The sequence below is a fragment of the Lissotriton vulgaris genome, chromosome 7 (genome assembly GCF_964263255.1).
Source record: "Lissotriton vulgaris chromosome 7, aLisVul1.2, whole genome shotgun sequence".
NCBI classification, from domain to species: Eukaryota; Metazoa; Chordata; class Amphibia; order Caudata; family Salamandridae; genus Lissotriton; species Lissotriton vulgaris.
In genome coordinates this window covers 973,583,333-973,655,421 of record NC_141695.1, presented here as the reverse complement: position 1 = coordinate 973,655,421, position 72,089 = coordinate 973,583,333, and positions in this window count along the sequence as shown.

Sequence of the window (72,089 nt, the reverse complement as noted above, 5' to 3'; positions counted from 1 at the left end):
TGCTGAGTGTCAGAAACACATGGACTTGTCCTTTCCATGTTGCACTCACTGTACATGCATGTCAGGAGCAGGCGCTGTGCCTGCTCGCTTCCTGTTGCCTGTACCGCACTGTATAGTCCGTGCTGGTGCATCTCAGGCACATACGAAAGTGCACTGTCTGAACTTCTCGGTTATTTCTTCTTCGCATGGCTGCTTCTGGGTTCATTAGCGCCCTAGAACCGCTGCAGTGCGAGGTCCGCGGCACGGAAACTGCAGGTCCCAGGGGTTGTCAAGGTGCTTCGGCTGCATGGGAGACAGCGTTCTAACTTTTTCACTGCAGAGCCTTTACAGCTGAGCTCTCATGCGCCGAGATTTCTCTCAGAAATTGGCTATCTGGTGCCGACAGATTATGGATTTGACCTATCTTCGTCCTGGTGTGGAGTGACAGACAGCATCTTGGCTGCAGCTGTCAAATAGAGTGCTCTGTCTGCCTGAACCCGGCGTGGGAGGTCATGATACACCCAAACGCTGTGCATGGCTTCCTTTAAACGTGAGCCCCCCGCCAGCACTCTGGATAAAGATAGCTCCCATCGTCACAGCAGCACAACAATCACACTGTCATTACTGTGCAAGCCTGCTAGCCTCCCTCTGTCTGCGAACTGCTGGAGCTCACGCACTGTGCACGCACTTGCACCCGCGTGGGCTCGGCTGTTTTTTCCAGTGCAGTTTGTTCCCAGTCTAGCGCTGACACCCGCGTTGTACCACGAGCCACGCAATTTCACCACAGAGCAGTGCTGACTCGAAGGACACCTCCAGACTCGTGAATGAGGCCGGGGGCACCGTTCCTTTCTCCTGCAAGGGCCAGCAGCTTGTATGCTCTGAGCAGGAAGGGGGTGGGGGTGGGGGCGAGGAGCGGCTTCCTGAGCTGACGTGTGCTCTGAGGGGGGTGAGAGGCTCAAACGAGGAGAGACTGCCTGTGCAAAACAAAGCATCTGTCGGGATCCCCCTGTCTCCGTGACCCCGTGCGCTTCTGTGCTCGGTGCCTCCTTTGCAGCTGACGTGAAGAATGTTCTTATCAGGCTACCTTGTCAGGAGGGGCAGTACAAAAAGCGGACAGGGTGGCACCCAAAACCCCTCTTTTCCAATGGGAAGCCAGCATGTACCATCAACACTGACGCTACCCAATGGAAAAGAGGAGCGGGGCTTACAGTACCCTTTTTAGAACAATATCTCTCGCAGGGCGTGGCAGCAGCTTCGCTGATCCGCCCACGCCTCTGCGAGACCTAAAAATGAATAGACACAAGAGTTTTTTCAGGGACAGCTCACGAAACAACAAACTGACCTTTTAGTGTAGGAGGCTCTCTCTTAGATTGACAGGCACGAATTGGAGGAGCTACAGGCTGCGCGCCATTTTGGCAGGTGCTGATATTAGACTTTTATTTACTGGAGCAGAAGAAGCTTGTGAATCCTCACTGGTGTGCATTGGTGTACGCAGTTGCATGCAAAACTACACCCAGGCAAGGCCCCGTCTTAGACCTAAGGAGGATATATTACAGGTGAAGCCACATTCCCACCCACCACACAAATTGGCAGATCCTCTTTTTTCAAAGGGAACCATCATTGAGGCCAGTGCCTACTTTTGCATGCATAAGTCAAGTGTGGATCATGACATTTTCAGTTACTTTACAGATTTAATTCTTCGTGCTATGAAGTAACTAGTTAGCATTTGATTATTATTTGTTGTTTTACAATTAGGCTCTTGTTAGGTGCTGTACAAAACCCTAATGTACAAAAAAGTAAAAGAGCTTCTGTCGGACTCATAGTTTGTGCTGCAGATCAGTGTCTTATGTTTGATGGTAACTGCACAGGAGTGGTGCTTTGCTGTGTTAGAGTTGCCTGGTCACGTGCTGTTATACCTGGATGGCAATGTATCTTCAGACTCTTGCTGGTTGTGGCCACAAGCTGGGGAAACAAGCATTGGCAAACGCATTAGGTTCACCAATGTGATTAATAATAAGCTGTTTTTTGTTGTAAGTTGTAGCTTGCTGGGTAGTTGTATATTATAAGTTACAGAAAATCTGTTAAAGTGTTATGACTTGTTTATGTACACAAATGCAACATATTGTGCTGTTACTAGTGGATAGTGTGAGGAAGTAATAGCAACATTTAAAAAAATTAAATTAAAGAGGGAAATAATAGAATTAATTGATGTAATAGCAATATTATGTGTCAAGAGGAGATCAGCCAACTTTTGGGCCCGGTGCCACTGCACCTGCTGCACCATTCAAACCATGCCCCTGGTGCCTCCAAGATAACTGCATTTGTGACTGCCTGTTTAGTAGTAAAAATCTAGCAATATTTGATGTTTAGAGGAGGTATGACAACGTTTGTCCCTGGTGCTACTGCACCTGCTGCACCATTCAAATCATGACCCTGTTGTCTGCAAGGTAATTGCACTTGTGGATGCCTCTATAGTAATATATAGCAATATTTGGTGTTTAGTGGGGTGCCTGGAGCTTTTGGTCCCTGTGCCCCTGCACTAGTGAAATCATGACCCTCGTGCTCGCTAGATAACTGCACTTATGGCTGCCTGATTAGTTGTAAAATATAGCAATATTAGGTGTTTAGAGGAGTTCCGACCACGTTTGGGTCTGGTGCCACTGCACCTGCTGCACCATGCAAATCATGACCCTGTTGTCTGCAAGGTAACTGCACTTGTTACTGCCTGTTTGATAGTAAAACATTTGGCAATTCTAGGTGTTTTAGTGAGGTGCCTAGAGCTTTTATTCCTGGTCTCACTGCACCTCCTGCACCATTGAAATCATGATCCTGTTGTCTGCAAGGTAACTGCACTTGTGACTGCCTATTTAGTTGTCAAATATAGTAATATTAAGTGTTTAGAGGAGCTCTGAAAAAATGTTGGGACCGGTGCTACTGCACCTGCTGCACCATTTAAATCATGACCTTGTTGTCGGGCCGGACTGACTACGGGGCAGTTTGGAATGCTGCTCAGATGGGGGTCGATTCCACCGCGGTGGGGGCTGATTTTGTTCATGGAGACCTGCGTGTGCCTAAAGCAAAAGGAATTTCGTATAAAACACGCAGGTCTCCATGAACGAAATCAGCCCCCAGCTTAGCAGCATTCCAAACTGCCCGGTAGCCAGTCCGGCCCTGCTGTTGTCTGCAAGGTAACTGCACTTGTTGCTGCCTGTTTTGTAGTAAAATGCGGCATAGCTCAATTTTAGCAATAATCTGGGTTTAGTGGGTTCCCTCGAGCTTTTGGCCCTGGTGCCACTGCACCAGCCGCACCATTCTAATCAAGTTCTTTATAACTGCAAGGTAACTACCCTTGCGACTCCATATTTAGTAGTCAAATATAGAAATATTATGGGTTTAGAGGAGTTCTGAAAAATGTTGGGCCTCGTGCTACTGCACCTGCTGCACCATTCAAATCACAATCCTGTTGGCTGCAAGGTACCTGCACTTGTGGCTACCTGTTTCGTAGTAAAATACAGCAAAGCTCTTGTATATATGAACTTTATTTTTAATGTACAATGTTGATTACAATATTTAGAATTTTATTACAATGACCAAATACATTAAATTGAAAAAATTCATCCAATAATGCCTACCAAGTGCAAAGAAAGGTACTGAGGCATGAATAGGAAATGCCACCATCAGCAGCCAGGGGAAGTTAACAAAACGAAGTTCCACACAAAACCGAATCAACACAGTATTTCAGCTTTGGGAACTGATCCCCTTTAAAGATATATTTAATAGAAGAGGTTTCGCAAGCACAGCGCAAGCGCTGTGCAGGCAAAACCTAAAACAGAGCAGCTTCCTGTACCCGGCGTTGTTTTTTCCAGTTGCACTTAGTGCTTTACCTGGTGGGGAGTTGGTGGTAGCCATAACACCATAAGTGACACACACTGAGTTACTCACACGCTACCTTGTGATTATGGACAGCGATGAAGCAAACTTGATTATACCTATTCCTGGTCAGAATTTTTACCTTCTGCTACTGTTTCTTGGTGGGGACATACTACCGGGGCTGTCGTCTCAAAATGTGCATATATGGTAGTATTTCTACATAGATGTTTTTTATTATTAATTTTACTTGCAGCTGTTGTAGCGCACTCTGTGCTGCCCAAAGCTCCTGGGATTCAGAGGGTGTTATACCTGTAACTGCCATGTGGATGAAGAATTCGCCGCATGATGGTTCTACCTTGGGGTGTGACACCATTCCTGCACCTCATCATTACCAATCCTTATATAACACTCCGGGGCATATTATCAACAAAGGGCGTTACATTATCGCCGCTTTTATCGACAGGAAACTGCAGATAAAGCCGCGATGATGGGCTTGATAATATGCTCTATGAATTCCAATCGAAGCCCATGTTAGATGTCAAGACATTTAACATGGGCTTCGATTGGAATTCAATAGAGCATATTATCTCAAGACATATATTGTCAATATATATATTGTCAAGACATATATTGTCTTGACATCTAACATGGGCTTCGATTGGAATTTATAGAGCATATTATCAAGCCCATTATCGCTGCTTTATCAGCAGTTTCCTGCCGATTCAATCGGCGATAATATAACGCCCTTTCTTGATAATATGCCCCTCCATTTATTACAGCATCCACGCATTCATTCAGTCACATATACCCCCAAAAACCCATATAAGCACTAACACAAAACATACTAACCATACACTAATCTACAAATAATATAGCACAACCACTTAAAGGGCAGGGCTCTTGACTTGGTCCCTTGATACCGGGTGCTTCTTGGTATCTTGATACCGGGTGCTTCTTGGTACCTTGATACCGGGTGCTTCTGAGTCCTACACGAAAGCATTAACTGAGTCATGTCTATAGCTATTTTAACCCGTGACTTGTGATTTGTTCGTCTTAGTATTTTTCAGTTGGTGCATTAAATTCCTTTTGACTGGCTTGTTCGATACATTTCAGAGCCTTCATGCATCATCAGAAATGATGATCTTTGACAGGGAAATCAATTCTTAATAGACCTCTGTTCGTTACTTAATAAATATCATTTGAGGCCCTACCTTCAATTAATTTTCTGCCATGGTAACTTAGGCAGCAGTTTATTTTCAAGCGCTACAGGGTAAATTTTGAATCAATTTTGTTTTGTAACCAAGATGACTTAGTAGAAACATGAGCATACCAAAAGTATTGATATTGATTGACAGTTTTTCATTTCCTCCGTGCTGCATGCTGCTGTATGTGCAGTGATTAAAATGTGCGTTACCTCTGTTCGCCTGCATACCTGCATGTTAGAAGCGGGGCACGTATTATTAATCAAAATGACCAGGAAATGCACTTGTACTACACAGTGTACTGTCAATAACGAACACGTGTGTTTTCTGCTTACAATAACATTTGGAATAAGAATGATATTTGCCCTTTATCGTACATCCATGGTTCTTGTTATAGGGCCAGTCCTGCAAGTGTTGGACACAGCCAGTCTAGTCATGTGTGGAGTGTTTTTGATAAAACAGTAAGACAAACGTTGATTAAGTGGTCCATGTTTGGTGTCCTAGTGGTGCAAACGTAGATAGCAGAGTCGGTGTTTGGTGATGCAGTCTGATGAAACATACCGTGCTTTTCATCACCGTTAGGACTCCAGTCCACCTCGCAGATGTATATTTTTAGGGGGGGGCATGGCCCTCAGCTATGACCGAACATTAAAATTGTGCCCAATAAGTGCATTCTTTCCCAAATACTGGTTGTACTACTAAATATCAACACCCAGAATTTTGTATTACTAGAATATCGAGGACAGAGCATCGAAAGGTAAGTGCATTTAGGCAAGTACAGATTTACTATTGTCTATTTCTCACTCAACATCTACATACCATGAATATATGTATATATCCAATAGGTACATGTATGTGGAGAAAGGTATTGAAAATCTGTACTTTTTTACCTGTTGATATTTTGGATTCAATATTCTCTACTATTGATATTCAGGTTTCGATATTCATAGTGCACGTATTATTCTATGTGAAGGAATATGTAGATTTTTTACATATTAATTGCAGACACAATTAACTTTCTGCAATCTAACTTCAAATCCCATCAACTAGATGGGAATTAAGTGGAGGGGTGTAAACTTGTAAGGGAGGCTGGCTTGCAGCTTTGTGTATTTTCTAAACTTTTCAAGCTTTGTGAAATGCAAAGCTTATGAGGTTCTTTTCTTTGAAAAAAACATAAGCTGGCCTCATCTCAGAGCCCTCCCTCCCGTGCCACTAACCTCAGGTGGAAGATGTCCAGCTTTCACACTCAATATTTGTTCTCTGGAGGATGTCCTACCTATTATGAATCAGGAAATTATGACACCTGGAAGGTCTGAAAGGATGAACCTTACCTTACGTAGAGGTAGGAAACGTTATATGATTCATAAATTGTGGTGTTTTTAATTCCACCCACCTTTGTAAGTGAGTTTTTAATTTAACTCAGCACTAATTTGAAATACTTTTATAGAAAGCTTGGAACATTTCCATTACCAACATTTTGGGAAATTACAAATGGTGTTTTAAAGATTTTAGGGTTGCAACAATTGTGAAAATAATTTAGATATCAGTTTACATGGGTAGTAGAGAAGGCCTCACAATCAAATTCGCTATAAGGTTGTGCCAACGATGGATCATTCAATTACATTTGATCAAAAGCAACAGTGAAAACTGCATGGACTTGAAGCAGACTCCAACATTGGAATACACCCCTCATATTTACAGGCAGGTTGTTCAAAATGTGTTGTACCAAAGGAGGGCTTTGTTAGACATCGACCAGCAAAACAGGAAGACATGCTAAAGGATAGACGATTGTGTGAGCCCACAATGGCTCCATTTGAGGCCTATGACCTAGCTAAGTACACTAGTTCCATCTCCAGTAAGAGGAGCCGTAGACGGACAGCAGCAGCACTGGCTCCAAGGGTCTGAGTGGTGGTTTCATGGTTTGCATCTTAAATCATGCTCTGTGATAACATCTCTGTTTGAAGCTGCCTTCATGGTAACTCCCATTTGAATGCCACAGAGTCCTCCACTTCCATAATTATGGACATTTTCTACTCTTTGACATGCTGTAGACTCCTTGCATATAATCCTCAAGGTGGTATCTTCTACGTGGCTAACATTAGACAGTCATACACTTTTCTAAGTAGTGAATCTACATAGCAAGGAAGCCTGCCATGTGTACTAGCAATTGAAAATATTTGCCTCCAGAGGGATTGTTTTGCAATGCTATAAGTACAGATAAAAGTTAAGGTTCATGTTATGAAACAGTTAAGAGGCTACCTTATTTCAATCTACTCTAGAAAACCAAATCACCTCCTTTATAGGACTTAGACTTCTCAGCAAGTAGGTTGTACTTTCCAGCAACTATACAAGCAAATGTAGACATGGCTGATGTGCATTAAAAGAGAAGCTGTCAGTATGTCACTCCCATCAAGAGGATATAGTAACAAATGAGAAGAGGAGTGGAAGGGCACATGCAAAACAAATGCTTTCAGCCTTACATGCCCTGATTATGGTTTCCATAATATGAGGTTCGAAGAGATGAATACTCAGCATGTTGACCCTAGCAGGATTATGTAGATATTAAACTATTTTTGAAAAATCAATAATCTGTTATAGCATCCCTTTGTGACATAGCAGGCTATATTGGGTCATTTCTGATTCACAATGCTGCTAGTTTTATTATTATCAGTCCTCTGTGGCAGGCACATTAACCTAACAAACTGTCTGGGTCCTGCAAACAAAAAAAAGATCTATACAGCAGATACATTATCTTATTATGTTGCATTTAAGTGCAGCAGATACATTAACTCATTATGCTGCATTTAAGTGCACGCAAGTGTAGGTTGGAACAATGTTAGTCAAAAATGTAAGTCGCACCTAATTTGTGATGACCCTGCCCCTGTACAAAAGACTAATCAAAGCACTATGCCATTTTGGAATCTAGAGTTTCCTCCTGACTCAGCATTGCTTCCGAATGGCTATTAGGCAGTGACAACCACTTGTGTACCAGGAAAAGACAGTTGAAACATTGGCGATTTCCAAGACAACTGTACCACTACACATTCCGGCTACATAACCCAGAAAGACAGTCACACTCTTAAGTTCAATCTTCAACTTACGATGTATACATTGGAAACAACCCAACCAGCACTCTACTTTCAATAGACAGGTAAGTTAAGGAGGGATAACCTATAGTTCACCAAGAATTCATAAAGTTATGTAATTTCAAATATAACATTTCTGGCTCGCACTAATACTAATATCGTAATACTCAGCAGTCGGTAGCCAACTTTAACTTACTCCTCTGAATTCGACTTAGGACAAATGTGATACAAGGGTTGTCCATCTCCAATAATGTGCAACTAGTACATCAAAAATCACTAAAGTAACTGCCATGGAGTAACTGAAAAAATCTGTCACAATTCAGGTCAATCAGAGGGCTTTAATCTATCCACAACTGCAAATTCCAAATATCCATACTCTATGGCTGCTTCTTTGCATCTCACAATGACACTCAGATGTGGGATGATAGTAATAATGTACATCCCAGCAGATCTCGCCTCTTCTCTCTTTCTCTATTTCTCTCTCTCTCTCTCTCTCTCTCTCTCTCTCTCTCTCTCTCTCTCTCTCTCTCTCTCTCTCTCTCTCTCTCCCCTTCTCTCTCTCCAACAATGGTAGCTCATTCCCACATCATAGACAAATTACTGATAGTACAATATAGAGGAGTAACCAGCTAAGCAAACTGTAATCCTAAGACATACCTACCATAAAGGGACATGCAGATGTGGTCAAATCTGCAAGCATACTCAAAACCCCTAAATTGGGCGTTTGTGTATCTTACACAACATAATTCACCTCCCTGGTATGTGCTACATTCTATAACATGCAGAATAACTGCACATTTGTGGTCATCATGCACAACATGGAAGAATTTCCGACATAGGATAAAAAAACAAAGACAACACCATTCCAAACACACACCACCCTATTTTTTAGTGTAGTTCTATAGTACCCTTTCATGCAGGACCTACACTGTTTTCGGATAACATATACTGTGGGCTTGATGGCAAACTGACTCTGTACACCCCCACTGAATATGTCAGCCTATGTTTTCACATTAGCAAGCTCCCAGAGCCACTAGAATCTCCTGTTATCAGAGAGATTAGTTTGTGCAACTTCAGAACATAATAACCTAGGACTTGTGGAAACAATATACTTCTTTTCACCCAGTCACTCGTGCTTGCTTGTTTTGCTCACAGAGAGATACAAAGAAGAAACAGTCAAGCGTGTTTACAATAAAAATGTATTGTACCATTGTTCTTCTCATGTAAAATAAGTGTGCTGCTACTACTGTAATATAGTAGCAGAGATATAGAACCAGCAGTACAGTGAATAGAAAGAAATAGTATTTTTCTACCATTTTGCAATAGTCATGAACACATACATGAATATAAAACGCATTTATAAAACAAACTTTGTACTCCTAAGATGTCTGTCTAGATGTACCTAAGTGTACCCAGCATGTGAGCATGTGAGTAGGTGTGAAAGAACCTAAGTCTAAGGGCCTAAGTCTAAGATCCTGAGACTAAGAGCCAAGAATCCCACTAGAATTTAGTCGAGCCCCCATACCTGAATAGTGAGAGTGTGGGATCTCATCCTGGACTTGAGTTGTACACCCCGCAAGGGACCATCAGACCACTGTCAGCTGGAGCGATAGCATGTCGGAACTACAGCGTCTCTGGCCAGTGTGTCGGCCTTGAAGTCTTGGTTCCCTCCTGTTTACTGATAGAAAGAGGTGCTGCATTTATGCAGTCTTTGTGTGTATGTTCTCCATTGTTCAGTATGAGGATGACATTGGGGATTAAACCTTTTTTTTTTTTTTTTTTTTTTGGTGCAAGACGTTTATTAAGTACTGTTAAGTATACACAGCATACTGCCACAACCCGGAGGCCGGCTGCCATAACATAAGTCGCCAATCAGGGAAAGGAAAATGGTCAAATAACAATCAGTCGTTGCAGATCTGCATACCAGCACAATATTGAAGTAACAGTACAGGCAGAAGTAAAGCATATAAATTCGTCTCACTTTTGTAGTTTTGAAAACAGTAAAGAAAGAGAACAGAACAAACTCTAAGCATGTGCACCACAGAAAAACACATTGGGGCGGCACCGCGTGGTGACCATGTGGTCTAAGGACAGTTACAGTTCATGGTAGAATGGAGACATCCGAGGGGGAAGCTGTGGGGGGGGGGTAAAGGGACAACACAAAGGGAATAAAGTGCATTTTGCAATCACGAGGCACAGTGAGCTGTGGCCCATCCCGCAACATCCTATCAATTCCGCCTCCCCATTCCTAGAACAACAACCGCAGCTCACAAGTCATCACTATGTGAAGATTCCGTTATCAGGTAGCATTGCAGCGGGGCCCAGATATCAGTGGGCCTGGATGAGAGCGGCAGTAACTCTGCATATGTGTGAAGTTGTTCCTGACAATATACCAGGTCACTCACCCACTCCTTAAATTTGGGCGCCCTTCCCCTGCCCCATCGACAGGCCACCCTACGTTTGGCCAATAACAAGGCTAACGCTACATATTTGCGGTGAGCAGCCTGCAGAGGTTCCACATACCCCAACAGAGCCATCACAGGAGTCGGCGTTACCTCAGTGTTTATCATTGTAGAAAGGGCCTGAGACACCTGGTCCCAGTACTGATGTATTCGGGCACACCCCCAAGCAAGATGCAGAAAATCAGCCCCAGGGGCCCCACACCTGTCGCAGGTATCATCATCCCGCAGACCAAATCTGTGTAAGCGAGCCGGGGTGTAATATAATCTGTGCACAAATTTTTTGTGGATGATCCTATACCTGCTGCTGGATGATATACGTTCCGTCTGTTGCAAGCAGAACTCCCATTGTTTATCAGTGAGGGGGGTAGGCAGTTCCCGATCCCATTTTGCCTTGGCAGGAAGCGTATTGTACTCAATGTGGGCCCGAATGGATCTATATAGCGTAGACACCAGTTTGCGTGGGTTCTCAAATTGTAGTATGTGCTGCAAGGGTAGTAGGACAGGTGGCTCATGCGTAAAGTCGGGTGTGAGGGCTTGTAGCCCATGCCGCAGGCGCAGGTAGTAAAAGATCTCCAGAGAAGTAGGGTGTATGCCTCCAAATAGGTGGTCTCTGGTGCGGAACTTGCCATTGTTATACAAATCCCCCCACGTGTGTACATGAATTTTGGACAGCAGTTTTCGGAAGCCAGTTTCCTGCAGCAGTGGCAGTTGTGGGTGGTATGTTAGGGGCATAAGTGGGGCATAAAGGAATTGCAGTCCCAGCATGTCACAAATGCGCACCCAGGCCGTGACAGTGCTAGACAGAGTGTTAGGGGTCTTATCCCTACCTTCCACAATGGTGTACAGTGTACCCTCTATAGGCGTGGGGTGCGCTAGCCAATGCTCCGCAGCCAGTTGCGGCATGTACCTAGGCTGTCTCACCCAGAAATAGGCGTAATGCGCCCTGGCCGCCCGAAAGTATAGTTCGAAATCAGGCACTCCGAATCCACCCCGCACATAAGGCCTAGTGAGTACCTCCCACTTGAGCCTGGGTTTTCTCCCACCCCACACCAGTTTAAGCACCAGTTTAAGCATTTCTGATCGAAGCCTTTTAAAGAAGTATGCACCAGGGTGAAAGGGTATGTTGAGGAACAGATAAAGCAATTTTGGAAGCACAATCATCTTAACCAGAGAGGCTCTTCCCGCCATCGAAAGGGGAAGCGTTATCCACCGCGAAATCTGGTCGCCGACCTTGCTGATGGCCGTACCATAGTTCGCCCTCATGAGTGCCTCCCTATCCTTCTCGATGTGAATACCCAGGTACTTAAAGTCACCCTCAGTCCATGTAAGCGGGTATTCCAGTGGGAATGCATGCGTGGACGCAGTGAGGGGGAAGATACAAGATTTGGCCCAGTTTATCTGCACTCCTGAGAGGGCCCCGAACCTAATGAATTCCCTAAGTAATGGGTGTAGGTTATCCCGTGGATGTCGAACATACAGTGTGATGTCGTCTGCGTACATGGATATGAGTATCTGTCTCTGGAAGCATCTTAGCGCGCTGTTCTTGTAGTGTTGCCGCAGTTTAGCAGCTAGGGGTTCCATGGCGATGGCAAAAAGGAGGGGGGATAGGGGGCACCCCTGCCTGGTCCCTCTGGAGACCTCGAATTCTGGGGAGAGCTGCCCATTAATAAGGACCCTGGCTGCGGGACATGTATACAGTAGCTTTATCCAGGAAATGAAGATGGCCGGAAACCCCATGCGACCCAGCACCCTAAAGACATATCCCACTCCAGCGAGTCAAATGCCTTGGTGGCATCTAGAAAGATGGCCGCCATGGGCAAATCCTCATGTACGGAGTCATACACTGAGAAGAAGGTGCATAGGTTGTGGGACGTAGCGCTCCCTGGGACGAAGCCCGCTTGATCTGGAAGGATAAGGTTTGGCAGCAACAGACTAATTTGTGTGGCAATAAGCTTAGCCAGTATCTTTACATCGCACGTTAGCAACGAGAGGGGCCTGTATGAGTCACAGTGCGAAGCAGGCTTTCCAGGCTTAAGTAGTGAGATGATCAGCGCAGTCCTCATGGATGCAGGGAGATGACCCACTTCCAGGGCATCCTCATACACTTCCCACAGTACCGGGGCCATGAAGTCAATGTAGGTTTTGTAAAATTCGACAGGGATGCCATCGAGTCCCGTGGCCTTGCCTGACTGCATACTCATGATCGCCTCTTTGACCTCATCAAGCTCAAACGGGGTGCTCAAAAAGGCCCGCTGAGCGTCGCTCAGCCACCCAAGTGCGACATCTGTGAGATAGTCGTCTAGAGACGGCCCGCCCGACCCCCTGGAGGTGTATAAAGTACTATAATGGTTGACAAATTCATTAAGTATCTGCGTGTAGTCCCGGAGCAGAAGCCCCTCGGCAGTTTCCAATTCCAGAATGGCAGTAGGCGTCCGCATAAGCCTGACTGTGGCGGCCAACGCCTTCCCGGGCCTCTCACCTTCCCCGTATCTCTGCGCCACCCAATACTTATGCCTAAACTTCGCCTCGCGTGCAGCTTCATCCGAATATTCAGTAACTAAGTCCCTTATCTCCGCAAGCGTGTCGCCAGTAGGGCGTGTGTGGAGGGCTTCCTCCGCCCGTCCCAGCCTTGCCTCCAAAGCCTTCAATCGATTCAGGATAGCTTTAAGCACCCCAGAGCCCTTTGCAATACAGAAACCTCGCAGTGTGACCTTAAAGGCATCCCAGATAGTCTCGACATCTTTCACAGAGCCCTTATTTCTTTTAAAAAAATCCAAGCATTCCTCACGAAGTGCCTCCTTAAACTCCTCATCTAAAAGCATTGCAGTCTGCATGCGCCACGCTGTAACAGGGGGGCCTAACTCCGCCCCTCGCAGGGCAATATGAACTGGGGCATGATCAGAATTTGTTCTGGGGAGGTGTCGTGCACAAGTTAGTGAGGCATAGAGGCGTGTAGTCAGAAAAAAATAATCAAGCCTAGCCCAGGATTTAGCCTGTGCCGTAAAATGCGTACCCTCCCTCTTCGGCCCGCAGTGTGGGCGCCAGGCATCTACAAGGTGGTTCTCTTCCAAAATGGCGCGCAGTACTTCCCGCCCTTTCGTGTAGTGATGCGGAGCTTGGTGTGAGCGATCTAGGGTCGGGTTAACAGCAACATTGAAATCTCCCCCCCACATTATGTGTTGCGACCCCGTTTCCAAAATGGCAGCCCAAAGGGTTTCAAAGTATTGCGGGTCGTCCACATTAGGCCCATAACAACATACAAGGGTCACTGTCACACGCCCTAATCTACCCCACACCAGACAATATCTCCCCTGTGTATCCGCCTTTGAGCCAGCCATATGAAAGGGAGTAGATTTCTTCACCAATATTACAGTACCTCGGGCATAGGAGGAATACGATGAGAACGCAGTACATGAAGCCCATCTATTACCGAAGGCGTGTGTCCTGTGAGGTGCAAAGTGTGTTTCCTGTAGAAAGGCTATATGCACATTATGCCGGTCCAAGTAGCCCAGAACGTGCCTCCTCTTCCGATGGTCCCCCAATCCCCGCACATTCCAAGTAAGAACATTCAGACAGGTGTCCCCCATCCTGAGAGTCTACCACATAACAGTAAAATCGATACGAACCGACAGTCCATACAGCCATCAGTATTTGCGTCACATAACAGCCACACCGAGCGGTCTACGGTCCCCCCCTTCATAGCAATACCAGTGTACCATCCCACCCCGCAGTAGGCAGACGGTCGAAGAGTTAGAAGTGCACATGCTAGACAACAAAACAAAACCTTAAACCCAGTGCAAACCCAGGTGTCCAATTCAAGAAATCGCAAAGTAGATAGTTCAACAAGCAAGCCCCTGTGACTGGCAGGCCATTAGATAAACAATCCCTCCCCTCCTGTGCACAAAAACACATGAAAAGGAGCAGTCAGCATCCTCGCAATTATCCGGGGGCACAGGCCCAACTTGTTGAAAGTGAGATTCATGGTCCAGACAAGCCCAAGCGTACCACCTGCAGAACTTCCCCCCCCCCTCCCACTGAAGCGCCCCCAACTCGCCAGTACCCGGTGCCCACCCCCCTCCCTTAGCAAACCCACAACAACACAACAGCAAAAGTGCATTTAGCAAGTCCTGTGGGGTACACCCGCTCGGGGTTCTAGAGGTGCACCGTCGTCCACCCCCACCTCTCCTCTCCGCAGTTTCCTCCATTCTTACCGTCTCTGTCCGGGCGAGTGAGAGAGCATGGGGGGGTGGGGGCCTGGCATGCAACTGGACCTGCGGGACCACCCAGCCCTAGCCTCCTGGGGGTCATCGCAAGAGCCATAATCCAATGCAGTAGTCGACATTAACCAGCAAATGTGGAGAGTTTCAAATCCTATTCATTCCGCTCCAGAGTCGTGTCCGCCTTCCGCCTGTGCAGCTCTCTTGTCTCGTTTAGACAGGGTTTTAATGTAGTCTTCGACTTGCTGTGGATTCAAGAAAAAGTGTTGCGTGCCCTGGTGGGTCACACGCAGCTTGGCGGGATAAAGTAATGCATAGTCAATATTCAGCCCTCTCAGTTTCCTTTTTACAGCCAGAATTTTTTTGCGTTGTTCCTGGACTACCGGGGTAAAGTCCGGGTAGATGGAAAAGGACACTCCCTCATAGGCAAGATTCCGGTCCGCTCTGGCCGCTTTCAACGCCGCATCCCGGTCACGATAATTTGGCAGCCGTGCAATAATGGGCCTTGGTGGGGCACCTGGTTGAGGTTGGGGTCCAAGGGAGCGATGGGCACGTTCCACTATAAACTGTTTGGAGAGGGCCTCCTCCCCCACCGTGGCCATTAACAGTCGTTCAACGTAGAGCTCCATCCGCCCCGTGTTTGTGGACTCCGGAACACCCGTGATTCGTACGTTGTTCCGCCTGCTCCTAGCCTCCAATTCTTCGTTCTTGGCGGCTATCACCCTTAGCACATTGTCCATGCGAGAGAGCCTCGTGGCCAGCGATGTCGTGGCATCTTCGGTTTCGGATATTCGGCGCTCGGCCTCCGTGAATCGCTCTTCATGTACATCCATTTTTTGGACGATGCCGTCCATCCGAGCGGAGAGCCTGTCCACCTTGTCCACCACCGTGGCAAATCCCTGTCGCATCTCTTGTAGCATCGTGGCTATCTCGGGGACCATGGGGGCCACCTCCGCTGTCGGGCTCCTCGGTTGAGTGCTATCCCCCGTCTGCTTAGTCCCTTTCTTTTGCGTTGCTGGTTCAAATTGCAGCTTGGGCTGCCGGGTGTCCGGTTTCCCCATGCCGGGACAGCAGGAAGCGTACCGCGGGTCCGAGCCGCACTGTTAGGGGTTCCGCAGGCGGGCAGCACCCAGAGGCGGTCGAGACCCGGCGTTCAGTAGTCAAGCGGCGTTTGTCTCAGTTCCAAATGCGCCACAGGGTTTGTAGCCGGCATAGAAATCCACCTGGGTAGGCAGAAACCCACTGCCGGGGCCACCGGGTACGGGCTCGTGTGAGTTTGGCGTGCACGGCGTTTCGCGGCCTACACGCCACGTGTCAGTCCTAGGCGTCGCGTGAATTCTAGTGCCGCCGCCAGCGAGGACCCAGCCCGGGGCCTCCGCCGCTCCAGATTCACCTCGGTCTAACTCCGTCACCGCAGGTCGTAGGATCACCAAACTCGGACAGAATGTGCAGCAGAGGTATATCTACCCCCCAGTCGTTTTTCAGGCAGGTGGTCGCAGATTTAAAGGATTAAAGCAGGATAGGAATGCCAGGTGGCCGGAGCCACACTAGAGTGCGGCCATTCAGCTCGTGCGCCCTCTAGCGCCCCCCCGACATTGGGGATTAAACCTTGTGCGTCGATGGGAGAGGTGAAGTGGACCTTCTGTAGAGTGTACTCATAATTTATTCATATTTGCTAAGGATGACGTCTTAGCAATATCGATTGGGAAAAACCCACCCTCTGCATGGAAATAGGTGAAAGGTTTAGTCCATAAAAGGCAACAGTCCTTATAAGCCATTCACCCATATAAGGCAGTCTGTCCATATTTGGAGTTATGGCCTTATAAAGCTCGTTCAAATGAAATGACGGGGGGACGATGTAGGGAAAGTGTATGATGTTCCTAAGACCGATATGAAATATAACACCCACTCCACCTTATACTTAACAATGATAATACACATTTGAGATACACATCTATAACGGTGTCAGTGCATACAATTATCAAACAGTCATTTAAAATGTTTCTAAAATTGTAAAAATTTCCTTTAAAAACATTTTAATAAAGGAGGAAAAGTGTTCTGTGTGAAAATATGACATTTGTAGTAAAGTTACGCGAATCACAGTTCTAAATGAGTTCAATCACACAAGTTGAACTACTGTAAGCGCACTTAGAAGGCCATGTTTTGGTATAGAAAGTGTCAATTTGAAAAAAGTTCTTTCGAGTAAAAAGAAGGGGAAAGAAAAAAACGTAATTCGTTCCCAGCACACGATGAGCCAGATTCAGATTATATGTCTTGGCTGGGAGACATATTATTGTCGTGCCTGCTGTCGTATGGGACAAACATTGTAGTACCTCGCATAGCACGTCAAGTGTGCATAGATGAAACTCCTCAGTGTTGGCAACAGTTGTTGGTGAGGCAGCTGGTGCTGTATTCGATACCCCGGTGCCAAGGGTGGAGCTGAAATCCAACTCGGTCAAGGGCACCTGCAGATTGTCAAGGAATGCATATGTTAAGATGGCAATACGCTGGGGACAGAGTCGAGAATGGGACCGTAGTGTTTCCAGCCTGGAGTCTAAGTTTGCTGGCGTCTCTGTTAGAAGTGTCAGACAGATGTCTAACTCGGATTCTACTCTGCAAAACAGGCATCGGAAAACAGGTAGGATGCAATCTTCATAGACTGGTCTTACTGACAGTCACCAAGAAGCACTTAGTTCTGGAAGGGGAGGTGCACCCAGATGTTGTACAATGCGCTCACAGTAATATCTTACCAGGAGAGCTTTCACGATCTGGCTGGCGGATGGTCCATCCATTGCGAAGCAGGTAAACGACAATCAGGATTCCAGCAATAGCAAGCAGGATCAGAGGTAGACTCCCAAAAATGCTTCCGAATACGGAGTGTATAAAGTTAGAACAACTCCGAGAATGGTATGGAAGGTGTTTAGGAATCCCGACCCTAAGGTTTTAAATAGGTGTGCAATACCGCTCGTGTCTGACATAATTATGATACGACCCACCATTTCTGCGGAATGTCAGGGGCAGTTTGTACGGATTAGCACCTGTATCTCTGTCGCGGTCCAGGCAACTTGAAGTTCAAAGGTTTCTCATGCAGAGGTCAATGGCACGGTTTGCTGTAAAAGCATGGCTTTCATTCTGCTCAAAGCATCAAACTGTATAAAAGAAATATTCAGTGAAGGCCATAGCGGCGCCTCCTTGACTGTATTTGTCGGAGAGATTGTTAGACTTGGCTGTCTCTAGTTGGCAGAGGTATACACTTCTGACACATAGGGACTCACCTCCTCTAGTCAGGGCAAGGGGATCACACACTTAGATAACCCCTGTTCACCCCCTTGGTAGCTTGGCAAAGCAGACAGGCTTATCTCAGAGGCAGTGTGTTAAGCATTTATGACCACATACAGTAATAAAGTGAATACACTACAAATGGACACCACACAGTAGTATTATAAAAATAAGGATTTTTATATAAGGCTTAGCACAAGACCAAATAACGACAAAAGTATACCACAATCTTAATAAATACTCTTGGAAGGAAAAATAATAGTTCAAGTGTAGTTTCTTCCTAGCACAAAGTCTTTAGCAACAAAAGCAACTCTTTTTCTTTAAATCACAGTTCTTGGCAACAATGTAACCCACACGGGAGTCACACAACGTCGAGGCAAAGTTAATCCAAAGGGTTCGGCATCGACCGCGAGGAGCGCTACGTCGAGCCCGGAGTCGCACAGACCCCCACAACACAGTACCTTGGAAAAGCGAAGCACACGATGGTCAGCGGCGTCGAGATGTCCGGCGTCGCGTCTTCGGCGTTGATCCGGCCTCGGAGTCTGGCCGACCTACAGCGGCGTCGACAGATGTCAGGCAGGAGCAGCGCTCACGGGGCAAAGCAGGATACGGCGTCGTCGTCGATGTTGATGATGATGTTGCAAGAGTGAGCAGCGCTCACGGCGTCGAGAGGGCTCGAAGTCGATGCGATCAGCAGCGGTGCAGACACGGGGTCACTTGGAGCTGGAGCCGAACTTGCTACTCACTGGCGTTGCTGCTGGCGTCGATCGGGCCCGGCGGCCGGCGTCGAGGAAGCGGGACACTGGAGCCGTTACTCACGATGTCGAGCTGGATTCGGCGGCGTCCGTCGGCGTCGAGATTGCTGGATTCTTTCAGAGGTGCTGGATTCTCGTGTTCCAGCAACAAGTACTTTTAGCAGATGAAGTCCTTTAACCCTGTGACTTCAACAGGAGGCTGGCACTCTTCCAGCCCTTGGAGATTTTCTTTAGCAAAGCTTGAGAGTACACACACAGTTCCTCTCTCCTGGTTCCTTGGCAAAAATAAAGAAGCAACTGCAGGATTCCCCCCAGAAAACAGCACACTGGCAGAAGGGGTAGGCAAGTCCTTGGATCAGCAGGCTTCTTGTCCTTGGTTCATGGTTCCTTGTCAGAAGTGATCTAAATTCTTGGTTCAGGGGTCCTTCTCTTATAACCCTTTTTGGCTTTGATCCCTGTGTCCATGCAGGGGAATTTCCCTACATCCTGGGTCTGTTGTGGGTGTAGCCAGGCAGAGGCACCTGGCCTATTCACTGTGCAGGGCTGGGTCCTCAGATGCCCAGCAGGAGGTGGAGCCAGTATTGTCACTGGCAGGAGCAGAGCTATCGGCCTCCTGGTAGGAGGTGGGGCCAGGATCGTCCATGGCAGGCACAGAGTTCACAGTCGCCTGGCAGGAGGTAGAGCCAGCATTGTATCAGGCAGGGCAGGCTATCAGGAACTACTCTCCCCCTACTCTCAATGCAAATGCACCACTCACCCCACACTGACTCATTCAGACCTCTGGAGCCACCCAGCTCCTGTCACACACACACCAAACCAGCAGAAACCAGAAATAGATAGACAAGAAAATAGCCGCTTTCTAAAAGTGCTATTTCCAAACCCAGAGTCCAAAAACCATCCACACAAACGGATGCGTTATTAAACCCCGAGTTCAGGGATACCAAACTCGACATTGCACCATGCTCCCCAAGCCTGCTAGGATTATAGCATTAATAACTCTGGCAGCCCATTCTAACTAATGGAGAGCAGGTTACCTCACAATAGTGAAAAACGAATATGGCTGTAATTCACTATTAGGACATGCCAACTTGGTCAGGCTTGTCCTACCTTACACTTACAATGCACCCTGCCCGTGGGCCTACCATAGGGGTGACTAACATGAAGTTAAGGGAAGGTTTTAGGGACTGGCAAGTAGGTGTACTTGTGCAGTCAGCGTGACAGTACCAGACTGCACGTAGGTCTAGCAATGGCAGACCTCCAGACATACTTTTTCTAGGCCGCTCTTGTGGGTGGCACAACATGTGCTGCAAGCCCACGAGCAGCATTTGTATTTACAAGTCCTGGCACTCCTGGTGCACTAGACTAGGGACTGACAGTAAACCAAATAAGCCAAACATGGAATTCAATCAATACTGCAATTTTACATAGGGAGCACTTGCACGATGGCAATGATCAGCAGTGGCACAGTGCCCAAAGCAATATACCAGCAAAAACATCGTAAACAGAGGAGGCAAACAGAAAAAAATGGAGGAGAGACTCAAGCCAATGATGTCAGGTCTAACAGGGAACAATACTTGGATACAGCAAGTAACCCTGGTGTTCACGGTGACCAGATAGGCAATGCCCAGGAGCATCAAACAACAACCTTGATCGTTCAGCATCAAGTAACTCCCATTGGAAAGTAACTTAAATACAGCTGTGATTACTGCAGCTGGAGGTCCTTTCATGTGGCAAGACAGATTCGAAACTAAACCTTTACAGGCCCCTTATAAAACGATATCTTGGCACATGAGAGAACCGCTTAAAGGGCTCTTGCCAATTTGTACCATTAAGAAACACTTCTTGATCCCCACTCCGTCATTGAAATCCATGTGGTAAGTGCCAGGATTTCTTAATGTATTCTTTACCCAATTTTTCATATTTGCCTGCCTGCCTCTGTTCAACTGTTAACAATAGAGAGTATGGCTCTCAATCAGTAAGGCTGAGCACTTTTCAACAAACAACAAGAAAAATGCCAATACTGAGCCATTATTTAGATTAATTCAACCATAGGTGCATAAACCACAAAGCAATACATCCAAAAGCTCATTAGTAGCTTTTATTTCAATAGCACAAAAGTTTTTTTCAATTATTCTCTCCTAAAGAGAACACATAACTACATGTGATGGACAAAAATAAATTGTGAGTAAATTTCGACATAAGAACTAGTGATAAATCCACTTACAATCGCATATTCCCAAAACACATTCACTCTAACAAAGCACATTCACTCGATGTAATACCATACACATTCAACCTACTTGGTGCAAAAAAGGTTAAAAAAAATAAACCACCTAGAAAGCACCTAAAATGCCAAACAAAGCTGTGGTTGACTTACAAAAAGATTTTTTCTATATGTACACTCTATACAATATTTACACTAATGTACAACCAATGGAATATTTACATTAATTGGGCATAACACAAACAAGCCTAATTTACGAAACCACTGTTTGGCAAAAAAGATGTGGTCTACGCGTTTCAAATCTCTTTATTCTTGGGATTCTCTTCAGGACCAAAAACCACTGTAAAACAAAAAAAGAAAATATATGACAATTGCCTATTCAAAATCAAAAGAGCGCTCATATCTTGTATTCTGCCTCAATGCCTCCTTACCTATTCTGAAAAGGCCACAAGGTCAATTTTCAAGGAAATGAAGATATCGAAAGTCACTGTGGTAGAACAAGGAGGGTAAAGGGAGAAAAAAGAGAAAGGGGGAGTAATCCATGAGTTTAACATATCGTGAATGGATCTTTTGTGCTATTGAAATAAAAGCTACTAATGAGCTTTCGGGTGTATTATTTTGTGGTTCATGCACCTATGGTTGAATTAATCTAAATAATGGATCAGTATTGCATTTTTCTTGTTGACTATGTTCAAGGCAATAGTAAAACTGAAAGGTCGTGACCGGGAAAGTGATTTGGCCATGAATTAGCCACTCTGTGGGCGGTAATCCAGCCACTGAGAATGGAAGCCTGTCTAGTTTTTCAATTTGCAGCATTGTATCAGTTAGATTGTATTCTGAAAACAGAGACATACTGTTTATAAAACGCCAAGACACAAAGCCTGCATGCAAAGATTGTAGCTTCCAGCTTCATAACATATTAGAACGTAACTGAGATTGGCCGTGTTGTAATATGGCTAAATCCTCTTCTAGTGTGTCAATAGCAGAAGATACAATGTTGCCCAATGAATATACTCCGGAGGTCAAACTTGTTAACACATTATCCACCACAGCTAAAGCTTTCCCTAAGTTAATACGATCTATTTCCTGTGCTCTCTCTGCGGCTTCTTGTTGAGAAATCTTCCAGATTTCATTATAGGCAGCATAAATGCCAACATATATGAAACGCTTTTGACGTTGTTTCCTAGGTCCTAGTAAAAAGTCCCTAGGATCCATGACTGGTGCGAGTAAAGATAAGTGTTGTTTCACTTCTGCACAACTTCCAACACTATAGGATGTCGCTACCCCTGGATGTTCTCTCTGTACATATCATGGATCCGGCCTATACATACTAAGTCCCTTGGTGATATGTAGGAACAGTTTATGACATGTGTTTGTGTCTAAGGTTCAAACCACCACTACTTCCGATTTGGGTCTGATCTATTGTACTTTAGTATGTCATCAATTGTTGCCCCTCCTTTAAGGAAAAATTCTGCCTCCCTGTGATGGTGTAGGAAACTTTGGAGTGTTCAGGTCCTTTATCTTGGCTGTTCCATGACAAGATGTCTGTTTCAAAGTATCATTTAAAAAGATCATCTGCTGGGGAATGAGGCATGCTCCAAATAGTTCCTCTGTACTCTGGACTTGCCAGTTCCTTGAACCCCAAATCGATTTTGAGTCAATTTCATCTTTCTATAGGTTAAAACCCTTTTCAGAAAATTGGGCCAAAAAGGAAGCAGAGTAAATCTGTTTGGTATTTGTGAACATAATTTTCAGTGCTGTTTTTGGTGCAACCTAATAATAAAATGAGGCTGGGTCTTTGGTGTTAACCTCTGAAAAGTATGCAAATTTCTGTGCAAACATTTGGGAACTACTTTTTGGTGGTGTTGGGCAATGTTCCCACTGAGGGTAATCAAATACACTCCTGAGTGAAATGGATTTGTGCAGGAAATGATGACCAAAATGTTGATAACAGTACAATTTGTCTTAGTCTGAAGAAGCCTCTAACATTTCATTATTAGAAAATGCAACAGTTTTATCTACATAAGACAACATTTTAGTTACTGTTTCAGTGTCCCAATCATCAGAAAATGTATTGGAGGTAATGAAATCACTTAATGAGATTTTAAATACATGATTAATTTTTTTAACGTTCGGTCGATCCGAATATGTTGAAATTAACCTTGTCCCATACTATACCACTGGGTTTAGGAACAGCTGTAATGTTCACTGATGATGTCTCTTTGTTCACAATGTGATGATGGATGTGGCTTCAGTAGGATGTTGACCTTTTGGTCTGTTGAACCTTGTTGAAGAAAGTTTCCATTGATAAGCATACTAAAAGTCAATACTAAGCCTAGCCAGAAAAGAAAAACCAATATCCCAGAAATTACCCAGAGTTCAGTCCAAGGTGATACCAGGTATGTCTTTTGAAGAAAGAGAAATTAATTCTTTAATTCTTGCTTGAATGGTGTTTTGGCTGGTGTCAATTCCGGCTCACTTGGATGCAGGGAAAACATATCAAAGCTAATGAAATAGCCAGAAGCTGTTCGATCAATTGTTGGAATTGCATCGGGATTAGTTGAAATTGTATTTTCCTCTCGACGAGGCATGTTGTTGTAGACGTCTGTATTCGGTCTGATTGCAACTTGTGAAGAATTCTGGTTTTCAATTGGAATTTAAATGTCTGGTTCAAGTCAAACTAGTTCCATAGCATTGTTGCTTAGTCCTTTATTCCTTACACGTTGCTCTTCAAACGTGATAAGTCTCTCTGTTTGAACTTCTTGGATTGTAGCTAGAGGAGGGCATCTGCTACAGCGGAGTCCAATAGGTCTTCTGTTTAGTATCGGCCACATAGTGTGGTTTGAGTAAGTCGATTGAGACAACTCTTTTCTAATTTTTTCTGGCAAGAGGTGGAAGTAACACAGTTCTTGTTCTGTGTACTGCAAGGACTGGTACATGTTTACTGTAAGAAGGTTCAAATCCCTTTTTGTCCACAATTTTCTCTCTGACCAGATCCCCGACTTTTGGGATGCAGACAGGTCTTGCCATGACTACCTTGGCTTCCTCAGTGGTGGTCTGCTTTAGATGGATATTGCTTTATTTTTCCCTGGATTCAATTAGATCCTGTAAAACAGCCAAACAATCATGGATATCAAATGGTTTTTCATTCACCACTACACCTTCACAATCAAGATCAGGTACCCACAATTGTGTCCCAAAGACGACCTCATATGGAGTGACACCCCAGAGAGAGCTTCTTGGCTGGTTGTTTAATGCCCGCTGTACCTCATATAGGTGTGTGACCCAACTACTGTCCTTGCCTAATACCCTAGCTGTTAAAGATTGCTTTATGTGCTGTTGTTTTCTCTCCACAACCGAATTTCCCTGGGATGGTACGGATATGGGAACCTCAATGTTACGCCTATTCCTTTGATGGCCTCTTTGTAAGCCCGACAGCCAAACGCAGGGCCGCGGTCAGAGTATAACGTGCTAACTGCGTATGTACCGATAAAGATTCACAAATCTTTTATAACAGTTTCAGTGTCAGCAGAACGCTGAGGCCATACCAATAGGAATCTTGAGCATGAATCCATTGCTAGAATGATATACCTGTAAGCCCCATCCGTTTGTAAGGGGCCGCAGTGGTACAAGTACACACATGCGAGTGGTTTGTCTGACTTCAGTAATGGCGTCCGCGCCAGGGGTGCAACAGTGGAGCCTTTCATCTGCTGGCAGATGTCGCATTTCAAGACATAATTTTTAGTTTGCTTAGTTACCCCTGGCCACCAATAGCACTGTTTCAGTAAAGAAATAGTCGATGTAACGCCCGTGTGCGCAGAGCCCAAACCCTTGTGTGCAGCTAATATTAACCCTTGCCTACGATCCATATTTGGTATTACTCTATCCCCCACTCCTGGAATCTGAGCATGTGGAATGTTTTGTGCATCTAACTTGTAGAAGTATTTCAGTTGACATTTTTTAGGTACTGCTGTGCTGCCTTTGCGTGATGTGATGACAGCTACCATTATATCTCTGTCTATTCTCGTTTTTCAACAAATCAGCGTAGCTATGGAAGCGGTGTGAACAGCCCCCTTTGCGGCTTCATCTGCCAATGAATTCCCTTCAACGTGAACTTCATCAGGTTGATGACTCAGTGTATGGATCACAAGTCCTCGGTAGCTCAGATTTTAAATCCGCTACCTGTTCCCATAACATTTTGTGTTTAATTGTGCCACCTTTTGCGTCTTGAAACCCGTTTTGCTCCCAATGCTGTAAATAATCAGTGTACATCTGTACACAGTTAAAAGAATCACACACGTTTAGTGTGGGGAATTCTCGATCCGTATTTACAAGTGCCAGTATAAGTGCTTTTAATTCTGCCAACTGAGCCGTGCAGTCTCCTACAGATTGCGTTTTTGTGAAACTAGGATGGAGCTTGCCATCACGCATGTGACCTTTAACGATCACACACGCAGAAAAAATTGCTGCTTACTTCCTATAGCCGGTTGCGCAGATCTGTCAGTATAGATAATATATTCAAACTTGGATCAAATCTGTAATTAACATCTGTTGCAGTAAGAGAATTAGCCCATTGTATCCATCTTGGATGTAACAGCTTTCGCATTTGGGATGATGGCCTTTGTAACTGCTCCAAAAGCCAGTAACGGAGTTACGACAATAATGTGTTTCCCCTGAGCCAGTGCTCTTTCTCTTGCTACAGCAGTCTGAACTGCTGTCGGGATTTTTTCTGTTGAAGTGAAAGGCATTTCTGCATTTCTGCATTTGTGTACAGGTGTGATTTGTAAGCGATTGGTACAGTTTCTCCTTGATTAAAGGTCAAATAAGTGTACTTGCATTGACCCACAATTATTCTGATCACTAAGTGGATTAAAGAAAGAATGTTAATATATTCTTGTGTCCAATCTCTGGCTGAAAAGTCAAGTTTTTCAAGTCATAGAAAGGTTTTATCCTTTGTGCGTAATCTAAAATGTATGTCCTGCCGAAATTTAGGAATCCTAGTAGTGAAAATGATTTTTTTTTAAAGATTTTGGAGGCTGGAGCAACTCACATTTCTCTAAAAAGTTAGCTGCCAGACTTTTGCCTTCACTTGACAGCTCATATCCCAAGAATAGGACATTGAGGAGGCTATATTTGTTTTTTTAAAGTTGAATTTGTAGCCCTCTGTGGCAAATCCCATAATAATGGTGCTTACCCTGGTCAAGTGCCTCTCTAAGTCGTTGTCTGTCAGATAAATATCATCCACATAGGATAATGCTTCTTCATAAAGTTTTTGAAGTAACTCTCTTACTCTTGCTGAAAATATACCCGGGTTGTTTTTATACCCTTGTGCTAAACAGATTTGTCGTTGGGACCACAAACTACTGAATTTGGTCAGATACCTGCTTTCAGGAGCTATATTTTGGCGGAAAAATACATTTGAGATATCAAGTGTGTCTTTTTATTTTTTTCTCACAATGTTATTCAATAATGTGACACTATGTGCATTTTGGACAGCAAATGTCTTTGTGCATGAGTTTCAATGTCTGTCATCTAAAACTAGACAATATATATTGTCTTGTTTAGTGACAAGAAACAAAGGATTGTCCATTGGAGAGGTACATTTTTCAATGACTCCCCTGATACTAAAATTGATCTAAGATCTACCTGACCTGTTTTTTAGCTTCTTGGTTTATTGGATATTGCCATTGAGCATTAGGTGAAACTTTTAACAGGTCACGTGGTAGGTTGAGTTCTCATCCCACCCTGCGTGATTTTTGTACAATGCCGGAGCTTGGGATACTGCCACTCCTGCGCATATGTATGTTTAAGGTGAATAGGAACAAAGTTGGAAAATGCAGGAAAAATTATACTTTCTCCCCTGGGGCAATACATTACAAATAAATGCAGCCAATCTTGTTCTGCTAACAGGATGTCATAACCAGATGATAAGTTTTTCCCCAAAAAACCTTTTACTTTCCTAGGCTTGTCCCCTTCCAACCGGAGTGTTAATTTGTATAACTTGTGTGGGACACTCACCCTGGTGTCTGGTGTTTCCACCATGATGTAATCATTCAACTACGCTGTCACCAGAATTTTCTTCAGGTTAAGGCAAGCTATTGTTACGTCTACTGCACTGTCTGGCATCATCAGAGAACATTCCTCGTTCAGAGGTTGTGTCCTCAGAATTCTGGGCGTGTCTGATTTTCGTACAAGCAACTTTCTTTTTCTTAAATTGAGATTCTGGATTTTGCTTATCTTCATTTTTAGAAGTTAAGTTTTGAGCGCGCTGCTTGTCTCTGGACTGTGTGCGCTCTTCTCTATTTTCTGGTTGTCCTGTCTTTCGAAGGTTTTTCTTCGAGCCCTGAAAGGAACAAGAGGAACGTGTATCAGTATCCTGATACCTGTCAGGTTTCCTAATGTTATCCGTATTCCTAAGCTTATACCTCCTTTCAGAAGGCTCCTGTGGAGGAGACCTACCTCAGGATTGAGATTTCTTGTCTTTAGAATTTTCTTTTTTGTTATCCCACTTCTTTTTAGAAGAAGTAGGTGTCTGCTTAGAAATGTCCTTTTGAGGACTGCCCTGTAGTTAAGGTTTTAAAGCTCTTTCCCCCAAACTCTCTGCCTAATTCTGCATACACAGTTTCAATTATTTTGGGTAGGTCAGCCTCCGGAATTAACAGGCCGACCTCCCTTAGGCGTTGGCGGATTGCCACTGATTCTGCTTCCCTCTTAATATTAGCTAGTATTATGGCTGATACCTGGTCGTAGTTATTTAATAACTTCATCCCTAAGTTTAGGGCAGGTTTTGCTCCATAGTCATTTTGTATTTGTCTTAATACATCTGGTATTACTGCTAATGGAGGAATACTATGAGCTCTGGTATATATGGCAGCAAAGATTGTACCCAAGAGGTGCAATCCTCTAACGGTGGTATAATCCCCTTGGGCAAACAGATTTTTAACATTCTGTGTTTTTCAAATGATGTTGTATTCTGGAATACTGCTTGTAACTGAGTTATTTTCTGAGCTACCCAGAAAGGAATTTGTTCATGTTTGGTGGGCACTTTGCCCATCACTGCGTGTAATGATTGTGGAGTCATTTTAGTACTAATGCTCTGTGTAAGAGCTGCAGTAGAGTTGAACAAGTAGTGTATCACCTGCCATTGTGTCAATGTCTGGATGTGGTGGATAGGTCACTAATATCGGCCATGTTGCTCCTGGTCTTCCTAAAGGACCAAGCCTTGCACTTGTTCTTATATGGGGTAGGTAACCATCAAACCAAAAAATATGTTCCTGGAGAGTAAGCTGAATCTCTATTTCCTCAAATGGAGTATAGGCCGCTGTAACTTCTTCATGTGTGTAATAATGAAAAAGTTTTGTTACATCAGCTGCTTCAGGGAATGTAAACCATGAGTAGATTACTCTGTTTTTAAATCTTCGTGTGCCTCTACCCCGAATAGTTGAGCAGTTTGAATGTAAGAGTTTGTCTTACTTTGGGTGCAATATGTATTGCATCTGCATCTTCCTCACCAGACCGATTACGTCCCTGGGCTAGATGGTTTAAATGTTCCTCTTTTTGTGGAGAAGTGTGGCTCACTGGTTAGAGGAAGCAGACCTGGAAACAGAGGTCAGCCCGGGACCCGGGACCAGGGTTCAATTCCCGGCTCGGCGGGGTCTTGAGTCCTAAAATGTCCATGGACTCGACAATTCTCACTCCGGTGCCTACTCGATTCACGGGTTCACACTCTGCGACTCTGGGCAACAGCTTTCTTAATCTCCACAACGGCCCCTCGCGGCAGGATGCCTGACTTTCACCTTGCGGATACCCTGCCGGGGTTATCTCACAGGGGAATACCAGGACGGGTACCCTAAGCAAGCGCTTAGAAACCGGTTGGTGATTTGCGCTATCTAAATTCCTGCACATTTACATAATGCAGGATAACTTTCCAAGAAAGTTTATAAAATGTTTTATGCAAAGGTTTTAGGCACAATTTTGGGAATATTCCTTCAAGCTTGATTAATCAACAGCTAATACATAGGATATCTCGCCTACTCAGCTGTGGTGGAGTGTTTTCCCACCTACTCCAGACGTCTCTGGGTTTTGTAAGTAGGGTCTGTGAGAAAAAGCACGACTGAGCTACTCAGATTATACTGTTGAGTAAGTGTGCCATGTATCTACCACGTTGGACAAAACATGTTTGACACTTTGGGCGCCATTAGACCACGTTGGGCACCATGTAGTGTAGTTTCGATAGTACCCTTTTATGCAGGACCTACGCTGTTTACGGATAACATATACCGTGGGTTTGGTGGCAAACTGACTCTGTACACCCCCACCAAATATGTCAGCCTATGTTTTCGCAATAACTAGCTCGCAGTGCCACTAGAATCTCCTGTTATCAGAGAGATTAGTTTGTGCAACTTCAGAACATAATCACCTCAGACTCGTAGAAACAATATACTACTTTTCACCCAGTCACTCATGCTTGCTTGTTTTACTCTCTGAGAGATACAAAGAAGAAACAGTCAAGCGTGTTTACAATAAAAATGTATTGTACCATTGTTCTTCTCATGTAAAATAAGTGTGCTGCTACTACTGAAACACAATAGCAGAGATATAGAACCAGCAGTACAGTGAATAGAAAGAAATAGTATTGTTTTACCATTTTGCAATAGTCATGAACACATACATGAAAATAAAACGCATTTATAAAATAAAGCGTGTACTCCTAAGATGCCTGTCTAGATGTACCTAAGTGTACCCAGTATGTGAGTCGGTGCGAAAGAACCTAAGTCTAAGAGCCTAAATCTAAGCGCCAAGAATCCCACTACAACTTAGTTAAACCCCCATACCTGGATAGTGAGAGTGGGGGACCTCTTCCTGGACTTGAGTTGGACACCCCACAAGGGATCATCTGACCACTGGCAGCTGGAGCGGTGGCATTTCAGAGCTACAGGGTCTCTGGTCAGTGTGTTGGCCTTGAAGTCTTGGTTCCCTCCTGCTTATTGATTGCAAGAGGTGCTGTATTTATACAGTCTATGTGCGTATGTTCCCCATTGTTCAGTATGAGGATGACATTGGGGATTAAACCTTGTGTGTCGATGGGAGAGGTGAATTGGACTTCCTGTAGATTGTACTCATAAATGATTCATATGTGCTAAGGATGACGTCTTAGCAATATCGATTGGGAAAAAACCACCCTCGGCATGGAACTAGGTGAAAGGTTTAGTCCATAAAAGGCAACAGTCCTTATAATGCGTTTTGTCCATATAAGGCAATCTGTCCATATTTTGAGTTATGTCCTAATAACGCTCTTTCATATGAAATGACGGGGAGATGATGTAGCAAAAGTGTACGATGTTCCCTAGACCTATATCTGGGTACTAATATGAAATATAACAATATGGCATAGCTTGTTGTCCATGTACATAAGCACCTCAGTGCCACACACTGGAGTAGTAAGCTCTATACAAATCCTGCCTTGCAATACAAAACAATATCAGTTGTGCTTCACCAAGGTTTGTTTTGTTCCAATTAAATCTTTTATTTCCATCACACTTTAGAATTACAAAACAAAATGTGATTCCTTTGCCCTTTTTCATATCTGCTGATACATGTTAAAATGTCTGTACAATAAATTTACAGGTATTTACTTGTTTGTGTGTGTGTATGAAATTGGCATCCTACAGTCTTACGTTTTACACTCCCTGTAAATAGGGCTACTGGAATTATGCGATTCTACAGTGTTTTCCACATAATTATCGTCTGCTGCATAATCTGCAGGTTGTAACACAAAAAAATTTTCTAGCTCAAACTGATCAAAAGTTACTAAAAACACTGAAACAGGTGCTGTCAAGCAGTGGAAGGTCATTAGCAAAGGTTGGCTGGTCATCCTTCTGTTTTTTATACCTATACTTGTGTGTGCAACTGGCACTAATGAAGTGAAAACATTGCCCAGACATTGTTAACATGTACAAAAAGTACAAACAATGAAGTAATGCCCTCAAAAATTGTGCTGCATTTAGCTTCAGAATATGTATTTGTTGCAGCCTGATTTAGTAAACTTTTCGGCTGAATTTGAGCCTCCCTGCTGCATAATTCCAGTGGCCCTACTTGTACCTTAGTAACATAGTTAACTTTACAAAATCCTCCCACTTTGCAGAAAGAAAAAGAGAAGTAAAAGGCATACCTACTTAAAGAATAAGCAGCAATATTTCTGAATACACAGCCTGACATTTAACATCTAACAAGATGAAAAATAACCCTTACAAGAATAAAAAAAGGCCTTTCTATTGTACATTCACCTTCCGAACTGCAACATGTTTCTTTCAAATCAGGCTGTATGCATTCAAATATGAATGCAGTTTCTTTGGGTAAACTGAATTTAAACTGAGTTTTTCATAAATATTGAGCCTGGTGCCACTGTCATTTGGAGGGGCCAATGACTAGACATGGGCTGGTCCGTCCCTTAAATGCTCCCCCTGTGGCTATGGGCCAGTTGGGATTTCTCATGCACTTGAGGTGATTTTTTCTCTTATGACAGGCAAAGTTATTTTTCCTGCCCGGAAGTGACAATCTTCGTATCAGGAGTAGTGAGCCATCTGGAACAAAACTAAAATCCCAGTGAACATGCCACCACATTTTTCAAGTATTAAAAAGGCATTCATGGCCAGATGTACAACGGTTTGTGGTTGCAAAAGGGTATTCAACCCTTTGGCGACCACAAAAGACAGTGGTGGTATGCACCAACGCTATTTTGCGAGTCACAGACTCACAAAATAGCGTTTGCGACTCGCTATCAGTAAGGGGCGTGCCAGGAGTTTCCCTTCCTAATAGTGAGTCCAAATGGTATGTACTATTGTTTTGCAACAGCATTTGCGAACAGAAAACACTCACAGTTTACCACCTACTTCAAGTAGATGGTAAACTATTCGCAAATGGGATGGGGTCTCATTTGTGAATGGGTGCAAAAATATTTTTGAAGATCTGGCAGTGTCCCAGGGACCACTGCCTGCCCATAAAACTTAAAACTGAAAAGTTTCATTTCTCTTTTTAAATGCATGACTAACAGTGCCTGTGACACTGTTGTACATTTTATTTTGTGACTAAAAAATCGGGAGTCATAAAGCGACGCAACTTGTGAGTCGCAAAATGCCAGCATCGTACATTTGGCCCCATGTTTTGTTATTGGTGCTGTATTGACATTCTGATGATACCAGATGAGCTTCGCTCTGGTCCATATTGGCGACTTCAATTTGTTCAATTAATTATATATTTTTCAACCTGGCTCATGTCAAAAGATTGAAGTGAAGCTAGTCCTGTTTTTTTCAAACAACAGAACTAAGCAAGTTGGGAAGTGCAGTTTCCCTTTTTCCTACATAGGAATATAGCTGACAGTTTTTTAAATAATGCCTATCATCATTAAATATCTATGTGCAGTGGCTCCTTATTGCCTCTCAGCAAAACAGACTTTTGTACATGAGCCACAGGCTAAGTCTGCTCTCCTGCTGTGGCTGCACCCAGAGGACAAGGCAAGGTTCACGCTACATTCTTGTCTTGATCTAGGCCTTTAAGGGTGCCAAATCAGTCTTTTTCATCAAGATTCCATGTTAGCATCTTCTATCTAATCATTTAAAATACATGGCATTTAATTGCAAATCAGTCAGCTGTACACTACCAAAATGCTGCATTTTGATTGACTCTTAGCCAGTTGCTATAAACTCAGAACATTCTTAGATATCACACAAAACAAACCTCATACAGTATCAAGCCACATATCACTATGCTCACTTCTCCTAACAGCTACCCGTGAAGATCACAAAGTTCTAGTCAAGAACTAGAGGGTTTACCTAACTTAGAAAATGAGCCTGCACTGAGAGACAGGCCGAAGTGAAAATCTTTAGAATTCTTAGCTTTTCTGTGCAGAAGGCTAAAGAAGTACATAAAATTTTTTCTCATATCTGCTCCTACAAGTTCCTGAAATAAATGAGCCCACGAAAATATTCCCTTCCATGATGCTTGTATTATGTATCTAAAGGGTTCTAAGTCCGTGGAAATTGTCTAGTCTCCGACAATTGTAGCTATCGTTCCCTTGTTGCTCAAACAGATTTACAGTGTTACTTATTGTAAACTACATGTTAATGAATTACCTTTTAATGTAGTTATTTAGACTTCTTTTTTAAACAATAAAACGTCATGGTTAAACATATTTTATAATTTCCTTATATATAGCTGCAATAGGAATGATTTTAAAATCTGTAGATGTACCCTGCAGGGAGTTGCAACTACTCATAAAAAGAAGTGGGGGAGTGAAAAAGGAAAGTAAAATGTTCAAACACTAACTGATTAGAGTTTCATTACAACAAATAGCACAGTCTATTTATTTTAAACATTAGGGCTATCTGGAAATATGTCCCTACACCTTTGAATAGCAAAATGTGTATTTTAAAATGAAAGACTATTATGCAACAGAGAGGATCGATGCTCTGACGAAACACCAGGGGGAAGAGGTGCTGGACGTAGGCAGAGATCTCTTTTATTAACTGTGCTTTGCCCTTTAAAATATGCTTTGCTTTACATAGCTAAAACCCATTCTAGCCTGCACATTCTTTTTGAAACATCTGGTTTAAAATCTCCATTAACACCAAAACGATCATTTTCTTCAGTCAACTCAATACAAAACGATTTGAATTTAACAGTTTCTAACCCAGCATCCTGGCATCTAGGAGTGCATCTCATTTGTCATGCGTATAGAGTGTTAACACACTAGTTGTTCAAGTGAAGCTACAGTAGAACAGTGGATTGCTACTAGGCTGCCATTTCTGTTGTACACACTTTACTCCAGAGTCAGACATTGTCTTCACATGAATGAGCAACATATTTGTGAATTTATAGTTGTGTAACACTTTGAAGCACTTTCAGCAATAGTAATGGGCATCAGAGGTGACAAAAGTGAGTGGACACCTCTGTTGCAATACCCCCCTCCCCAAACCCTGGGAACTTTGCATAATATGGCCCCTGGAGTGATACCCAGAATTTCCTCTGCAAATTTAAACCTATCATGTTGTTCAATATATGCAGTCTACTTCAGCTGCGACCCATGGAGGGAGTTCCGTGGGGCGGTGAGGCGGGGGAGGGACAGGGAGCAGGGAGGGTACAGAGGTAAGTAAACATGTAAATAAATAAAAGGAATTTTGTTGTGCGCGCTGCATTGCATTTTGCGATGCAGCGCGTGCAACAAAATTCATTCATCCACATTCCGGTGTTTACTACCCCCACCCTTTCCCTCCCCCGCCCTGCCTCCCCGGCCCACGGAACTCCCTCCACGGGCCGTGGCTGGTCTACTTCATAGGAAAGGCTTTCAATAATACAGCTCTTATGCCTAATATTAATTTGCACCATCATTATTCATTTCCAATGTGACAGAAGATCAAAAGAGGTTGGAGCTTTTTTTTTACCAAGTCATAAATGCAACAGGTATGAGTCTCTGACCTTCTACAAAAGAGTGCCTTAGAAAACACACCATGTAACAAACAAGTTTGTGAATTTCCAATAGGTGGCAGATAGGGAGTTTGCCTCAGTTGAGGTGCGGCCCAATCTGCCCCTCGGGATAGAAAGCATACTAGACATTAGGGATTTTTCTTTGGGCAAAAACGAGGGGGGGGCGTGGGGGGTGGCCCACCCTGGCTTCTGACCATACCCCCATTCCATAAGGGGCAATGCAGTATTTCTGCTTCCCCAGATGATTCTGATAGAAATGGGCCCCACTTATGAGCCTGGTTAGTGCTTGCAACAAGAACAAATCAAACAAAAGGACCATGCGAAAAACATGTTGACATTCAATGGTCACTGGCGCCAACCTGAGCTACCGAAGTGGGCACCATTTTTTCAGGTAGAAGTGTGAGAATGCTTAGTTGCAGTAATGTTATTGATTCATGCATATTCTGGAACTTTCTCTTACAGTAATGTATGGAAATGTGTGTTTATAGCCAAAGTTTGAGGTTGCAGGTAATTGTGGGTAAGAACAGGTAGTCGGTGGCATGCAAGCCAAACTCACCTGGGTTCCATGGTGCCTAGTATCCAGAAACGGCTGGGTTTTTAAAATTCCCAGGGTGACTGTCAAGCCCCGGACCAAATTCTGCAACAACCCTCTGTAGTGTCTTGTAAGTTGGAAATGACGAGACCCTTCTGGTTCATGACGGACTCTGTAGAACAGTGACATAAAAAGTGTGGTTGTGGTTGATCGAATTCATGATGTAGAATGTTTAGTTAATTGTTCACGCTGAGGAATAACGCTGTGTAGTGCCAAGCTCCGTGTGTGGCATGATCATTTACAAGTATCCGGGCTGGGGTAGGACGCTGCAGCTGGTGACAAGATAGGAGATTATGTAAACCCAGCATCCCAAAGAACTGAGAGTGCTCTCCTGGAAAGTTTGCCATGGTCCAGCAAACGGTTGGTATATGTGGAGTCAAAGTGACGCTCCAGCCGGTGCAAGGTCTGTGAAGAAAGTGACTGCTTAACAGAAAGTTTGTTTGTTGTCGGCTTGTAATGTGCCTATAAAGTCGAGAGACTGCACCACAACATACCACATAGCCATCATTCATACAGTACAATAATGCTACAGGTAGCAACAACCAGGTACAGAGAAGCACTAGAGGCCATGCTAGCTAAGGGCAAGGACAAAAACAACAATTGATGGACGGAATGTTGCACAAAGGCAAAATATTCATCCCAGCCACAGATCTGAGTTTAATCCATTGTTATTTTGCTCACCACACCACCCCAGTTCAGACATGGCCATATGCAAATCAGTCTTGACTCTGTGCCTCATGGGAACAGTCCAGCCCGAACTGCCAAGCCATGTCTTCCCATGTTTTGCAGCTGAGTGCAAGGAAGCACTAAAAGCAGAGATAATTCTAACATGAAGAAACGCTAAAGGCAGTGACAACTAGGTGTGGAAACTGCAGCGAGTGGCGACAGCCAGGTGAAAACAAACACTGTCAGCAGAAGCAGGTGAACTAAAAAATGCTAAAGGCAATAGAAACTGATACAATGCAAAGAGGTGAGAAGAGTGAAGAACCCATGCAAGAAATAAAGCCGCTACTAACAGCAAAAAAAAAAAAACAGGGCCTAACAGTCGTGGAGCGGGTGCAAAGACTCAAATGTCAGTACGCGGTTAGCGCGTGACAAGGGTGCCGGTACAAGCGGGTAGCAGACACTACTTGACCATGATCTGCTCTGGGTAGCAGAAAGGTCCACATGTTATGATACTGCTGAATTCCTAAAACCACTGCTTCTCTTTGACACCGCCAAAAGGCAAGATATTGGTGACAGATGAATTGCCTGGATCAAAAATGCTGATGATTATGTTGATGCGCTTGAAGAATCAAATGATGAAAAGTTCTTTAAATATCTAAGAATTTGGCAGTTGATGGAGTAAAGGAAGGGATAAAGAAAATACCACAAGGTGATGAAGTGACATACCGTCAAATCAAAGAAGCGCTAAACACCAAGTTCAATCCAATGCCAAATGTCAACTACGAAAGGTACAGGTTTCAGACAGGAATGGCAGAGAACTGGCGAAATGATGGATGAGTTTGTAGAAAGGCTTGATTTGCCCATAAAGCATTGCAAGTGCAATGAGTTTAATACTGAAGAGGGTATGCATCTCAGAGTAATAGATGGCTGCCTCTCAAATTCCTTCGGATGACAAATGATGAAAGAAACACTCAGCTTGACGCAAATACTCATGGCTGCGAGAGCGGAGGAGAGAGCTGATGAACAGGCAGATAACATGAAAGCCAGACCGGCCCAAAATGATTCAGTGCTGAGTGTGAAAAGTACGTCGAAAGACAAGGCAGAAGGCCATAAAGTAATGTCTCCAAAGAAAAAGAAGCTGCATTTCCTATGTGGATTAACCTTTCCACATGAGGGTAGCTGTCCCACCACTGGCAGGTATGAAAAGATTGTGAGAAAGAGAAATAGCTTGTAACAGTCTGCAAGGTGAGAGAAAGATCAAGTGCATCATGTCAAGAAAACAAACTGGATGCCAGAAAGTTCCAGATGAAACATTCTACGCACACCCACAAGGCCGAGCGGCAACATTAGTTGAGGCAAGTAGAAACTGAATGATGATGACTTTTGTCAAATTCTTTGTCTAAAAGTTTGTCACCATTATTGTCCAGCGACAAGGAAGAATATGGGTGTGCGGTGTCAGTGTTAACTGCTGGACGACATGCACATGTAGGATTAGCTTCTTGCAAGGAAAAATGCTGGTAAAAGCTAGGCCAACAAGTGAAAGTGTTAAAATTACCTTAGACACTGTCCCAAGATCACACTGAAATTGAATGGATGCCCTATACCTTTTACCATAGACCGAGGTTCATCAATAAACATTACGGCAGTGGAAAAGTAGAATGAACTGTCTTCAGTGCCATGTTTAACTCATATATGCAGGTTGCTTCGACGCCACTGCAAAGTCAATGTTCATTCATAGACACTATGAAGCAGAAAAATATGAAAGTACAAGTGTCAATTGATGTCTTGCCTGGTACCTCATCGAGTACATGTTTACTCAGTTTTAGTACTGCTGCTGACATGGGGCTGATTTCTATAAACTACAATGTCAATGCCTATTGTGATATAGTCAATCAGTTTCTGTCATTGTTTTATGGATTAGGAGGACTTAAGACCATGAAAATGTAGCCTCACATAATTGAGGACATTCATCCTGTTGCTCAATGACATTGCCAAATTAAATTCCTGTAGGAAGGGTCTCAGAGAAATAATGAAGCTTAGACATCAAGTTTTGTAATAAAGAACAGAAAGCTTTTATACCAATGCAGAGACCCACGACAGATCCAGTTCGAATCAGGTACAGAATGAAAAATGCATTACCAGAATTCTAGATTGCAGAATGCTGTGAACTATTACATTCTTATTACCACATTTAAAGGTACACACCATAGAACAATGAAATACCACTCTCTACAATTTCATTTACAAGTGGCTGTTGAGAAAGAACTTGATACCTTATTAAAGCATGACATCGTTGAGCGATCCACTGGTCTGATGCCATGGGTACACCCATATTGGAAGTCCCGAAAAAGGATAGTGGAGGAGCTGTGCACATCTGTGTTGATATGCTCCAAGCAAACAAGGTGAATAAAAGAGAATGAGATCCAGGCAAGCTCATTGCAATATAACTACACAGCTGAATGGTGCAAAAGACTTTTCCCACCTTGATTTAAACAAAAGATATCACCATCTGAACCTGGAAGAGAATTGCAGGTACACTACTACCTTTTCACCTCATGTTGGTTTGTTTTGATATAAAAGGCTACTTTTCAGAGTGTCGTCAGCTGACAAACTTTTTCAGGATATCATTCCTTACATAATACAGACAGTCACAAATACTTTCAATTACAGTGATAACATACTGGTTTTTGGTGCCACACAAAAGGAATACGATAAAGCTCTTTTACAAATGAGTTGTATACTTGTTGACGCCGGTCCCACTTTAAATGTGGCAAAGTGTGAGTTTCATCAAACCAAACTCAAGTTCTTTGGCCATGTCTTTTCTGGTGGAGGAATGACTCCAGACCCAAACAAAGTACAAGCGTTATCATCCACTTCTCCCCCACAGGTTATAACTATGCTTAGATCCTTCCTTGGTAGGTATGGCAAGATACTGTTCAAAATATATATGTGACTTTGTCACTGTAAATGCCCCATTGAGAGACTTAAAGAAACTAAATGTCCCATTTCAAGTGGTCAAGTGAATGTGGAAAAGCTTCAAGAAAATCAAGCGTGCAATTGAGAAAACAACTGAAACAGCATCATTTGAACTGAAATTGCAGCGTAAGGTGGTTGTTGATGTGACACCAGGGGAGTTGAGTGTCATTCTTGCCCATCACACTGGACATCCCAATGTCTCATGACACATTGTGGCTTATGCTACCTGAAGTTTGTCAATTCAATTCAAAATAGTCTTTATTCGATATTTTTCAATCATAAAAAGACATTTACATTTTAAAAAAAGTTGTTTTTTTACCCCACATGAAAACAAGATCCACAGTAAGTCATTTCAATGCAGTCTAAAAGAAAATATATATCAACCTAGCTCATCCTTATTTACATAGTTTTTAAGTATAAAAGATTAAAAACAGTTATAAGAAAAAAAGAGAAACGAAATCCATAACGACCTAGCTCATCCTTATTTACATAGTTTTTGAGTATAAAAGATTAAAAACGGTTATAAAAAAGAAAGCGAAATCCATCGATGCATGATATATCAGTTACTTACTAAAATGTAGCAGCGTATAATAGCTAGCCCTAGGATTATTCCAGGCTTGTTTTACGAGCCCGAATTATCCACATCCAGTGTAGAAATTTCGACATGGCAATAACAACAAGCTGAGAGGTGTCAGATCTTAAGATCCTAACACCCTCCTTAGCAGATTTTAAGCCCAACTGAGCGCAAATCGGTTTTAGCCATGATCGCCTGGGGGCGTTATATTCAGGGCCGGCAAACAACACATGTCTGATATTTTCCTTGTGGTCAGGGCAAAAGGGGCACCTCCAAGTTTGATTCTTATAGCATTTTTCAGTTAAAGCATTTAGTGGTAAAGTCCCCACCCTCAGTTGATGATACTTCTTCCGGTCCCCTGGGACGGTAATCCAATCCCAGTAAGGTTCTAGGGCCGGTGCATGCTTAAGTTCTAAGAAGTCATTAGTAAAGGAACGGTCGATACGGCTACCAAAACACTTAGCCTCAACCATGTTCCAATACAGATCTCGCAATATTTTCTTAGGTGGGAAAACATTCCTTACCGGGTCATCCCATAATTGAGATAAGCCCATAGCCCTTTAAATTGTTTTTACCTCTCTCATCCAAGTTATTTTATGCTTTTTGTCCAAGGTTCTGACCTCAAGGAAGCCTTGGGCGTACTGGGAGAGTTCTGGGGTGACCCATAACCTCCTCCAGTAGGCTACTGATCTGTACCTGGCCATATCCTCAAAGCTATGGAATCCCAGATCATAATGTAGAGGTAGCAAAGGGGTTGATATTGGTAAGCCAGTAATGTTGCGGAGAAATTTATTTTGGGCTACCGTCAACTTTGTAAGATTACTTGGCCCCCAGAGTTCGGCCCCATAAAGGACTGCCGCTCCAACCTTTGCATTATAGATTTTTAAGACCGGACTAATAGGTCTGGTATGTGAAGAAAATAATTCCTTGGTTAGGGCACCTGTCAATTTAGCATGCCTTGTAGCTAGCTGGTTAGTGTGTTGCTTCCAGCCTAATTTATAGGACAGGGTAATGCCCAGGTAATTGAAAACATGGGTCTGTTCTAGTTGAACCCCGTCCATGATGACCTTCCCTCTTATGTGTCTCAGTTTGTGCAAGACCATAAATTTTGTTTGTGCAAGACCTGAAGTTTGTCAATAACAGAACATGCTTATTCACAACCCAAAAAAAAAACCTAGCTGGAGTGTGGATTTGAAAATGTTCATATGCTCCTGTATGGAAAACATTTTACAGTTGTTACTGACTCCCAAGCATTGCTCACCGTTTTCAACAATCCAAAAGCCAAGATGCTCCCTCGCATTCAGTGGTGGGCGTTACAATTGCACCAGTATAATTACACAATTGATCATCGTCCAGGAAAAGATCAACACCCTGCTGACTACTTCTCACGTGCTCCAATACAGTGTCATGGCACTACTTCTGAAAGGACTGATGCCTATGTTAACTTCACCGTGAATTCCAGTATGAATGCTGACATATCAGTACAACAAATCATTGCTGCAATGAGTACTGGCAAGGATTTGCTAATACTCACAGACATTATTACATACGAATCATGGCAAACGCATTCTAGACCTCTTCATGGCGACCTTGAATATCAGAAATGTAAAAATGTGCAAGTAGGACTTTCAGTTTCGCCAGAGGTATCAAAATACAAGGGTCAAGAATTGTCATACCAAGAGTCTTTGAAAACATGTTTATAAACTAGCTCATGAAGGACACCGTGGGTTGATGCTACGAAACGAGCTTTACCGAAGAGGTGTGGTTCCCCCATCTTGATGAAAGAGTTGAAAAAGAGTTAAAGGCATGTCCTTCAATCAATCAATCAATCATATCATTTGTAAAGCGCACTACTCACCCTTGAGGGTCTCAAGGCGCTGGGGTGGGGAATGCTGCTACTGCTCGAAAACCCAGGTCTTGAGGAGTTTTCTGAAGGTCAGCAGGTCTTGGGTCTGCCGTAGCTGGATGGGGAGGGTGTTCCAGGACTTTGCGGCGAGGTGGGAGAACAATCTGCCACCTGAGGTTGCTCTTCAGAAGCTGGGGACTGTAGCGAGGTCGGCGGTGCAGAGCTAGCGGGTGGGGGTGTAGAAGCTGAGTCGTCTGTTGAGGTACATTGGTCCGGTGTTGTGGAGTGCCTTGTGTGCGTGGGTGAGGAGCTAGAAGGTTATCCTCTTTTTGACCGGGAGCCAGTGCAGGTCTCTCAGGTGGGGTGTGATGTGGCTGCGGCGAGGAATGTCGAGGATCAGGCGTGCAGAGGCGTTCTGGATGCATTGGAGCCGTCTCATGAGTTTGGCCAAGGCTCCTGCGTAGAGGGCGTTTCCATAGTCACTGCTGACAAGGGCCTGGGTGACTGTTCTTCTCGTTTCATTGGGGATCCACTTGTAGATCCTACGGAGCATGCAGAGAATGTTGAAGCAGGAGTAGGAGACGGCGTTGACCTGTTTAGTCATGGAGAGGGTGGAGTCGAGGAATACCCCTAGGTTGCGTGCGTGGTTGGTGGGTGTTGGAGCGAATCCCAATGCGGTCTGCCACCAGGAGTCATCCCAGGCCAAAGGTTTGGATCCGAGGATGAGTACCTCCGTCTTGTCTGAGTTCAGCTTCAGTTGGCTGTTCCTCATCCATTCAGCAACGGCCTTCATTCCTTCGTGAAGGTTGGTTTTGGCGGTGTGGGGGTCCTTGGTGAGGGAGAGTATCAGCTGGGTGTCATCGGCATAGGAGAGGATGTTGAGGTCATGCCGATGAGCAACATGGGCGAGTGGTTCCATGTAGATATTAAACAGAGTTGGGCTGAGGGATGAGCCCTGGGGTATGCCGCAGATGATCTCTGTGGCTTTGGAGCAGAAGGGGGGAAGGCGGACGCTCTGTGTTCTGCTGGAGAGGAAGGAGCTGGTCCAGTCCAGGGCCTTCTCTTGGATCCCAGCGTTGTGGAGGCGTGTTCGTAGTGTGTGGTGACAGACCGTGTTGAAGGCGGCTGACAGGTCCAGGAGGATGAGGGCCACCGTTTCTCCGTTGTCCAGCAGGGACTTGATGTCATCGGTGGCGGCGATGAGGGCAGTCTCGGTGTTGTGGTTGCTGCGAAACCCTGACTGGGAAGGGTCCAGAATGTTGTTCTCCTTGAGGTAGCGGGTCAGTTGTTCGTTGACGGTCTTCTCGATGACCTTTGCCGGGAACGGGAGCAGAGAGATGGGCCGGAAGTTCTTGAGGTCCTTGTGGTCCGCCTTGGGTTTCCTGAGTAAGGCGTTGATCTCGGCGTGCTTCCAGCTCTCCGGGAAGGTTGCTGTCTCAAAGGAGGTGTTGATGACTTTCCGGAGATGGGGTGCGATGGATGTGCTGGCTTTGTTGAAGATGTGGTGTGGGCATGGATATGACGGAGATCCGGAGTGGATGGTGTTCATGATTTTGATGGTGTCATCGTTGTTGATTTGGTCCAGTAGAGCAGGCGGGGGTGCGGATGGTGGTCGTGGGGGCAGAGGTCTCAGTGGTTGTCGGGGCGGTCCTGGCGTTGAAACTGTTGTGAATGTCTGTGATCTTGTGGTGGAAGAAGGTGGCCAGCGAGTCACACAGGTATTGCGAGGGTGGGACGTCGTTGGTGTTGGAGCTGGAGAGTTCCTTCATGATGTTGAAGAGCTCTTTGCTGCTGTGCGCGTTGTTGTCTAGGCGGTCTTTGAAGTAGGCCCTTTTGGCGGATCTAATGAGGTGATGGTGTCTGCGGGTGGCATTCTTGTGGGTGGCGTGGCTGTCCGGTGTTCTTTCACAGAGCCAGATCTTCTCCAGCTTTTGGCAGGTTTGCTTAGAGGCCCGAAGGTCTTTAGTGAACCAGCTGGCTTTCTTGTTGGTATGATTGTTGGAGGGTTTCTTGATCGGGGCAAGTGTGTTGGTGCAGTCGTTGATCCACTGTCTGAGGTTGCGGGCGGCGGTGTCAGGGTCGGTATGGTCGGCGGGTGGACTCTGAGCGAGGGTGGTGGTTAGCTGGTCTTCGGTGACTTTGCTCCAGCAGCGGGGATGCATGCATCTGTTGGGTGCGGTGGTGCGTGGTGGGTTTCTTGAAGGTGAAGTGGATGCAGCGTTGGTCGGTCCAGTGGCGTTCGGTTTTATGGTTGAAGGAGACATGGGGGCTTGCAGAGAAGATGGGGTCAAGCGAGTGACCGGCGGAGTGGGTGGGTGTTGTGACGTGTTGTCTGAGTCCGAGGTTGGCTAGGTTGTTGATCAGGGTGGTGGAGTTGGTGTTGTCATTGTTCTCGAGGTGGAAGTTCAGGTCCCCGAGGAGGATGTAGTCCGTGGAGGCGAGGGCGTGTGTGCTGACGAAGTCGGCGATGGAGTCGCTAAACTGTGGTCGGGGTCCGGGCGGTCTGTAGATGAGGGTTCCTCTGAGTGTGGTGTTGGGGTCAGTGTGGATCTGGAAGTGCAGGTGTTCGGCGGTGCTGAGGGTGTCGTCGGTGTTGGTCAAGACTCTGAGAGTGTTCCTGTGGACGATGGCGATCACCTCCGAGACGTCATCAACTGCTCCCTCAACTCCGCCTCCTTCCCGGATAGCTGGAAACACGCCGAACTCAGCGCCCTTCTGAAAAAACCCACAGCTGACCCCACCGAACTCAAAAACTACCGCCCCATCTCACTCCTTCCATTCCCGGCCAAAGTCATCGAGAAAGCCGTCAACAACCAGCTCGCCGCCTTCCTCGAAACCAACAAATCCCTCGACTCCTCACAGTCCGGCTTCCGAGCCAAACACAGCACCGAAACCGCCCTCATCGCTGCAACAGACGACATTCGAACTCTACTGGACAATGGAGACACAGTCGCCCTCATCCTCCTCGACCTCTCCGCGGCCTTCGACACAGTCTGCCATAGCACCCTTCTACAGCGCCTCAGTAACATCGGAATCCAAGGAAAAGCACTGGAATGGATCACCTCGTTTCTCACCGGAAGAACCCAGAGAGTCCGCCTCCCACCATTCAAGTCAGAGGCCACTGAAGTCATCTGCGACGTACCCCAAGGGTCCTCACTCAGTCCCACCCTCTTCAACGTATACATGAGCCCCCTCGCGGCCATCGCTCGCCTACACAACCTCAACATCATCTCCTACGCGGATGACACTCAACTGATCCTATCACTCACCAAAGACCCTAACACCGCCAAAACCAACCTACATGAAGGAATGAAAGAAGTAGCCGAGTGGATGAAGCACAGCCGTCTTAAACTGAACTCAGACAAAACAGAAGTCCTTATCTTAGGTACCTCCCCCTCCGCATGGGACGACTCTTGGTGGCCAGAGGCCCTTGGAAAAGCACCCATCCCGACGGACCACGCACGGAACCTGGGCGTCATCCTGGACTCCTCACTCTCTATGAACAGACAAGTCAACGCCGTTTCATCATCTTGCTTCAACATTCTTCGCATGCTCAAAAAAACATTTCGCTGGATCCCCACCGACACCAGAAAAACGGTCACCCATGCTCTGGTTACCAGCCGCCTGGACTACGGAAACACCCTATACGCCGGTATCACCGCAAAACTCCAGAAAAAACTCCAACGCATCCAGAACGCATCAGCTAGAATCATACTAGACATCCTGCGTAAAGACCACATCTCTAACCACCTGAAAAACCTCCACTGGCTCCCCGTCAATAAGAGGATTACTTTTCGCCTCTTAACCCACGCACACAAAGCACTCTACGAACTTGGACCCGAATGCCTCAACACACGACTTTCCTTCTACACCCCCTCCCGCCAGCTACGATCCTCCAACCAAGCCTTTGCTACCGTACCTCGCATCAATAAAACCACCATGGGAGGTAGATCCTTCTCCTACCTCGCAGCTAAAACCTGGAACTCACTCCCCACTCACCTTCGTCTCACTAAGAACCACCTAGCATTCAGAAAGCAACTTAAAACTTGGATATTCGACAAGTAACTCCCCACCCTTCTTCAAGCGCCTTGAGACCCTCCGGGTATGTAGCGCGCTATATAAATTCTTTGACTTGACTTGACTATCCCGCTCTGTGGGTGCGGTCCTTGCGGGTGATCTTGTTATTTGTGCAACTGTTTGTCATCTAAGACAACCCTGCATCCGTTAAATAGGTGTGATTTCCCAAAGTATGCATGGGAGAAGATTGCAGTTGATTTCTTTGGACCCCTTGACAATGGACATCATCTAGTAGTAATTGTTTGCATATATTTCCGTTTTCCTCTAGTGAAAGATATGTCGGCAATTATTCATGACAGGGTCATTGAGAAACTAGGAAGTATTTTTGCAACTTGGGGTGTATTGATGATTTTAAAATCTGACAATGGCCCACCTTTCAACAATCGGGCATTTTAATGCATTCTCACTCATTTAAATATCAAGCATCTGAAAAGCACATCTCTCTGGCCACAGGCAAATTGTGTGCTCCAGAGATTTATGAATAGCCTCAAGAAGACTGTTCAGAGCGCTGCACAGGAAAAGCTTGGACTCTCGTGCATACAGATCAACTCCACATTCTACTACCTTTGAGAGCCCTTTCCCCTTACTGTTTATGAGAGCCATGGGAAACAACTTGCCACAATGGACCAATGCGAGATCTATTGATGTTGATAAACTTCAAACCAATGATTTGTCTTACAAATGCTAAATGAAGACCTATGTGGGCAGACGTCACTGTACTTGAAGGACTGGGTTTAATCGAGGAGACCAAGACATTGCCAGGCAGAAATGGAAATGCAAGTCTGATGGTCCTTTTGATGCTGGCCCAATGAGGGTTGTAACCAGTAAAGGACACATGGTGACTGCTCACCGTCCTGTAAAGTACATTACACGAGATTCTTTGCCTGTCTTGACGTTTGATAACTCCAGAATGCATTATACAGAATTTTCAGTTAACAGTTACCCACTGAGGAATAAAGAGGTGTAATACCAAGCTCCATTTGTGGCGTGATCATTTACAAGTACCCGGGCTGGGGTAGGAGGCTGCACCAACATCACGATTTTTTTTTTTTTTGATTGGGAAAATGTGATCTCCATGTTGCACTTTGGGGCCTTTCCTGTCATTGGAGGTAGGCCAAACCACACAAATGGGGCACTGTTTGTATCAGGAAAAGTGTGAGAATGCTGACTTGTAAAAAAAATTGTGGATCACGGCAGATTACAGGACTTTCTCTCACAGAAATATGAGGAAAATATGTTTTTTTAACCGAAGATTGAGGTTTACATAGCATTATGGGTAAGAAAAGGTAGTGAAGGCCACACATGTCAGAAGACCCTGGACTCACCTGGGTGTGCAGTTTTAAAAACTGTCTGGGTTTGTTAGATTTCCCTTAATGGCTGTCCAGTCCAAGCCCAAGCCCAAAATCCACTTTCCCTATATCGCAAAAAATTGTTGATTTTGATTGGGAAAATTTGATCTCACATGCTGCATTTTGGGGCCTTTCCTGTCCCAGGGTTGAGGCCCACCCACACACGAGGGATATCGTTTCCTTTCTTAGTTTTTCTCAGCAAATGTATCTTCCATTTACTTCCATTTCTCTTCTTGTGCATAGTTATTTATTTTTCACGTACACCTATCGACGTTGTGGCATCACTTACTGTATCCCTTGTCATCTCTTGTGATCAAAATAACTGCATCTCCTCTTCTTTCATCCAGCAATTGTCTTTGACTGTATACTGTTTCAACAATATATGTCCTTGCAAATACCCATAAAGCGTGTTAGTGAAAGTGACAAACCAGACAAAATTAAATAAAAATGCAAACCCATAAATAAGTTCACCAGTGAAGTAAACAGATGACAAATCCAGTTAGGTATCACAAGTGGCATCATAATGTGTCAGTCTGTGCCTGGCAACTGTCACTTAGAGGTAGGTCTACTGCACATTCCAAAAAGTTTCAAGATGCTTCCTGAACATTAGAGCAGGCATCCCCTACTTCTGTGATGCTGGAACAATGAAACTTGCATTAATAGGTCATTTTTCATTGGTGTAACGCAGGGATTCCTAAATGGATGGGTGACGCAAGCCGCACAGGCCAGCAAAAGGCGGTGATGTGGTTAGCTTTAGCAGGGGTAGTTCAGAATAATAATTATACGTTTTAAGATGCTGAAAATTAAGGTACCTGAATCATGCTGCAAATGAAGTTGCTTAGCTAAAACTACATAGAGTTGGGACCAAGAAAATGTTTTAACTAACAGGATAATATCTCTGGAAACAAAATGTAAAGTTCAAAAGAAATTTAGTGAATCAGGTGTGAAGTGTGAAGTGTGTGAAACATCCAAGAACTGAGCATAGCTATCAGTGGTGGAGCCGGTGCAGTGATATCAGGGTGCGGAGGTAGAAGGGTCCATCCTGCCCTATACCAGCTGCATACCGTTATTTAGCAAGCCATCCGCTTAATTCCTTTTCGGCAAGCGACTTCCTTTGGCCTGGCTGCCTCAGTTTACCCGAGGGGGTTTTGATTTCCATGAACACTGGAAAGCAGCAGATTTCCTTTCAGATTCACAGCAGCTGTATTTCAGCAGCTGGGTGGCCTGCTAATGCTTCCTTTGAGCTGAGCTGTTTTATTAATCGGGCGAGTGCAGCGTCAGTCAACCAATTACAAAGCTCAGTCTCCGGCCACGAGTGAGTTGGTGCAGGTGGAGCATTTCCAACATTGACAATGCGGCTCACCGACTCGACACTCTCAAGGCAGACACCGCTCCAATTATACAAGAGCCTGTCTGCGTGTGGTGCGATGGGATGCGAGGAGAAAAGAGAGCAGGTAGCTGTCAGCTTATGCAGCAGGAAGCCGAGTTGGGCGTGCTGCTAGAGTGAGAGAAAGCTGGAGCGGCTGGGTGCAGCTCAATACCCGTGTTACCCGTTGAGTCGGAATGGCCTTCAGGCTAGGCCCCTGGCAGCATTCAGGGTCATGTGTGAGTGAGGTGGAGCCGTGTACATTTCTTTCAAACTTTATCGTACTAGTAACAGAGGTTTGGCTTGTGGCTATATATATATATATATATATATATATATATATATATATATATATATATATATATATATATTCAGATGCATGATCAGTTCAAAATACATTTATAATAATGTATTACTGATGACTGATCATACAAGACCACAATTATGGCTTGAAACGTAACTTAAAAAAATACAACTGTTAGCAGTCTTACATATCCACAAGTGTTGCTGTCTGTTTGTTTCCAATCTGTATTGCTTCAGTCATTAGAATTAAAAGTGCCTTAAGCCACACATTTACCCAATCAATGGGGGCATGAGCTAATTCTTGAAATGCCCGACAGGTGCAATCGTGTGCATTCACATCTAGCCTGTCATCAATTGCGTTATTCTTGTTACATAAAGGGACATATTAACAAGGAACAGGGAAAATTAACGCTAAGGGCGCTTGGCGTAAATTTTTATTAATGCCTGCTATTGCTGGATAATATCATCTGGTTATCGCGTTATTAACAACGATAACCACCTAGGCAATAAAAAAAACAGCGATAGCAGCATTTTGGGAGGTTATCGCTGGTAATGCAGCGCTATAAACTACAAGGATAGGGGTATCGTTGTTGATAGCCCATGGTGGACTTAACCATGTAATTCACCTCCCATTGGATTACATGGCTAAGTCTGAAAATTAGCAGACTTAAAAAAGCAGCATTAACGGTCGTTAGCGCTGCTTTTTTTGCCTCTAACAGGCTTAGCGTGAAGCTTGATAATTGGAGAAATGTTGCTTAGCGACATTTCTCCTATTATTTTGTTCTGGAACGCCCACTTTGCATCTCATTAGAGATGCAAAGGGAAGCGTAGTGAAAAAGGGTTCTAACATGCGATTTTGCATGTTAGCGCCCTGTTGTTGATAGGGCGATATTTTTATCACCGCTTCTTTGGCTTTTAAAGCCAAAAAAGCAGAGCTAAAGCCCTTGTTAATATGCCCCAAATTTTCCAAAAATACACTATTACGTCACACCATGTAATTAAATGCCGTTTCTGACAAATATTTACGAACCAAAAATGAATAGAGATAAAATACAGAATCAAATGCCAGTGTTGTATTTTTCCTAATTGCGAGTAATTTTGTTGACATTTTAAGTAATTACGCAAAAGCAAATTACCCAAATTTTGCACACCCCTAATTATTAACCCACTTATAGTTCCTGCTACCTATTACAAACTATGCACTGGAGAGCGCTGTTCCTCATGACTCCACAGATTCAGTCAGATACATCTGCTGATCGTGTGAGATGAGGGCGGTTGAGGAGAGGACAATGGAGGTACTGCTTCTTGGAAATTGGGTTACTAGTTGAGGGGAGTGAAATCCTACTCAAGCAGCAACCACAATTCCTGTCAAGGTGAAGTCACAAAAAAAACCAAAATTAACCTTTACTCAGCCCTCTCTTAGCTTGGCACAAATCAGTCAGGCTTAACTTAGAGGCAATGTGAAAAGTATTTATGCAGTACTTCAAGTAGTGATTAAGTGAAAGACCGACACAAGAAAAACACCACACCAATACAGAAAAATCGAGTAACATTTATTCAATTATTCATTTGTATTTTACTTTGTGGTTTAATATTTTACTTTCATAATTTTAAGGAACAAAGCTGATCTCGCTGCATATACCTTACACGCCGCATCTTTAACCCAGCTCCCCGCGCAGATGATTAGGTGCTGACGCGGTGGGAGACTGGGTTTAGCCGCCATATTGGGTGAGGGAACTGTTGCAGTGCAGCTGCTGGCTGCCTCACGTCCTCCTCAGTCTTCTATATTATGGTCATCACATCCCGTCTGCACAGCGGGCAGTCGCAGCGGGCAGGCGAAGGCGCGCCAAAGGCAAGCCCGTCTGTGCCCGTCCGTGCTGGTACCGTGCCTAGGGCTACCACCCCTGGTCCAGGCAGAATAGACTCCCAGATGCCCTACTCTTAAAGCTTTTTACTTCAGCTCAGACCAGCTTTATGTGACAACTGTATAAGGCTAGAGCCGGAGAACATTTTAAAGAACCCAATAACAAGCTGCCCTTATTGTAAGTCTCAATTACCCTTTGTTGATTACTGCGGGCTTGCAAACGGCATTAAACATACGAATATATCTATTGCACTGGTTAATGCACGCTCCCTGGGTAAACACAGACAAGATATAGCGGATCTGATTACCGACAGGAACGTAGATATGCTCTTTGTTACCAAGACCTGGATGGATATGGCGTCCGATCCCGACCTAGTGGTCGCAGTACCCAAAGGTTACAGGGTTCATCGACAGGATAGATAGGGAAAGAAGGGTGGTAGTCTGGCCATAATCTCTCGTAATCTATTTAAAGTACGGACCTCCTTGGTGCCTCCCCGACTTGTGAAGCTCTTCAATTCTCCATCATGCTGACTCCTTCCTACAATCTAAAAGGAGTACTCTTATGTAGACCTCCGGGGTCGCGCTCAGAGTTTCTTTCAAACCTGAACACCATATTAGAGTCCCTAGTGATTGAGGACTCCTTCATGGTCTTAGGCAATCTAAATTTTCATTTAGAAAAAACCAGCAACAACGATACACAAGCCTTATTAACAGACATGGAAACATTAGGTCTATCTCAGTTGGTCACTTCACCCACGCATGATGCTGGCCATATATTGATTGGGATTTTCTCCAATTTAAAAGAGGTTTATATACAAGACATTCTCCCGCTCACATGGTCCGACCATCATGCTATTCTCTGCACAATATTAATCAATCATCCCCCTGCAAAGAAGGTGGCTGTAGCCGGTCTAGGACCATTTAAGGTCTGGAAAGACACTGATAATACTCAATTGAGAACGCTTTTGAACACTACATGCCCAGAGATCTCCACTGATCCAAACTCAGCAATGGATCAATACATGAAATGGATAAGCAACGCGACCAATTTAGCGGTACCTACAAAATCAATTTCAAAAACCAGGTCTTCGCCATCTGCGACCTGGTATACTGAAACTCTCAAAGAACAAAAACAAAAATGTAGGAACCACGAAAGGCACTGGCGCAAGACTTATAGCTTGGAAAATAAAACGCGTTACAAGGAAGAACTCGCACAATATAAAAAAATGATTGTCGAGGCTAAAAGGAAGTTCTATAGTGATCAAATAGAAACTGCAAAGAACTCCAATAAACAGTTATACGAAGTAGTGAAGCAGTTAGCAGGGCAAGCGCCAGACATTGCTCCCACTCCCTCACAAGCCTTATGTGATGTCTTGGCCAACTACTTTTATGTAAAAAAGAATGATATATATTCCGACTTCTCATCTAAGGTCAATCCAGTCATTATGTCGGTTAGCAACACCCCTGTTCTCCACAGTCTAGAGTACTTCAAAGAAATCAATGAGTCACATATAACTGATATCATCAAACAGATAAAAACTGGCTTTGCTCTAGACCCCTGTCCTTCTAAAGTGCTATTTCCTGTAATCGATTCAATAACACCGGTGATCACGCAAATATGTAACGCTATCTTTATATCAGGGATATATCCTAATGTGCTAAAGAATACCCTTCTCAAACCACTTCTAAAAAAACCACGGCTGGACAAGGATGAATTAAAGAACTATCGACCAATAGCAAGTTTACCTTTTATGGCCAAGATAGTAGAGAGAGCAATGAATCTTCAGCTCTATAAATATATCGAAGAACACCACCTGTTGGACGATACCCAGTTCGGGTTCCGTAACTTCGCAGCACGGAAACCGCCCTAATAAAAGCCACTGAGGATATCAGACTTATCAGAGATCAAGGTGGGACAGCGGTACTTCTGGATCTATCTGCGGCTTTCAACACAGTCGATCATTCCATTCTGATCGACCGTGTCAAAAAATGGGTATTCGAGGTAGAGCTAAACACCTGCTAGCCTCTTTCCTGCCTGGAAGAACACAGGCAGTTACTTTGGGACCCTTTCAGTCAGCTGAATTGTCTCTACCGTGTGTGGTTCCTCAAGGCTCATCCCTAAGTCCCTAAGTCCGACACTTTTCACCATCTATGTGTCGGACCTGGCTAGAGTTATAAAATCTTATGGGATGAACCTTACCTCTTACGCGGATGACACCCAGCTGGTGCTGGCCATAAACAATGATGGGGAAGAAGTGGCAGAACGATTCCAAGAAGGCATGCTGGCCATCAAGGAGTGGATGGCCAGTAACTGCCTTAAATTAAATTCGGAGAAGAGGGAGGTCGTCATCTTTGGAAAACTTTCCCCAGGTTGGTCTCCCTCCTGGTGGCCAGCATCGATGGGATCTTTGCCTATCCCGGTCCCAAAGGATAGGAACTTGGGAATCATCCTTGATGACAACCTACATTTCCTCTCCCATGCCAACCAGGTGGCATCCACTGCCTTTTATAAACTAAAACTGATAAAAAAAATCATTCCTTATCTACCTGAAAGTGCTGGTAGAACACTTGTCAGCACTCTGGTACTTTCCTCATTGGATTATTGCAATGGTTTATTTGCAAAAGCACAAATTAGGGTCATCAATAAAATGCAGACAGTACAAAATGCCGCCGCAAGATTGCTCTCCAGGACGCCCAAATTTAAACCAATCTTGCATACCATCCACAATTATCACTGGTTGACTATAAAGAATCGCATTAAATTTAAAACCTTATGCCTTTCTTATAAGGCGTTACACAAACAGGGCCCTCAGTTTCTTGCGGAACAGCTTACTGCCTACTGACCCTCAAGACAAGTTAGATCTGCGGCAGCTTGTCAATTAGTGATGCCACGCACCAAGACAGTCTCCTGGGGAGACAGAGGATTTATGGTCACAGCAGCCAGACTCTGGAATGCTCTCCCTCTCCAGATTCGGCTAAGCCAAACTCTTTTGCAGTTTTGTAAACTGTTGAAGACATGGCTGTTCAACCAGTAATCGGCCCGAATCTTGTTCTGAATCTCTAGCGCCGAGACGCCCACGGGCATTTGTTTGCGCTTAATAAATGTCAAAATAAAATAAATAAATAAAGATGTAGGTGAGCATAATGCCTGAAAGCACAAAGTGCTAATTGTGGTTATCTGGTCACGCCGGACAAAAATACAGTTACAAGTTCAGGCCAGTCACAGTGGAGCACTGGCCGGGTACAGGGACAAAGTTAGGTAGGCCCACTAAAAAAAAAGTACCTTATATCTTAAATCTGTAATGTGCAACATTGCAAGATCCCCCGTCGAGGATGGATCACATAGCTGTGGTCCCGAAGAAGCTGCAATGGGAGGTCCAGCATCGGAGCATAGCTGTGGGTCAGATGAAGCTGTCAACAGAGGCTAGAGATGCTAAGTCCTGCGTTGAGAACGCGTCACACAACAGAAGTTCTGAGAAGCTGCAGGCTATGATGCAAGTTCCTGTGTTGGAGATGCATCGCGCAGTGGCTGTTCTGATACGTAGCTTCAAGGCAGTGGTTCTGCCAAAAAGACAACATCTGGGCTGATAGAGCCCCTTTAGGCCCATTTCCAAGGGTCTAGGACTCGAGTTGCAACACTGTTTTTTTTGGGGGGGGCAAGACTCATAGCAAACAGAGTTTAGGTGCTGGGTTTAGGGAGGTTGGAGCCTTTTCTGTCCATGAGGCTCTGATTCTTCGACAGGGGCAGAAGTGTACCAAAGAGTTGGGTCTGAGGGCCCAATATTTATATTTGGTGCCAGCTTTGAAGTAGGAGAAAATTCTCAAGGTTGACACCCCCAGACGAGTCTGGAATTTCCTTCCTCCCGGCCCCAGCTTGCATGGGGACACAAAAGACTATTGGCAAACCCTTTATTAGTGTGATTAAGCAGAGCCTTTGTGATGTATAAGTGTGGTATGTGACAGCTCCTTCCCTCTATCAAGTCAGAGATGGCCCATCCTGCCAACATCCATTTCCCCTTTGTCTCACTGTCTGGGAATAATATACAAAGACTAACTGCCAGCTACACCTAGTCATGTGACCCAGGATACAGGCTGCAGGTACAAAAATGGTTGGGACAAGAAAATGTCAACTTTCTAAAAGTGACATTTACAGAATTGTAACCTAAAATCAAGCTTTAGCATTACATAGGATTTTATTTTTTGATAATCAACTTTATTGACTTTTTTAAGAGGCAAAAAACAGCTATAATCAAAGGCAGTAGCATACAGCAATTATATGACATCATCGTATTACCATACAGTGAATGAATCTGGGAAGCATAATTTCTGAAGAGGAGAGCAGAGTAAAGTCTTGCACCAAGCTCACAGGTACGCAGGTGTGTGCTATTCGTCTAGTACCCCCAGCCATTTACCCCAGACTCTACAATATTTCGCTGGGCACCACCTGGATTTGTACATATGTCTCTCAGTGGAGTGGTGTGGCTCACTGGTTAGAGGTGGCAGACCCGGAAGCAGAGGACGGCCCAGGACCAGGGTTCAATTCCCGACGCGGCAGGGTCGTGGACCAGGGTCAGCCTACTCTAACCAGGGATCACACTCGGCAACTCTGGACAACATTAGCTTGCCTCATCTCCACAACGGCCCCCCACATACGCCGGGGATGCCTGGTTTCACCTTGGAGATACCCAGTAGGGACCATCTCACAGGGAAAGCCAGGACAGGTTCCCCAGCAGTCTACAGCACGGAGATACTGTGGCATCCTAGCTCTGTGTGTCTGTGCCTCATGACATAGCTGCGCTGATGTCATGAGGCACTGGATTCTCATATGGAATGTTATCCTTTGATCACTAAGCAGTTGCTATCTTACATTGATGCTGGCTGGATGTCCACCTGTGGATGGGATCTTACTTCTGAATAAAACCTGAACTTTCTTCTACAAGTTTGTGGCTTCATTTCTTACATTTGGCGACGAGGGTGGGATTCATTGGAAGAAGAAAAGATCTCAACACCTACCTCTAATATTTTTTTTAAAAAAAATAAGGAGAAACGTTTCATTTGGGAAGCGAAATGTCAGCGTGAGTTTGAGGTCGTCAAGGAGAGGCTAGCTTCTGCTCCGAAATTGAGCAGTTTTGATCCTTCTGAGAAATCCATTTTGATTACTGATGCAAGCTTGAAAGGTTTAGGTGCGGTACTTGTACAGAAATTTGAGGGCATTGAGAGGGTCATTCTTTTCTTGTCAAGGAGTTTAAAGGGAGCTGAAACTCGATACTCAGTGATTGAGCGTGAAGCTCTTGCTGTTTACTGGTCAGTCAAGAAGCTTAAAAACTTATTGTGGGGAACCAACTTTGAGGTCAGGACAGATCACAAACCGCTTTGTGAAATTTTAAAGAAAAAAGGTATAGATGCGGTGTCTGGTAGGATCACAAAATGGGTTGTTGGTTTACAAGATTATGATTTTAGTGTGAAGTACCTACCTGGAGTAGAAAACAAAGTGGCAGATGCCTTGTCTCGCCTTGTTCCCAGTTCTGAGGTTGAGGATGAGGAAGATTGTGATGTTGATGATGAGATGGTTTGTGTTGTAGAAGAGGCTGCCATTGATAAAGAGAGGTGGTTGAAGATGGTTCAGGAGGATTCGACTCTTGTAGAAGTACTTAAACTCCTAATGGCAGGATGGAAGATTAAACCTAAATGTAATGAAGGTCTTGAGAAATTTTGGCATGTCAAAGATCAGCTTTCTGAACAAGATGGCTTACTTTTTAGAGGGACTAGATTAGTTCCACCCCTAGCTCTTCGGGATGAGCTTATGTCTTTAGCACATATTGGCCATTTAGGAATCTCTAAAACTAAGGAGATTTTAAGGAGCTCATATTGGTGGCCAAATATGGATTTGGAAGTAGAGCGCAAAGTTAGGGATTGCATTGACTGTGCTCTTAGTGAGAAGGTAGCAAAACCTAAAGTCCAACCCATGGTGATTAGGGACAGACCGGATGCGCCTTGGAAAGAAGTGGGTTTGGATATTTTGGGGCCTATTACATCAGCTGGTTGTGAGTGGTATGTTCTTGTTCTTGTTGATTTCTTTTCTAGATGGCCAGAAATTGCCATAACTCGTGGTATCGAGACTAGGCATGTGGTGAATTTTTTGACCAAACTTTTTGCTAGAGAGGGCATCCCTAACACCATCCTCACAGATAATGGTCCCCAATTTGTCTCTAAGGAGATGGAAAATTTTCTGTTAGAGCAAGGTATTAAACACAAAAAGTCTTCCCTTTACCACCCAGAAACCAACGGTATGGTTGAGAGATTTAACCGTGTTCTTAAAGAAACTATCAGAATGGCTAAGTCTGCTGGCACGGATTGGCGGACAGATGTCTTTAAGAAGATTAAGGTTTACAGGTTATCTCCCCATGCTGTTACTGGGAAGACCCCTTTTGAACTTTTTAGATCACGCACTCCTAATACCCTTGTGGTACCTGCATGGGTCAATGATTTGCAACCACCTCCTCGTGACGACTCTGATGAGTGGATGTCGCGTGAACTTTCTAGAATTGAGTCTAGAAAAAGGATGTTTGATGCGAGACATTCTGTTAAGGTCACACCTGTTAAAGTGGGAGATTGGGTACTTATTAAGAATCCCTGCAAAAACAATAAGGCTCTTTCTGCTACCTTTAAGAAGCCTATTCGTGTTATCAAAGTTTTTAAGAACGCCATCAAAACTGCTGATCATCGTGTTTGGAATTTGAACAGGGTGGTGGTGGTTAGCAATGATCTTGTGGAGGCTTCTTGCAATCGTCATTCTCAAACTCCTGGAGTTGAGTCTTCTCCACTTCTTCGCAAGTCTGCAAGGGTTCCTCATTCTCCTAAGTATTTGAAAGACTATGTCACTGTGTGATCTATGCTTTAGTATTGTTTAGTTTTCTCTTGATTTATGTTTCAGTTTTGTTTACTTTTCCCTTATGATTTTCTTCTTATTGTTAGAAGGGAGATGTGTGGCATCCTAGCTCTGTGTGTCTGTGCCTCATGACATAGCTGCGCTGATGTCATGAGGCACTGGATTCTCATATGGAATGTTATCCTTTGATCACTAAGCAGTTGCTATCTTACATTGATGCTGGCTGGATGTCCACCTGTGGATGGGATCTTACTTCTGAATAAAACCTGAACTTTCTTCTACAAGTTTGTGGCTTCATTTCTTACATTTACCCCATGTGGCTGATTCATGCGCTTTACAAGACAACACATCATTACATCATAATCTTGTGCCGTGCACCAGTCCACCTCTGCACTATTTGATAAGGTAGGTGTAGCAGGGTTCAACCAGTTAGCCACAATGTCCCTCTTGGCCACCATCATGGCTGTGTTCAGGAATAATTTGTTGGCTCTAGACCCGCCCAACCCATCCATAATTCCCAGAAGGAAATTGAATGGATTATGTCGGACCTCCCATCCCAGAACCTCTGTGAACTCCCTCTCTATGGAGTCCCAATATTGTGTAATGACGGGGAAGAGCCATAACAAATGGAAGGAATCTGCTTGGTGGTGGTTGCAGCATGCACCCAATGCATCTGGTTTTAGTCCTGCGCTGTGAAGGCGTTTCAGTGTTAGGTATGGGGCATGTAGGTAGTAAAGTTGGACCAGATGTAGTCTAGCAGAAGTGGTGATTGTTTTGGGTGCCATCAGTGCGTCTCTCCAGTCCTCCTTTTCCAGAGGACTGATCCATCCCTCCCACTGGTCCCTAAGTCAGTTTAACGAATTGGGAGTATTGTTTATTAAGGATCGGTAGATTCGGGAGACCCCTCTTTTCCCCAAGTTGCCTGTCATGATTTGTGCCTTGGGTGTACTGAATTCAACAGTGAAGTGCCAGCTGGTATGTGCCTGTGGAGGGCATGGCACAACTGGAGGTACCTTTAAAACTGGGAGGGGTGTAGGGAGTACCTGGTTTGTAGGTCTTGAAAGGTGCGCATGTGTTCACTTCCCTATATGTCCCCAAGTTGTGAGATGCCAATAAGATCCCAGGTCCTGAATCCTTCTAAGCTGCTTACCTCCTGGAGCCATGAGCCCTGCCAGAGCGGCGTGTATTGGTACAGAGTATTTGACCACTGAGTATGACGCAGAGAAGCGAGCCAGACCAGGAGAACCCCATGTGTCACCAAGGGCAAAGCTGTAGAGATAGCTCCCCCGTACATCATCTCTTGGATCCGAGGTAGGACGAGAGTACTCAGTTCCACCCTGTATGGTGGATCCGACCAGCCGCTGTTGAACCAATTGTGTATGATGAGCAGTCGGGTGGCTAAGTAGTACAGGTATAAGTTGGTCATGCCCATTACCCCATCGATGGGTGGGATCAGGCATTGGAGCAGGGCCAGTCGAGGTCTCCGACCCCCCAAAGGAATTTGGTAGTCAGGCTGTCTAACTCTCTAAACCAGGTTCATGGAAAAAGGAAGGGTGTATTTTGAATTATGTATAAAAACGTGGGCAGTAGTATCATTTTGAACAGGGCTATTCTTCCCAGGGGGTTTATCGGTAGCGTCTTCCATTTGGGGGGTCAACGTGGGCACTTTTCACCAGTGGGATCACGTTAAGCGACCATGCAAGGTCAGGTAGCAAGGCAACCCAAATTTCGAGGTACTTAAAAGACTGCCTCCTAATCGGTATTGTGTATTGCTAGTTAAAGCGGTCTCTCAAGATGTGGAGGGGAACTAGGATGGACTTGGTAGAATTTAAGCACAGGACGGAGGCTTGCCCAAAGAGGTGCAATGCCTGAAGACAACGGGGTCCAGATTGGACTGGCTCGGCCAGAAAGAGCAGGACATCATCTGCACAGAGAGCGATTTTATCCTCGTCTGATCCATTTCCATCCCATAATCCGGTCATCAGATCGTATGAGGCAAACCAAGGGCTGCATTGCTAAGGCAAATAGGAGCAGTGAGAGGGGACATCCCTGTCTCACCCTCTCCCAATGGGCAATGTCCCGTTGACAAGTACAAGTGTCTGCAGTCTGGCGTATAGTGCCATAACTAGATTACAAAAGTGCTGCCCCAATCCAAACTCAGTCATAACATCCTCCAGGTACTGCCAGTCTACGAAATCAAAAGCTTTTTCAAAGTCAATGAGAAGAAGCGCTAATTAAGAGGTCAATGACTGGCGGTTCGCTAAAGCCATGTGGAGGCGTCTAAGGCAGTGCCTTGTGCCTCTGGATGGCATAAAGAAACATTGGTCGTTGTGGACCAGCTTAGCTATGTGAGGCCTAGTCGATTGGCTAGGACCTACACAAATATTTTAACATCCTTGTTAATGAGAGAAATAGAGCGATAGTCGGAGCAGCACCCAGAGGGAGGCTAGGATTTGGAAATCACTACTATAGTGGCGGTGTCTGTTTCTGATCAAAACGAGCCACTCTCAATGGCTTTGGTGTACACGTTCAGGAGGACAAGTGTTTCCTGGTAGGCCACGCAGTACTCCTGCGGGAGTCCATCTGGGCCTGTGGTTTTGACAGACGCAGTACAGGATATGGCGCCATTAATTTCCTCCTGAGTAATGGGGAGGTCCAGGTCCACCGCTTTGTCTGCAAATAGGCAATGGAGAGAGATGAGTTCTTGGCGAAGCAACTCTGGAAGTGAGAGGCTGGGGTGCTGTGCGGCATAATGCTTAGGGTAGTAGGTGGCAAAACACCGGGCCATAGCCGCGAGGGAGCGCTGGATGATGCCATCTGGGTCTATAATTTCTGGAAATATGCGGTTGGCAATAGGGTATGTGGCCAGTCGTGGAGGATCTTCCCATTTTTGTCCCTCCACCCATGCACCCTAGCTATAGAGGACCTCCACAGTAACCTGGCGGCCTCTAAGGAAGCCTGCCTGATCTCATCCCTTAGAAGTGCAAGCAAGTCCAACATTCGGTTCTCAAGGAGGGTTACTTGGGCCTCCAAGAGGATTATCTGGGAGTCTTGGTCGAGCAGTTTGCGCTCAAGCTGGCCTTTGGCTAAGCCGTGTACGGTGGCCTTGATAGCTTCCCATAAGGTGCCTGGGAAGGAGACAGAGTTTTGATTAGTGAAAAAGTACTGTTTGATTTATTTTCCTACCCATTTCCTAAAGTCTTTGTCTTGGAGGAACCATGCGTTCAGTCTCTAGATTGGGCACAATGTGTCTGGGGTGTCTCCCTCTCCCAGCAACAAGGGTGAGTGATCAGATATACCCCTAAGAAGGATGGTAATGTCTCTATTTTTCTGACAGTCGAGGGCAGACATGAAGATGAAGTCAAGTTGTGCATCCATTTGGTGTGCAGCAGAAGTGTACGTGAAATTTTGGTCTGGGGGTGACAGACCCTCCAGCCATCACAGACTCCCAGGGCGCTTGCCCAATTTGTCAAGAGTTTGGTGTGGGTGGTTCTGGTGGCAGACAGTGTGTTTGCAATGTCCAGAACCGGGTGCATAACTGCGTTAAAGTCACCTCCAATTATCATCATCCCGGAGGGCAGAGATGTGATGTGGTCTGCAGTGCATTTGAAGGTGAGAGCAAGCAGTGATGGCGGAGGGTATATGGACATTAAGTAAATAGCAGTGTCTCATATGGTGCCTCCCAGGGCTATGAAGCAACCCAGGGGATCACTAGTGGCTTTAGTCAGTACAAATGGGAGATTGCGCCACATAAGGATTGCCATGCCTCTTGACCCCAGTTTAATCCTGAGTGCCAGACCCTGTCATAGCCGTATCGCACCAGGAAGGGGCAGTTATGGCCTATAAGGTGGGTTTCTTGGAGTATTAGTATGTCAGTCGCTTGGCGTTGTGCATATCGTAGGATCGCCGTCCTCTTGACTCAATACAACAGCCGTTGACTTTCCATGATATTATACAGAGTAGTTCCCTACTATTACAGGTGTCTGACATAGTGGGCAGAAGTGTAGAAGAGGGTCCATGAAATGGGCACCGGGCTCAGGTGTGGTGCTCTGTCTGCATACTGTAGGATTATAGGTGCGTCGCTGCAGCTTGGGTTTCGTGTACAAGTGTCATTTTGCTGAAGGCGAGTGCTGGTGTGACAAACAAGATGTAGTAATGAAAAATGGTGATAACGTTCCCCCCTCCCTTCCCTACCCCCCACCCTATACTTCAGGAACGGAAGCATCTGTTGACCCTAGCAACAAGGTTAGATACCAAACTGAAACATTTGGGTTTAGAGATTCATGGAGGACCCCTCCTCACTTAAGGATATTCCTATTGATGCAATCATAAGAACTAGAGTTGTGATAGACATGGCTATCAAAGGCAAGCCACATCTTTGTTTCAGGCAGTCCGCCGCAGAACCAAGTTAGCTTTATAGGATGGCAAGACTCTGAGAAAGGTCTGTGTCTGCTGAGTCCATTGGACAGGTGCGGGTGAAGTGTCCCCAGGATCTGAGTGGCCCATGTAGCCAGCCTGTCTTGAGAGGTGGTAGTTGCTCAGGGGCTCTCGAGCTTGTGAGTGCAGCCCAGGACCTTAGGGTGATTCTGATCTGGCTTGTCGTGATCCTCGTCCCTTGCAGGAGCGGGTGCGTTTTCCGTGTGGCTTGGGTGACCCTACTCTCGCATCCCAGGTGCGGATCTTTGAGGAGCCGTCCAGGGTGTTTACTCTCAGAGGGCGCTCTTCCATCAGCCATGTCCAGGTCTCCTCGGGGGAGTCGAAGAAAAGGGTTTTATTCTAAAACACAACTCGGATGCGGGCAGGGAGAAGAAGATTGTATTGGAGTTCCAGGGCACGGAGCTTCTGCTTAACCTCCATGAACGAATGCCTTTGACCTGGACCTTCCATATGTAGTTGGGGAAGATCATTATTGGTTGGCCCTGGTATTTGTGGGATTTTTTCTGTGTTCTTCGGCCAGGATGGAGTCTCAATCCTTAAAATTGAGGATCCGGGCTGATATCAGCTGGTGTAGCCCCCCCCAGCAGAGGTTTCGGAGCCAGGGAGCAGTGATCCCGCTCGATCACAAGGGAGAGGGAGTCCTTGGGCTTCCATGAGTTTATTCAGTGCTCGATGAAGTTGCTCATTTGCCCCTGCTCAGAACCCTCTGGACATCACACCAGGCGGAGGTTGTTGTGTCTCAACCTCTTTTTGGCATCCTCTGCTCATTTGTTTGCTCTTTAGTGTGGATCTGTAGGCGTGCGATTCGGTCTTTCAACTGGTAGACATCGTCCTCCACTGTGGAAATGCTGTATTCAGCTTCTTTGATCTGGGCCGTTGTCTTACGGAGATCCTGCCAGATGGGAGCCATGTCAAAATGTACTTCTCCAATTTTACTCTCCATCGAGGTCTGTCAGGTGCTATTTGCTTGAAGGATGGTCCTGAGGTTGGTGATGATGGGGGCATTCTTTTCGGTAGGACTGCTCGCTGCCCCATTCTCCATGGTCGTATATTGGTCCATTTTAGTCTGTGTTGTTGGGGGCTTCAGCCCCCGATCCCTCCACATGGTCAGTAGTATTCTAGAGACCTCCTCTGGAGACCTTTGTCCCCAGTTGTTCCCAGCGTAATCATAGATGAGGAGAGTACAGCGGGCTGCTAAACTGGTGGACATTCTACTTGTGACAGCAAGCGACAGGAGGATGCAGTATAGTGTATATTTGCCTGGGCCCGGCAGTTCACTTGTGGCCCCGGTGGCTCTGCTCTCACCACTGCGCGATGCCACAGTTGACTAATCCGCAGGTAAGCAGCCAAATATTACTGCCCCAGTATGCTCAAATGGGGCTGGGTCAGTGGGTTGCCCCCACATGCTGCCACCACGCACACCTGTCAGACCACAAGAGGTCTAGGGACCAGATGTTCTCCGTGGGATCTAGGGACCACAGGTCTCACTGGGCCACCCTACGTACAGGATCAGCAAAGGGGGGAGACCCAACCTGCGAGTCCCACTCTACCCGAAATGGCAGTCGAACCCCCTAGCTCAGCTGTTCCCACCCATCAGGTGTATGCCCCCAGCCGAAGCCATTCAAGGAATCAATTGGATGTTTGCCCTTCACCAAGGGGCAGGGGGCTGGAACCAAGACAGTGCCACATGTCAGCGAGCTCCGGTGACAGCAGGCCCCCAGTAGGTACTGCCGGCCGGCACAGGGTCACAGCGATGATGCACAGGGGTCCCTAGACTGGTGATGCCTCTGAGGGTGCCGGGCTCCCATAGTCAGGAAATGGGGGGAGCTGCAGCTGAGACTCCCGCTGCCTGTGGAGGCAGCCGATCCACAGCCGATTTGCCCAGTATTGGGCCCCTCTTGGCCCGAAATCTCGGAGGCCCCTCCCTCTCAAACTTGCTCTATGCAGATGATTTTGCCCTTATTAGTCGTACTCCAATTGGCTTACAATGTCTGATAAACATCACAAGTAACTTTTTCAGCAAGAATGGAATACACATAAATTTGGGCAACAGTAAAGTGCTGGCTATAAATCAGAAAAAGAAATTACATTGCTTCCGATGGGAGCTGGAAGGTCTGAAACTCAACATCGTAGAAGATTTTAAATACCTGTGCATAACTTTAGACAACATGTGCATTCCTCCCACGAAAAGCAACAATAGAGGTAAAGGATGGCCGATGACCAGTAGAGCTGTGTCATGCAGCTATAGAGGAGTTTGGTTCTGGTTCACCACTCGGCCGCCACCTACCCAGCCGGACGTATATACACTGTTTTCCTCGTCTTCCCGTTGTGCCTCCTATACCCTCCCCCACCTCTTCCCTTCATTATTCTCCCCTACCTCCCCTATTCCTTCCCTCTCTCCCCTATTCTTCTATCCCGTTGCCTATTTTTTCCTCATGTGTATGCTATGCTTTTGTACTCATGTAATTCCTGTAACTAAGCTCCCGAAACTGATGTACTTTGTAACCATGTTCCTCATGTAAAGCGCTCTGATACCTCCGGGTCTAGCCAGCACTATATAAAACTCAATAAATAAAGGAACCTCAATAGCAGTCGCATTAAAAAAAATTAAACAAAAAATAAGCGGCCCAAGCTTTACTCCCTTACTACAGGAACTTTGAGAAAAACTTCTCTATACCATTTGCTATGGAAGAGAGGGCCTTAGAGGAAGAGATGCCAATATCCTAGATAGGATGGTGTCAAAGGAAATGACAATAATATTTAACCTCCCACGGTATACATCACCGGCCCAAATAAGACTAGAGTTTGGTCTAACAAAACAGCAAACAGCACGTAAGGGAGGCTATGCAAAATGCTGGCACAGAATAAAGGGAGCAGAGCCAGGGACATTAAATGCACATTTATGGAATGAGCCTAATTGGAAAAAAGATAGTGCAGCTATGACTTATTTAAAAGATTTAATTGACTGCTAGGCCTTGAAGGACCACTGGGATACCATTGGGGCCCATAAAAGTTTCAAGGAGCTTGTCAATAAAACAGTAAAGACACTGTCCCTTGTAGTGGACAAAGCGGCACTCTCAAAAAGGGCACATGGATGGTTTGTTATACAGAGCTATAACAACTGCTCTCCTCAACCTTACCTAGGTGACGGCTTTACCAGGGCAAAAAAGGAAAAATATCTGCAACTGAGGATGGGCATTTTACCAACAATGCTGCATCTACCCCCATGGAAATGGACTTAGTTAACAACATCATGCAGATTATGCGGAAATGCAAAGGAAGACATTTTACACCTCCTGTGTATATGTAAGAACCTAGACAGGGAACGAAGATCTATGCTAAAGCCTGCCCTGAGAAGGACATAGATAGGAACATGTAGACAGGCAGTTAAGGCCTACTTTGAAGGAGGGGGACACCCGGCTGACCTGCTGCTTGGTTCGTTACTTGGGCGCAGCAGGAATAAAGCTAAGGACGGCGGAGCAGGAACAAAGCCAATGATCAGCCTCTAGCCAAACTGCCCTTGATAGGGAACTAGGCCATTATAGCTCCGCTTATAAAACAATCATTTAAGTCAGCGATCTGCAAACTTTGGTGCGCTCCTAAAGACTTTAGACACTTTATAATTACTGTTTTGACAACTCAGCGTCTCTCCTTTTTATTTAAAGTCAAATTATGGGTTTATGCTCTAACTTTTATGGCAAAAGCATAAACATGTTTTTTATTTCTCATGTCTATGAGTAAAAGCAGTTCAACAATTTAACAATTTTATTTGGAAAATGGTTTTAAACATTTTATGCTAATGAGAAAAAAAAGCTTTAATGATTTTATGCAGGAGAATCTAGAAGTGCTAAATGGAACTTTCCCTAGATATGCCCGCACAGATGATTTTGTAATGGTGGTCCTAGTATTACACATGTATAAGACAGTAACAAATTAATTTCATGTTTCTCAATACGCTGTATCTTCAATAAGTGATTTTATGCAAGTGTTTTTGTTGTACCTGGGGCACGGGTGGAGTTACTGCGGCAGCCATCTTGGGTAGGGCTATCCTCCCTTGGGGCGAGAGTCACCAGTATAAAAACAAATGGCTATGGCTCCGCGCAGCGGACGCGTTCAGCGGGTGCGCCGTATTCGTGCCGGACTCAAGCCAGAGTCCAGCCCGTCTGCGCCCGTCCGCGACAGACCGGGGCGCGGGGCGAGTCCTCCTATTCCTCCGATGCCATCCGACATGTTGGGACCGGTCAGGTACTACACACAATATACTAAACAGGAGCTTCTGTCGCTACGCCCAGGTGTGGCAAATAGATGTGGCCATGTCTTTCAAGCTGATTTACTACCTCTGTCATGCGGCTTCTGTGATCAGTCCTTTCAACTCTCGAAGAACAACATACATATAATATCCAAACCGAACATGCTATTATTAAATTGCAGGTCGATGAAAAAACATAAATTTGAAATACATGATTTATTAACTATAAATAGTCCCGACGTGCTTTTTCTCACCGAGACGTGGATGGACGAAGATTCGTCTCCTGAAGCGCTCGAGGCCACTCCTCCTGGTTACTGTCGACTTCGATTAGATAGACATAAACAAAGAGGGGGGGCTAGCCCTTATTCATAAGTCTGAGTTGGAATGCACCTTAGTGAAAGCCACTTTACCTCACAGTGAGAGCGGCCTATTCACTATTAAAATAGGGCCGAGAAACGTCATTAATGGTCTGCTGGTGTACCGCCCACCTGGAGTAGCTGGTCAGTTTGGTAATCAGCTTTTAGACTACATTACTCAGCCAGCTCTCCGATACAAAAAATTCATCATTTTAGGTGATTTAAACCTCCATTTTGATGATAGGGAATGCAGGGAGGCACAGGATGTGGCGGCAGCACTGGCATCGTTGGGGCTTAATCTACAATCCACTGCCCCCTCACACCAACTTGGCCACCTTCTGGATCCCATCTTTGTTAACTGGGAGTGCATTATAGTCTCCCCTCCGGTTAGAATAATTTAGTCAGATCACTTCATCATCCCGTTCTTTGTAGATAATACCCCTTTAGAAAACAGACTTTTTAAACCCCCTTCCCTGAAACGGAGAAACTGGAAAACCTTTAATCAAGAAGCACTTAGATGTGCACTACAAAAAAACCCTCCTCCGCAAAGTAACTCTCTTCAGGAGGCTTGTAAGAACTATGAAAAATGGATGTCCATTGCGCTGGACGAGATAGCTCCTTGGACATCCAAGCCCCCTGCTAGGCAATCTAAAACCGCTCCCTGGTTTTCGGAAAAACTTAAACTTGCCAGAGCCAGATGCAAAACTCTAGAGCGCAGCTGGAGAAAACACTATAATCTTGAGGATAAATTATTGTACAAAAGTGAATTGAATAAATACCTTAAATTGGTGAGATCCGAAAAAAGTTGCCACCTTAAAAGCAGAATTGATTCAGTGAATAACCCTACTAGAGAACTTTTCACTATCTATAGAGAGCTCACTTTCCCAACCAGACTGGAAGCTCAAGACACTTACTCGAAAGAACTGTGCGACTCTATTGCCGATTTGTTCGTAAGCAAGATCGATAAAATCCATGCCACTTTTACAAAGGATGAGACCCATCCAAGTAAACATGCAGTAGCCAAAAACATCTATACGGGGAATTCTGGTCTCACTTGTTTTATCACACCTGAGAAGCAAGAGTTATTAAGCATCGCCAACAGCATACAATCTGGCTCACCGAGCGATGTTTGCCCGCCGGTTCACTGTAAAGGAGTCATGGAGACCACAATAATCGACCAGATCAGCCTTATTGTGTCGCTCTCTTTTCAAGAATATCACGTATTGGATGCTTGGAAAACTGCCCAGGTAATCCCCCTTGAAAAGAAGGCCAACATCCACATCTCCCAATTTCAAAACCTTCGTCCTATTTTCCTTCTTCCCGTTTGTGCAAAGATTGTGGAAAAAGTAGTGAATAGGCAGCTCATGAGTTATCTGGAGGAACATTCTCTCCTGAACCCCACACAATCGGGTTTTAGAGCTGGTTACTCTACAGAGTCAGCCCTAGTCTTTTCCACCGAGGGCCTATGGCGCATAGTGGACGAAGGAGAGACAGCAGCGTTGGTTCTTTTAGATCTAAGTGCAGCTTTTGACACAGTGCTGCACTCAACGCTGCTGTATCGGTTGTCTGATATGGGAGTAAAGGGACAAGCCCTTGCTTGGATAAAGTCCTTCTTGGTCAACAGGAGCTTTCAGATGCACTGCCCCCCCTTTAAATCCTCTCTCAGGAAGGCAAGCCATGGGGTTCCTCAGGGCTCGAGTTTGAGCCCTACTCTGTTCGATATCTATATGGAACCCCTGGCCCGCATAGTTGAGACTTTTGGGGTGTGCATTGTCAGCTACGCTGATGACACCCAATTGATGTTCAAGCTCACGCCCGACCACAGAGAAGATGCCACCAATTTCTCCAACTGTCTTTCATCTGTGGCAGCTTGGATGAACAGCAACTGCCTACGCCTTAATGGCGATAAAACTGAGCTACTGGTGGTAGGGAAATCATCTTCAGCATGGTCACACATGTGGTGGCCTGCGGAACTAGGCAGTCCGCCCTGTCCTGTGGGTTCGGTGCGTAATCTGGGCATAACACTTGACTCAGACCTTTCATACAAGTCTCATGTCAGGAAAGTAACAGCTAGGTGCTTCAGCGTACTGAAAGTTCTCCGGAAGGTCTTAGACCTCCTTCCCATTGATTCCAGGAAGACCATTGTCCATGCTTTAGTAACCCCCCATCTTGACTATGGGAATGCTCTGCTTTTGGGTCTGAGCAAAAATGGACTTCACCAACTCCAGTGTGCTCAGAATGCCGCAGCGCACCTTGTACTCAAACTTCCTCGCAGAGCTTCAGGGAAATCCGCTCTGTCCAAACTCCACTGGCTCCCTATCAAGGAGCGAATTAAATTTAAGTCCCTCTGCTTTGCTCATCGAATCGCCCTTGGCACTAGTCCAGGCTATTTACAAAGCCTTCTCACAATACATCGCCCCACTAGGAACCTGAGATCTTCTCGAATGATGATATTCAAGCTCCCCAAAATTACCAGAGCTAGGATGGGAGGGTGCTCGTTCAGATACCTGGCTGCCAAGTGTTGGAACGAACTCCCGCTCGAGCTCCGGATGGAACCCTCTGAAATCAGGTTCCGGGGAAAACTTAAAACGTTTCTCTTTCCACGTGCATAATCCCTACTCTTTCCCCAGCCCCTCTCTGGCTCACCCCTGTTCTTTCCTTTGAGCTATTTTGCAGTGCTTAGCGCAGGGACACACTGTTTTTTGGGTAACTAGGCGCTTTATAAATGGTTTTATTATTATTATATTATTATTTGTTAACTAAGCATACAATAAAATGTGGACCTTTGCAATCACGTCTTGGTACTGACCACAAATTATAGGACACCAACACACAAGAGAATGGAAATACGGTATATTATAAATCTTATATTGTAAATTGGTTGACTGAGTAATAAATCATATTGAATTGCATAATGCCACAGGACTGTAGTGAGACATAAACATTGATAAACACGAACTGGAAACATATACCAAAATAGAAGTAAATAAAAATTGTGGACTTAAAACAAAGTTAACATATACACGAATACAGTGGTTACAAAAACAGTTCTTTTTAAAGGTATCCCAAAGCAACAGATGCCTGTCCAATCAGATGTCCTTTCCATGCACATTCAGGTGAGAATTATTGGTTCCTATCTGACACCTTATCTAAGGTGCAATACATATAAGAACTGTAGAGGCTATTACTTACTATCACTACAGGTGAGGCAATAATTGATAGTCTCCTTGTTTAGATTAGTTTTTCTACTACTTGACACCAACACATATTCTCTTACACATTTTTCTGGCCCTGCACTGGTGAAGACCGATTGTGATGATTGTGAACTACTTTGACGATAATCTTTGGTATTCCCGTGGTTTGCCTTGCTATTTCTACTTGTAAATATAGAAAGGACATCTGCTTGGACAGGTATCTGTTGCTTTGGGATACCCTTAAAAAAACTGTTTGCGTAACCACTGTATTTGTGTATATGTCAACTGTGTTTTAAGTCCACAATTTTTATGTACTTCTATTTTGGTATATGTTTCCAGTCCATGTTTATCAATAATTATGTCTCTTAACAGTCCTGTGGCATTATGCAATTCAATATGATTTATTGTTCAGTCTACCAATTTACGATATATGATTTATAATATACCGTATTTTCAAAATCTTGTGTGTTGGTGTCTTATAATTTGTGGTCAGTATCAAGTCGTTATTGAGTTACTAGGCCTATATAAAATATTTGTGAATGAATTAAAGTTTGTGCTAAAGAAATACAACTCCTCACAGAACCAATTGTTTTTGCATACTAATAGGCCTAAGTCTGAACCAATATGTAAAGTATTTCGGCAGCACACAAGCACTAATAAAGTGAAAACATGACACAAGAAATATCTCACACCAATTTCGAAAATTAGAGCACAGTTTAATAAATTATGACACCAAAATGACAAAAATCAAATCAGCTGAACCAGAATTATGATTTGTTACAGTTAAAGGTAAAAACTATCACCTAAAAGATCAAAGCGCCAGTCACAGTCATCTTGTTGTGCAAGACTGGGTCAAAATAGAAAAATATAGGCGACGGCGATGGAGCATGAGTGGCATGCAAAAAGTGGATTCGGCCTGGTCAGCGCTTACCTTCGGGCTAAGAAAAAGTTTGGAAAAAAAGTCTTGGAGAAGGAGAAGTTCAGCAACGTAAGGCTGCAGGTGATGTTCAAGGAGATGGGTCTTCATCTGTGAGCTGCTGGACGAAGTCACTGCGAAAATGTCTAAATTTGGACTTAGTCTCTTTTTTTAGAGTTGAAACTCTTCAGCGGGACAAGGCTGGAGGCTGTAGCTGACAAGAGTTCCAAAAGGCCAGATAACCCTTTGGCGAATGACTGCTGAACAGGATTTTCTGCCGCGGAGAAGAACATAGTGGGAGCTGTAGCAAAGTCAGACAGACCTGCAATGTACCTTGGGTTAATAGATGAGCACATTGGCCTCGGTCTTCACTCAGTTCCTAAACAGTTTTTAACCAAACAATTCCATATCCCAAGATTTTGATTTTAGTTATCTTGGCACCTTTAACATAACTACCAATGGTCCAAAACTGGAAGTGCATCACTTGGGATATTAGGACTCACTCAGCCTGGGTCTAGGTGTGGGTTCAAGATGGTTGGAGCCTTTTCTTTTTCTGAGGCTCTGTTCAGGAGGCCAGCCGACTAGCCCTTGGATTCACTCTGGTTATCCTGGCTTCCAGAAGTGGAATAGGGGTCAAACAGCCATACATATATCTGAGGGTTCATGACAGGAATCAGGCAGTAAAACAGTTCTTACAGGTGCAGCAAAGCAGTCCTCTGAACTACACAGGAGGCCAAAGCAGCAGGCAGTCCTCTAGTAGTCCTTCACTAGTCCAGAAAGTGAACTGAAGAGTGGGTCTGAGTTGCCTATTTTTATACCTGGTGCTTTCTTGTAAGTATGAGACGTTTAAAAAGAATTCACTTTGAAGTGCGTGAAGTTTCCGGCATCCCTTGCCCTGGCTCCTGACTATCTGAATGAACAATGCAGAGGTGACAAGTTTTTGTGTGAAGGCTGAGCACACTAAGCATGGGCGAATCTTGCGAATCTGGCGTTCGCGAATTTAGCGAATTTGCGAACTCGCAATCCGCAAAATCTGCGAATTCCCGCAAATTTGCGGATTTTTTTTTGTGTGTTCGCAAGTGTTTCTGCCAGTTCGCGAGGATTTGGTACTAGTTCGCAATTGCGAACTTACTTGTCGGCTCGCAACGGTCGCGACTATGTTGTTTCTACGTCTGGTTCATCATCACAGCCTCCCAGCACCCTCTGTTTCACCACTGCCACCCTCTCTTTGACCCATGCCACCCTCTGTGACATCAATGCCACCCTCTGGTTCATCATCACTGTAGAAGATGGGGGGGGAAAGCAAGCACACCTGCCCTGCTTCAACTGACATGAATTAATTTGGGGTTAGTTTATTAACAACACCTGCCCTGCCCCAACTGACAATAATGAATTAGGGGCTAATTAATGTGTCACTGAATTTGAAGTTCCAGCCTGGCACCTGCTTGTCTGCTCCCTTAGCTGTAAATCAGGACCTTTGTGGCATACAGTTAAGGTCAGAGCAGGGTCACACAATAGTTGCTAGCAGGCAACCGAATTCTGGAGGGCCCCCTCAGGAAGCACAACAGGGAATCGTTACAAATCATGAGATTGACCTTTTGCACCTGCTCATTTGTTTTGCTTTTGCAAAAATCGTTTTTCAGTAATTTCGCGCTATTTGCGAGGCTCGGCGTTGTGCGAAACCGACCGCGGAAGCCGCCAATTCGTGCGAATGAACTTTATATTTTTTTGCGGCGTGTTATTTCGCGAGTTTTTTTGCAGTATTCGCGAGCCGCTTGCAGCGCAACGCGCAAATTTACCCCAAGGTCGAGTACGGGCGCGGCCATTTTGTTTGCGTGACGTATTTCCGTTTCCGCCCGCTATGTATAATCTCGCGAAG